This window comes from Myotis nattereri, assembly GCF_964212035.1.
Source record: "Myotis nattereri genome assembly, chromosome: 5".
Classification (NCBI taxonomy): domain Eukaryota; kingdom Metazoa; phylum Chordata; class Mammalia; order Chiroptera; family Vespertilionidae; genus Myotis; species Myotis nattereri.
Genome location: NC_138080.1, coordinates 49,334,098 through 49,406,186, shown reverse-complemented (window position 1 = coordinate 49,406,186; position 72,089 = coordinate 49,334,098). Strand labels below are relative to the sequence as shown.

At 39.0% G+C, this 72,089-nt stretch overlaps 1 protein-coding gene across 1 annotated transcript; it reads left to right on the top strand.

The window, feature by feature from the left end:
• Positions 1 to 19,067: 19,067 nt before the first annotated feature.
• NAF1 (nuclear assembly factor 1 ribonucleoprotein) lies at positions 19,068 to 71,147 on the top strand. The gene is made up of 8 exons (XM_081091746.1): positions 19,068 to 19,552; positions 24,804 to 24,978; positions 47,179 to 47,272; positions 50,283 to 50,365; positions 58,448 to 58,602; positions 63,710 to 63,761; positions 67,843 to 67,945; positions 70,562 to 71,147. Exons 1-8 carry the CDS (start codon positions 19,221 to 19,223, stop codon positions 71,026 to 71,028), a joined length of 1,461 nt encoding a protein of 486 aa, XP_080947872.1. The 5' UTR covers positions 19,068 to 19,220; the 3' UTR covers positions 71,029 to 71,147.
• Positions 71,148 to 72,089: the final 942 nt, after the last annotated feature.

Below are 72,089 nucleotides of genomic sequence, written 5' to 3'. Positions count from 1 at the left end.
TTCGATCTGTCATTGTTGATCGTGAACTTGGTTGACACTTCTGTTATAGAGAAAGGGTGAATGGCAATATTAAAATATTTCTTCTAATTAATTTCCTTTTAATGTGCACAAATCTGTGCACCAGGCCACTAGTTGTTACAAATGCTTTATGGACTAATACAGATACCTGTTGACTACAGAACTGCTCAGTGTTTACTCACCACACCCTTGATATTTGGATGCTTTTCTAGCTATAATGTAGGTCCCTGCAATACTGGGATTAAATCAATGGAAACTTTCTCTTAAGACTTACTATGTCTCCTTGAAGACTGATCACCCATTGTTTTTCCAATTCTGGCCTCCTCAGACCCCTGATTTTTCATTTTATATCTTGCCTTATTCAAGTTATAATTTTATATTAGTTAAAAATTCTCTATTTCTGAGGATATTTTTATCTTAGTGTAGGTATCTTGCCAACATAACTTAAGTCATATATATTTTGAGCAACTGACTAACCTAAATGAGAGAAAAGAAATATAGAGTAAACAAGATAAATACTTAACCAACACCGAAGTGATAGGTCTAAACTGAGACATATCAGATATTAATAAAAAATAAACTAATTTATCCAATTAAAAGATTTTCATATTGGACAACAACAACAAAGCCAGCTGTATGCTACTTTTAAGAGATTCACATAAAATATAAGGATACTGGAAAGTAAAGAAAGATATATTGTGTAAACATAGCCTAAAAGAAATATTTTTTTCTAATATATTTTTACTTTTCTAATATTTTTTTCTAATATATTTTTCTAATATTCTTATTGATTCCAGAGCAGAAGAGAGAGATAGAAACATCAATGATGTGAGAGAATCATTGATCGGCTGCCTCCTGCATGGCCCCCACTGAGGATCGAGCCTGTAACCCTGGCATGTACCCTGACTGGGAATTGAACCATGACCTCCTGGTTCAATCATATCTATTGCTCAACCATTGAGCCCCACCAGTCAGGCATAAGTGTGAGTTTCTTAATCTCAGGAAAACATTGAAAATCTAGAGAATGCCTCTGTTTTCATTATTCATGAACATTTCAAATACTTTTGAGCATTTGCATGGTCCAGGAGGCATGAAAGGCACTAAAGTGAAGGGACATCATTTTTAGGAGTTTGGAATATACCTAAGACAACTTTGGAAAGCTTGCTCATTTTCCCTTGGGATGACCTCTAAAATATGTGAAATCATAAAGTCTATTATCAAAATGCGTAATCACAAAACGTAATAAACCAACTATAGAGCCTTCAAGAGAAAACTGTCATCCACAGAGTTTGGTTACCACAGAATTCCCAGAGATCTTAATTTAACCCCACAGCCTAGTCTGCAGTTGTTATATGCCATAAAATGCTATTTCCTTATCCAAAACTGGTGTGTGCAAAAAGAAGTTATAAAAAGAAACTTTGTACATAGTACACTGACTAGGTATTTCTGGTGAAATTTAAAAAATTATAAAAACTGAGTTAGATCCCTAGTATTTTATCAAAAAACAAGCACATATACCACTTTGGACCAGACCTTAGTTGATACTTTCATTGTTATGGGACCAAAATTTCAGATCACTTAAGATACAGAGACAAAACAAATGATTTTATTCTCTATGGTCCTATCTATTTTTTAAAAAAGTATTTTCAGTTATAATAATTCTAACTAAGAACTAGAAGTTCTGGAAAAAAGTAAAATAAAACAAAAAAAAGTCTATTTGAAGGCATAAGAAAGCTGCTCAATAGCAAAGATTTGTTAGACCAATGCCCTAGAGAGAATGTACTCTTGAGAGATGAATCCAGGATCTGTCAACTCCAAAAGCAACTGCTGAAGCTACAAAAGTAAGCACAGGCTTTGATAGACTCCTAAAATTCCAATGGCAGAAAGCTAGGTTTTAAGGACCATGAGTAAGGAGAAAGTCAAGTAAATATTGCAGGTTTTATGGGAGAATCCTGGAGGGTCCCACCCCAGGAATCAAGAGGGAATCAGGCATAAGGCTCAAATCAGAATTATTTCAAACCCTGATTAGATTAAAATGAGCTGAGAATTCTGGCACCTTAGTAAAAGAAGTGAAAGCAAATTCTCTCTGTGGAAAATATCATCTAGAAATATGAGAGATCGAAAGATAGAAAATACATTTTATTTATTTACTTACTTTTATTTATTATTTTTATTTTGAATAAAAATAAAATAAACAACAACAACAACAAAAGATAGAAAACACATAAAAGAACACAAGAAACCTGTGACAAGGTAACATGGCCTATCACATGTGAAATTGCAATCCCAGAAAGAGAGTATAGAGGCCATTGTACAATAGCAATATCTGAAGAAATAACACCTGAGATTTTTCCAAAACTGGTTCTCATGATTGTGGATGAAAGGTGGCAACATGCTAACCAGACAAGCTCAGGCAAGGCTTGCGTGATGGCTTTGCAAACTCAGAGACCTCAAGTAACCACAAAGGATGGTCTGAAATTAAAAAAAGCAGTTTATGGCAGGCAGTCATTTCCTAGGCTGGAATCTTCCTTAACAAAGGTCAATCTTTACCTTAACTTAGCCTGTCTGTGGTCTTTTGCATCTATAACATTCCTTTGTAATATCAGGGTAACTCCCCTTTTCTCAGACCCCTCAGGGTACAACCAATGTATCACATCTGAGACCATAAATCCTCATTGTTGTTGTTATCACGTTATTTATTGACTATTAACTATCCTGTACCCCCCTATGTAAAAAATGTGTCCATCGTTTTATTTTTCATCCAATCCCAGAGGTTTCCCTGCTTTGCTTTCTCCCACCTCCCTAATCTATCACCAGTAGATTTCATATAACCCACTTGTGTCTTCTCTTTTGATTGTAACGAATAAAATAAAGTGCAAAACTGCCATTCTCTGGAGCATTATCTCAGTCCATTGAGATTATGCTTCCTGGCAATGGTCTATAGTTTAACTCAAATAAACTCACAAAAAAATCTCTATAGGTTTCATTGTTTCTTACAATGCCATGATCAAAAGCTGAGAAAAATCCCCTAGTGGATCTGAGAGGGAGAAGGAAAGAGTAATCATTGTGAAAAACACCCAGAGCCGGTCTCCTTAACAAAGACCTACTTTGGGGGTCGGGAGGAATCTTAGCACAGTCTTATCCCAAATGGAGGAAGGGCATTTCACTTCAGTCTCCTCTGGTCTTTCTGTCTTAATCAAGGGGAAAAACATTTGAGAAGGTAACAGTCCAAGGAAAAAAGTCCACTAAAAGACTGAGATTTAATCCTACACGTTACTACATGCCAACAGTACTTCAGCATAATTGATACCATGGTAACTAACCAAGTTATTAAGGAGCAAAGGGAAGACCAAATACTATAGGCATGCCATTTGTAAAGCTTTACCAGGAAACTGCAGTTCAACACTCCCCAAGGAACCACCAGTTTATTCCCCACAGACACTGAGGGAAGTGATTGGACTAGGAGAGAACAGACACAGTAAGGTCTGGTTGAAATAGGGAAGGTACTTGTCTGTCAGTCACACCTGGGAGCAGGTCATTGGCCAGAGTAGGTGTGGCCACTGCAAGCATGGGAAGATTTGGAATATTTAATCTCCTAAACCAGTGGTCGGCAAACTCATTAGTCAACAGAGCCAAATATCAACAGTACAACAATTGAAATTTCTTTTGAGAGCCAAATTTTTTAAACTTAAACTATATAGGTAGGTACACTGTTATTAACTTAATTAGGGTACTCCTAAGGCTTAGGAAGAGCCACACTCAAGGGGCCAAAAAGCCGCATGTGGCTCGAGAGCAGCAGTTTGCTGACCACGGGTCTGTGGTCCTAAACAAAGAAGTTCACTCTCTTGGTTTCTCTTGGTTGACTCCTGGTTTGAGGGCTCTCACGCTCCTGCATTTGCCCACATAGCTCATAAATATTGCAGGTTTTATGGGAGAACCCTGGAGGGTCACACCCCAGGAATCAAGGGTGAACCAATCAGAATTCAAACCCTGATTATTTCAAACCCTGACTAGATTGCGCACACAATGGACTAGTGGACTGCAACTAGCCTAATGCTATACCGAACCCAGTTCCAACATGGAATAGAAACTCCGGACACTGGCTTTGCTTTTAGCTTTACTGAATCCCTGCACTTCTTCCAAGGCTGGATTAAGGGAAATGGGACTTTGGAAACCTAGGAATGTAATGCCATGCAAATAAAAATCACTCCTGGGCAAGTCTCAGAAAGTTATTTTTCTTGAGCTATTGTAAGGACCCCACCCACAGCACTCAGTGGGGAAAGGGATACCCCACCTCCACTGGTAACATAACAACAACGGGCTATTTGCTGAAAGAGCTTTGAAACACACTCTCCCAAAAGAGGAGGACTTTAGGGAAGCCTAAGATCAACAGGGAAGAAATAAAGAGGACATTCAAGGAATTGGAAGTTCTGGTACATACAGCTACAGAGACATTAAACACAACTGGATTCCTAGCCAGATTAACATAAAAATCTCACACTGAAGACTATGTATCTGTCTTATTACCTCTTATATTATATCCAGCTATTAACAAAAACAACAACCATTACTAAAATATGCTAAAATGTAAAGAAGGCCTTAGTTGGTATGGCTCAGTGGATAGAGTGTCGGCCTGCAGACTGAAGGGTCTCAGGCTCGATTTTGGTTAAGGGCACATGCCTGGGTTGCGGGCTCGATCTTCAGCAGGAGGCGGCATGCAGGAGGCAGCCGATCAATGATTCTCTCTCATCATTAATGTTTCTATCTCTCTCTCCTTCTCCCTTCCTCTCTGAAGTCAATAAAAATGCAAAATATCGCCGAAACCGGTTTGGCTCAGTGGATAGAGCATCGGCTTGTGGACTGAAAGGTCCCAGGTTCGATTCCAGTCAAGGGCATGTACCTGGGTTGCGGGCACATCCCCAGTAAGAGATGTGCAGGAGGCAGCTGATCGATGTTTCTCTCTCATCGATGTTTCTAACTCTCTATCTCTCTCCCTTCCTCTCTGTAAAAAATCAATAAAATATATTAAAAAAATGCAAAATAATAATAATAAAAGGTAAGGGGAAAAAGTTTGAGAAGACAAAACAAGCATCAGAAGCAGACTTAACTATTATAAAGATGTTGAAATTATGAGACAAGGAATTTAAAATACTATGATTAATATGTTAAATGTTTGAATGGAAAAAGTAGACAACATGCAAGAACAGAGGGGTAATATAAACTGAGAGATGGAGACTCTAAGAATCAAAAGGAAATGTTGGAAATACAAAACACAACATAAATGAAGGATGTCTTTGGTGGGCTCATCAATAGCCTGGGCATGAGAAGATCAATAAGCTTGAGATAGGTTGATAGAAACTTCCCCAAATGAAATATATGCAAAAATAAAGAATAAAAAGAACAGAATAAAATATCTCAAAACTGTAGGACAATTTAAAAGATTGTAACACGTATAATTGGAATACCAAATGGAGTAGAAAGAGATAATGGAGCAGAGGAAATATTTAAATTAATAATGACTAAAAACCTTCCAAAAGTACTGACAGAGAGCAATTCACAGGTCTGGAAAGCTCAGAAAACACAAAGTAGGTGTTCACCCAAAAGTAGGAAAAATGTGCATTTATATTTATTATTTTAATTATTTTTGGGGAGAAAAAATAAGCTTTACTAATATTGAATATATAGCTTGACTTGGGTGCCTTCATGTTACCTTAAGATTCATCTAGAGTTCTCTATAATAAGAATTTGGGGCCGAAACCGGTTTGGCTCAGTGGATAGAGCGTCGGCCTGCGGACTGAGAGGTCCCGGGTTCGATTCCGGTCAAGGGCATGTACCTGGGTTGCGGGCATATCCCCAGTGGGAGATGTGCAGGAGGCAGCTGATCGATGATTCTCTCTCATCAATGTTTCTAACTCTCTATCTCTCTCCCTTCCTCTCTGTAAAAAATCAATAAAATATATTTAAAAAAAAAAAAAAGAATTTGGGGTGGGTTCGAATGATGGTTCCAGAGCACAGAGAGCTTGATAGAAGAATCCTCCCTTGTCACTTTATTTGACGTATATGGTAACGTATCAAATGTTAAGTGTGACATACGTAGATTTATGGCTTATATATCATTTTATGATATATTATATATGGTTTTAACTAAAGTAGTTATCATAATATGTACAAATGGCTTTAAAATTATTCCAAAGAAATCGGTGCTTGATAGTGACACTAGTAAAGCACACAAGGAAACAAGCAGGCAGTGGAGCTGAACTTTCTGTTTCCTGATAAGAGCTCTTTTTATAGTTAACAATACTATATTATATACTTCAAAGTTGCTAAGATACTAGATCTTAAATGTCCTCACAGCAAAAAGAAATGATAATTATATGACACAGTAGAGATGTTAGCTAAGGCTGTGGTGGTAATCATACTGTAATAGATAAATGTATCAAATTAACATGCAGTACACTTTAAACTTACAAAATGTTATATGTCACTCATATCTCAATTTTTTTTAAAAAGAGCTCTTTTGTCAAATGTATTACAAGATGAAAACAATGGCAGCCTAATCAGATCTTAAAAGGTTGGGCAAAAATGTTCAAAATTGTCAAGAGGATTTTTTGAAATACTAGAGGCCCGGTGCTCAAAAATTTGTGCACTCAGGGGGGGTGGGGGATGGAGGGGTCCCTCAGCCCGGCCTGTGCCCTCTCGCGGTCTGGGACCCCTCAGGGGATGACCACCTGCTGGCTTAGGTCCGCTCCCCAGGGGATTGGGCCTAAAATGGCAATCAGACATCCCTCTGGCAGCCTGGCAGCCCTCGGGGGATGTCCACTTGTCAGTGGGGAGCAGGCCTAAACTGCAGTCGGACATCCTTAGCGCTGCTGAGGAGGCAGGAGAGGCTCCCACCACCACCACTGTACTGGCAGCCATCAGCCTGGCTGTGGCTGAGCAGAGCTCCTCCCATGTGAGAGCACCCTGACCACCATAGGGCAGCTTCTGCATTGAGCGTCTGCCCCCTGGTGGTCAGTGTGTGTCATAGTGACCAGTCATTCCCAGTCCTTCTGCTGTTAGGGTCAGTTTCCATATTACCCGTTTACTATATAGGATAGAGGCCTGGTGCACAGGTGGGCGCTGGCTGGTTTGTCCTGAAGGGTGTCCCGGATCAGGGTGGGGGTCCTGCTTCGGTGCCTGGCCAGCCTGGATGATGGGATGATGGCTGTTTGCAGCTGGTCACACCCCCTTCAGGGTGGGGGTCTCACCTGGGCGCCTGGCCAGCCTGGATGATGGGATGATGGCTGTTTTCAGCTGGTCACACCACCTTCAGGGTGGGGGTCCCCACTGGGTTGCCTGGCCAGCCTGGATGATGGGATGATGGCTGTTTTCAGCTGGTCACACCCCCTTCAGGGTGGGGGTCCCCACTGGGGTGCCTGGCCAGTCTGGGTGAGGGGCTGAGGGCTGTTTTCAGGCTGGTGGGTGACTAAAGCTCCCAGCCTCTCCTTTTTTCTTTTCTTTTTTTTTATTCTGGGATTAATTTACCTTCTATAGCTGTCACTGGAGCTGAGAGCAGGCTCCAGCTCTGAGGCCGTTGCCGGCTGAAAGCAGGTACCTGGGTTTGTTTAGATTCTATAATTGAAACTCTGTTGCCATCACTGGCCGCTCTAAGCTCTGAGGCCGCGCTGGCTGAAAGCAGGTTTCTGGGGTTTGTTTAGGTTCTATAATTGCAACATTGTTTCATCTGGAGCTCAGAGCTGAGCTGCGGCAGGTGGGGAACGTTGACTTCCTCCATCACTGGAGTAAACAAGACTCATGTTCATGTTCGCTTCAGCTGCCTGGCTGCCAGCCACCATCTTGGCTGGCAGTTAATTTGCATATCTCGCTGATTAGCCAATGGGAAGGGTAGCGAAGTTATGGTTAATTACCATGTTTCTCTATTATTAGATAGATACTTTCACATCCACTATCATCCACAATTTAACTTAACTCTAAATGTTTAATGCATGTTGTTTTATTATGCTTTTTTGATACTTCTTTTTCAGCTATCACCATCATCAAAATCAATCCTATATAATAAAATCCTAATATGCAAATCGACCGAACGGCAGAACGACCGGTCACTATGACATCCACTGACCACCAGGGGCAGACACTCAACACAGGAGCTGCCCCCTGGTGGCCAGTGTGCTCCTACAGGGGGAGCACCGCTCAGCCAGAAGCTGGGCTCATGACTGGTGAGCGAGCGCAGAGGTGGTGGCGGGAGCCTCTCCCGCCTCCGCTGCAGGCAGGCAGTAAGCAGCGAGAGGGCACAGGCTGGGCTGAGGAACCCCACCCTCCACCCCCAGTGAATTTTGTGTACCAGGCCTTTAGTTTTCAATATAAGCTTCATTGGTTGTAAAATACTCAGAGAAATGTGAATAGTCCCGGATATTTGACTATGTTAAGGAATTAATTTTTTTGTTATTTTTTTCTGTGTTAATAAGGTTGTGGCTTATTTTTTAAAAAATACATATTTTTAAGAAATGTATATTGAAGCATTTACAGATGAATTATATGAAATCTCGAACTCGTTTCAAAATAATCCAGGGCAATGGTCAGGAGGAGTGTGAGGTATGGATAAACCAAGATTACTATGAACTTATAAGGGCTTAAATAGATGACAAATGCAAAGGGGTGTGTTGTAATATTCACCCTACTTTTCTATCTATTAAAAATTTCCATGTTAAAAAGGTAAAAATTTTTAATTTAGAAATTCATCTTTAATTTGTTGTATCACATAGTGCTAACAGTATTTTCAAATAATAAAGCATTGGTCAATTCAATAGCATTGGTCTCACTAAATTATTATTAAAACAAATATATATTCAACCACAACAACATTTTGGTGCCATTAATTTAAAGTTTGCATTGCTCCAGGGCTAGCCAATGCTTAGAGATAGCAAAGGCTCAGCAGAGTTCTGACAGGTGGCTCAGTTGGTTAGAGCATCATCCCGATTCTCCAAGGCTGTGCATTCTTTCCCCAGTCAGGGCACTTAAAAGAATCAACCAATGAATGCACCCATAGGTGGAACAACAAATTGATGTCTCTCTCTCCTCTCTCATTAAAAATTAAATAAATAGAAAATTTAAAAGGCTCAGCAGAGCAGTCATTGATATGCCAACTAACCAAGCCAAAACCAAACCTTCTCTATCTGGCTTATACACCCCGGAAGCAATATTATTCTGCTTTAGGCATAGTAGAGCCAGGTGCCAGAACACTAGGAACCACTCCTATAGCTCAAAACCCAAATGAAAATATTCCAATTAGGCAGTCATAATCTGTTCACTCAGCACAGCTTTTCCAGCAAAGGCCTAAATTCAATTCTGGCAATGTCCTAAATCTTTCCCAGCTCTAGTCTCCTATCTATGCACCACCCTAATGGCTTTCCTACGTGGTCCTGTGTGGCACACCGTGACTCCTGTGCCTAGGACCTCTGAGTATAATTCACTTTGGTGTTCCCTGAGCCTCCCCTCTGAGGCTTCTGGTAAAGCATCTGTCTGACCATCTGATAAAAGAACACAAAACAGAAGCACATACAAAAAAAAAATGTGGAGGTCCTAGAAGTCATATAATCCCCAGTCAACAAGCCCAATGTAAGACTTTCTTCAATAGTGTCTTGCCGTGTGCTTGAAGAATTCGATTATGGTTTTAAACTCATCACTCCCCAAAGAAGCTGACTACATTGCTGGATTATGCTGCTTGCAATAAACAATCCTTAAATTGGCACTTGACAGTGAAAGGAAAGGAATGAAGACAGGTAGTATCACATAATTAACTTACTTTTCAGCAGTTCTGAAGTATATTCACCCTACTTTTATATTCAGAAGTGCTGAAAAGTGAGTTAATTTCTTTTTTAAAAAAAATATTTTTATCGAGGAAGGGAGTGGGAGAGAGAGAGATAGAAACATCATTGATGAAAGAGAATCATTGATTGGCTGCCTCCTGCATGCCCCACACTGGGGATCAAGCCCACAACCTGGGTATGTGCCCTGACTGGGAATTGAACCATGACTTCCTAGTTCCTAGGTCGACACTCAACCACTGAGCCATGCCAGCCGGGCAAGTGAGTTAATTTCTTGGTCCCTGAAACATACTGAAATGATCTTGCCTAACTTATATCAGTGCTCCTGAGTAGATTGTCTTTGATTACAAGACGCCAGGGCCAATTAGTCCAGAGCAACTTTTCCTCACTCTATCATTCATATCACCTACCCCATGATATATGCACTGATCGTCATAACCATTTAATTCAGAGAACTGAACAAGAATGACCTTGACATATTTGATTCAATTTGGAATCTAGGGGAAAATAAAGTATTTCCTGTAAAAACCTTCCCTCCATTATTAGCAAATCTGAACAAGGCAATGTGAAAATAATTTTCTCTGATCGAACCAACAACCACAAAACATCTGTTTTTACTGCTTTTTTCCCAAATTGGAAATGGTGACAGCTGTTACATTCTAATTCGCTGGTTCATGAAACCATTCAACTATTGATTGACCTCTGTTTGACTTTCATATTGCTTTATTGAAAAGAAAATATGTTTCTTGGAAGAATGACATCGGTTTTAGTAACTTCAAGATTGAATTATAGGCAACAAATAGAAATATTCAAATTGGTCTGTAAATAGAGAACAAGGCAAATGGAATGTAATCCCTGACTTCAGACAGAACTGAAAATAAAAATAAATATAAGACATCTGTTGAATGTATTACACGTACATCCACCCTGGATTACAGCAGCAGTTCTAAAAATACTCACCGCTTTGTGTTTGTTTGTTTTTTAATTGCAGCTCTATTGAGGCATAATTGACATCTATTATTGACTTGCAGTTCTTGTTGCCATCCTCTCTTATGCCCCAGTGCCTCCTATCCTGCCTGACCCCTTCAGATGCTGAAGCATTGGTGAGCCAAGTGGGTGGCAGCAGTGCTCATAGCCATGTACCCATGGGTTAAAGGTTATTTGAGATTAAGTAGAGATTCTGGAGCAGTATTAGCCAAAGTGGTTCAGAGATGTGTTGGCAGGATAAAGAGACAACATTTAATAGGGTCAAAAGTGTAATGGATGTATCAAAATGAATGCAAAGTCTGATGAGATGGGGTTGGAAAACACTGAGGTTACTAGAAGAAGAAACAGTTAAAGATAGTTGTTGAGTCTAGTTTATATTTAATGGTTCAATAGGTCTCACAGACCCCTTTTAACCTGGAGCACTGTGCCTGCTGTGGAATCTGGCTTGCCAGGAAGGATACAGTCACTCAACTCACCTCTTCCCCCGTGCCCCATCGTCATAACCACAGACATGCCTGCTCTGGAGTGTGGGTGTGAGGTGAGAGGCCTTTGTGTGCCCCTCGGGCCCATAATCTAGTCAGGCCCTGGAGCTGCGTGTCAGGACCCGTTTGGGACAGAAGGCAATGTCCAAAAGCTAGGCAGAATTAAGGGTGAAGATTAATATACAAAGTGCAAGAAAGTGAAGAGATTGATAACAGTGAATCCCTGGTATGGGCCAACTAGACTTCCACCTTGTAGCAGTTTCTGTCTTCTTGAATTACCCTCTGCCCTCAGAAAAGCATGCTTTAATGCAAGGTGTTGAGGGGTGCTATATAAAGCCTTGGCTATATAAGAGTACACTGCAGTGGGGAGTGATTCCAGGTTTGGGTGGGCAGATGGCCGGGAAAGTTTGGGGATTATGATCATGTACAAGGGATTCAAGCCATGTGATCCAAAATACAGCTTCGTGCCTGTCTTCCACTGTCCCATCAAATCTGCCCAGCAAGAGTGATCCTGCTCCTGCCTGTGTGAAAACTCAATCCCTCTGCCTTGCTGGTCACTCTTCAGTAAGATAAGCCCCATGACCTTCTAACGTGGCAAATAGAGTCACAACTCAGAAATGCAGTGTCTTAGGTTATAATCCAAACTTGAAACTTAACTTGAAATCTTCTCTTACCTTCAGCTGAAGCCTTCTTTGAGCTGCTCACCTACAGTGGGAAGTGGGGCCTGGTCTTCCCTTTCTCTTTTCTGGTGTCCTACTGTCTCTTCTATTTTATAGCTTGCTGTCATTCCCAGTTTCTCAGTCCTTCCTGTGTTGAAGGGAGATGGTGGGGAGAACAGTTAAGACCGATTGAGGGAGGCAAGGGGATCATAATTATTCATGGCATTTTCTTCCAAAACCTTCTTCATGAAATCCTTGGAAAGCCCCTCCCCCTAATTTTTCATTTTTTCTGATGTGAGTGAGGGTCTTATAAATAAGTGTTGGTTATTTCCTCTGAAATTCTACATTCCAGGAAGTCTAGTACCTCATGTGTTCTGGTGCTTCCTTCAAAAGTTCGAATTAAATATAGTGTTAACAACTATGTCATGGGGTGTTGGTGTCTTCGTCAGCCGTCAGTCAGGATGCTATAACAAAGTACCATAGATGGCGTGGTTTACAAACAACAGAAATTTTTTTCTCACAGCTCTGAAGGGTTGAAGTCTGGGATTGGGGTGCCAAGATGGGTGGATTCTGATGAGAGCACCCTTCCTGTTTGCAGACTGCTGGCTTCTTTTAATATTACTGGCAGAAAAGCAAGGAAGCTCCCTCAAGTCTCTTTTATAAGAGCACTAATCCCTTCTATGAGGGAGTGAAAGCATTATACAAAGGAAGTTTAGAAGAATGATGAAGGCTTGAAATGGCACACTGTCCATTATGGTAGCAATGGCAGCAAAATGGACTTTTGGGTGTAGACAGACTTACCCATCCAGTAATTGGAAACTAGGCCTCTTCTTGAAGGAAAATTTAAATTTTCAATTAATGAACATTAAGTAAAAATTCAGTTCCTCAGTTGCCTTAGCCACATTTCAAATGCTCAGTATCTAAATGTGACTAGTGATGCTGTAGATAGTTTGGCTTAGTGGACACAGCATTGGCTTGTGGACTGAAGGGTCCTGGGTTCGATTCTGGTCAAGGTCAAATACCTCAGTTGCCAGCTAGACCCCTGACCGTAGTCAGGGTGCATGCGAGAGGCTACCAATCGATGTGTGTTTCTCACATCAATGCTTCTCTCTCTGTCTCTACCCCGCTTTTCCACTCTTTCTAAAAAATAATGGGAAAATTATGGGGCGTGGCCAGAGTGTTTTGGACAGGTTCAAGCCTTGGACTACTGAGAGGGCACCGTCTCATTGTCATGTGCAAGTCCCAGCTTAGATGGCAGAGCCCTCCCAGCACAATTATAGCCAACAGCTATAGTTGTAAGCTTGAGCCTGTGATCTGAACACGTGGCCCCACGTGCCTGAGTGGTAAGAGTTCAGGTGCATGTAGTGGAGTGGGATTGAAGCTAATGAGAATGCTGTAAACAACTTGATCACACCCTTACTATGCCTCCTGGCATTTGCTATAAAATAAAGACACGGCTTGTGGACGTGGTCCCTGTTTTTCTCCATCAGAGGAGCAGCGTCCCACCGAGACCCAGCTTCCATTCTCATGTCTGTCTTTTCTTAATCCTTTCATCACCCCCACTCAGGATCACCCTTGGCCGTGCCGGTGCAGCACAAAAATATCCTTGGGTGATTAACAAAAATAAAATAAATGTGTCTAGTGGCTACTATATTAAACAGCACAGATAGAACATTTCAATCATTGTAGAGATTCCTATAGAAAAGCACAGGTTTGGAATACACTCTTTGGGAAGTGGGGTGTTTGTGTAGGTAATTTGTTTTTGTGAAGGCGAGGTGTTGCTACTCGAAACTGAAAACTCATTTTCTAGGTTACTGCTCTTCCTGAGCTCTGGCCTCTGGAGGCGGGACTTTTGGGTGGCCAATAAATAACACCCCTTTCTTCTCCTCCTAAGTACACAGCAGTTTAGAAATAAGACCCAAGAGACAGTGGCATGCAGAAAAAAAAATTACCTTAATTACTGATAAAATTAATTAGAGAACATGGCTTTAGATCTTTAGCAAAATGAACTTTTGAAACTAGACAGACTTCACTCAGTGTATTCATTGGGAATCCAGGCCTCTGTAAGAACAGGAACATTTACCAGCTTATAACCTTGCCAAACTCACTAATCCTCCTTTAGCCTCAGTTTCTTTGTCTATAAAATGGGAATTGTATCTACTTCAACATTTTGTGGAAATAACTAAATAGATTGCTATAGTGCTTAGAACAGTGGCTGGCACACAGTTCAGTGCTATGTATGTGTTTGCATTTATTATTATTGCACAATGGAGGATAGCTCAGGATGCACCCTCTCTGCCAATAGGATCCAAAGGTACTTGGTCAGGCATACTTAGCTCCTATTCCCAAGTTCATCAATTAGGTGAGGGGAGAAGGGATGGCTAGAGGTGTTCCTTTCATATTCTTAGTCCTGAGTCATAGAGTCAAAACCTTCACTCTATCAAAACAAGAGGAGTGGAGTATAGGTGTTTCCCCTAACAACAGGCTCATTCTTGGTATATATTTTTTTCTATTCTTTCTGTCCACACTCAAATAAATCTAGTAAAATGTTGTATTCCTTTCTTTCCCTTATGTCTGCAATGCCAAAATCAAACCCATGACCCAGTCTTAGTTTTTTAGTATATGAAAAAGGGGATAATAACTTGTCTAAACAGTCACATATCCTGTTTCTAGTCATTATGTGATAAATCTTAGAAAATCTCATTTCTATTTAACAAGGGCATCATAGGTTTCTAACTGAACTGCACTGTACATGTGTCTATTCATGTATTTTTAAACACTGAAATAAACTAAGACCAATCAGTGTGTGACCTATAAAAAATCCTGAGTTAAATTTTGGAAACAAAAAACAAAGACTATATAAAATGTTATTTCCAGAAAAGGTCTTAAGTTTCAACTTACTGAGTTTTTTATTGTTGTTATTTTGTGGGCTTTTTGTTGTTGGTTGTTTTTTGTTTTGCCACTGAATCCTTTCTTCAAATGAAATCTTACTTGAAATCCAACATGTATAAGAGACTTGGCATGACAATCTCCCCAACTTCCCCATTCTCTCCCCCTCATCTCGATTGGCTGATGCATGCAGAAGGATCTATCAAGGTCTACTGTGGTGACCATTCATATTTAAAACCGAAATTTTTTTAAAAAAATATATTTTATTGATTTTTTACAGAGAGGAAGGGAGAGAGATAGTTAGAAACATCGATGAGAAAGAAACATTGATCAGCTGCCGCCAACACACCTCCTACTGGGGATGTGCCCGCAACCCAGGTACATGCCCTTACCTGGAATCAAACCTGGGACCTTTCAGTCCGCAGGTCGACGCTCTATCCACTGAGCCAAACCGGTTTTGGCTAAAACCGAAATTTTATGTTGTGAGTTCCATGACCTTAACAGCCTTTTCGGTTTGTTTGTTGTTGTTGTTTTTATCACTTTATTTCCAGTGCCCAGCATCTGACACAAAATTTGTGCTTGGTAAATATTTATTGAATGAATAAGTGAATGAATAGGACTTGGACTAAGTCACACACAGCAAATTGGTGAGGCCGAGACTTAGTATATAATGAGTGACTAGACAGACGTTGATGATATTACCAGGATAGGCAATAAAGAAGGACAAGTATGGAGAAAGAGATGCTGAGATCACTTTTGGATATGAGAGCTTGAGGTACTTATGGGGCATCCAAGTAGAGGTATGAACAGACAATAAGCTATTCCGTTGATGCAGCTTAGACTTGTCCAGCACTTCAGGGCCTCTCTCTTAAAAATATTTTATTTATTTATATTTAATAATATTTATTGGGGTGACATTGATTAATAAGATATTGGTTTCAAGTGTGCAATTCTATGACACATCATCTGTATCTTCAAAAAAAGGATTTCAGCCATGACTGGTTTGGCTCAGTGTATAGAGTGTCAACCTGCAGACTGAAGGGTCCCGGGTTCGATTCCAGCCAAAGGCATGTACTTTGGTTGAGGGCACATCCCCAATTGGGGGTATGCAGGAGGCAGCTGATCGATGTTTCTCTCTTATCGATGTTTCTAACTTTCTATCCCTCTACCTTCCTCTCTGTAATAAAATCAATAAAATATATTTAAAAAAATTTAAAAAGGCTTTCACTCACTTTACTTTCAAGCACTATGCTACTCTGGGGATGTTTCCAGCCTTCGCATAGTCACTAGGGCAGAGTTTCTTAAACTTTAATGTGCAGCAAATCACATGAGGAATCTTGTTAAAATGCAGATTCAGAAAGTAGGGCCTGAGCTTCTACATTTTTAACAAGTTTCCAAGTGATGCACCACCCTTTTTGAGTAGTGAGACATTGCAAATCAGTGAAGATGGCACTAAGAGCTGGTTAACATTTCATTTTTTATTTTTGAAAAATTTCACAATCTTTATAAGTAGAGACTGGTGAACTTGCAAAATTCTGTTCCTTCTTAAAATAAATTTCTTCTCATAAACTTTGTTTTTGCACTTTGAAGAATGTTTAGTTTTTTACATGTTAGGTTTAAAATATAATATGGCTTTTAATTCATAATTTAAGATAAGCTCTTTTAAAAAATGTTTTTATTGATTTTAGAGAGAGAGAGAGGGAGAGATAGAAACATCGATGGGAGAGAATCAACATCAATCCACTGGGATCTAGCCCACAACCTGGGCATGAGCCCTGACCAGGAATTGAACTGGAGATCTCTTGGTGCATGGGTCAACGCTAAATCACTGAGTGATACTGGCCAGCCTCAAGATTAAACTCTTAATTTTAATAATAATCCTACAAATTTCTTACTCTTTCAAAGAGGGGTGAGTGTGTGTGTGTGTGTGTGTGTGTGTGTGTGTGTGTGTGTGTTTTAGGATTTAACCTTAGGTTAAAGATAAGTTTAGCAGCTATTAGGAATAATGCAGCAGACAGGCAGGCTCTGGAAGTAGGTAAATTCAAGACATTGTGATATATTCAAACACTTAGAAAAAGTAGTAATTGCAAAATAGTGAGCTAGTTTAAAGCTAGGGAGAGGTATTGCTATTCAGCTATTCTTATCCTGCATTATAGAGATGATCCCATTCTAAAACAATAGAGATTTTTTTTGGAAATCAGTAGCTTTCTTAGCTATCATTAGATTCATTTAAACTGAATGAATAACTTAGGTATCAGCTATACCTTTATCTGTAAATAATTTTCCCTTTACTGTGATTGTTTTATAAAATTCTATTATTTTTTTCTTTTTTTTTAATTCAAAAAATTTTTTAGTCAATAATATGGTAATAACTAGGTAAGGTGCCAGGTGGGTGCTGGAAATACTGAAGTGACTTGATCAATTAGATGATTGTCTAACCACTATGCTGTATACTTGAAATTAATACAAAATCATATTGAATGTAAAGTGTAACTGAAAAATAAATTTTTAAAAACATTAATTTTTTATTTTTTTTTTTAGGATTTGTTGTAGTTCTGGATACTGAGAGACACCTGTGAATTAGAAAAAGATCTTTGAGTTCATGAAACTTAATTTGTGGGAAAACAGAGACAATAAAGAAGTAAATAAATATATTTTCATGTGAAGATATGTACTACTTAAAATAAAAAAGAGCAATGAGCTAGAGCAGCGGTTGCCAACCGGTGGTCCATGGACCACTGGTGGTCTGTGAGGTCCTTTTATCTCCACTTTACAGGTAAGGAAAATAAGATTTAGGTACCTTAGGCCACCTGCCCACGGTCACAGTTACACCAACAAGGAAATTGTAGAGCTGAGATTTGATGACAGTTCTATCAGCTGGGGATACTGAGCTCCGCTTAATCACTTAATTAGTGAGTAGTATCTCAAGTTTAATTCCTGCTTCTCTTTACAGGATCTCCATGATATGGCCCACCAATCTTACTTAATTTCCTATTATTACCGAACTTGCATCTTCTACTCCACATTTCAAATATCTTTCTAGTTATCTCCTGTGCATTGACATTTTTACTTCAATTAGATTGTAAGCTCCCTAAAACCACTCTTGTTTTAAATTTCTGTGAAGGGCACAATAAATTCTCATTGAATACAGCAGACGCTTTGTATCTATAGGTTCTGTATCCAAAGATTCCAGGAACCCGGATAGAAAATATTTTTTAAATGCTATATTGTTGCTGACATATACTATGTAGTTAGGTCTATGATGGCTATGTCTATACTGAACATGTACAAACTTTTTTTTGGTCATTATTCCCTAAATGATACAGTATAACAACTATTTACATAGCATTTACATTGTATTAAGTACTATAAGTACCCTATAGATGAACTGTAGTATACAGGAGGATATGTGTAGGTTGTATGCAAAAACTATGTCATTTCATATAAGGGCCTTGAGCATTCCTGGATTTGATATGGGGAGGGGTTGGGGTGGGGCTCCTGGAATAAATCCCCTTCCAGAGGACTGTTGTTAATAAAATCGTTAGCACAATCCTTGACACGTACGCATGCTGACTAAATGGTAACAATGATTACTACTACTGGAGGTTCTGATGCATCAAATTGAAGTTCCATAGGAAACCATAAAATTCTGATCCCTACCTCAACCCTAAGAACTTTTTGCTTGTTCTTATGGTCTAGACTAGACTAACGTTTTTCCAAGCTAAGTTAGTACACTTCAGTCTTTTCTCGCCCTTTTACCAAGTGTCAACAAGACAGACATCAGTAAGCAGCAACATTTATCCACCATTACTGAGTTCTTTAATTGGAGGCTGCTTTGGAGGAAATAAAAAAAAAGGAATCGTTGTAATGTTTCTGAGGTGAATGGTCAACGTGCTTGCAATCCATCAATTTAACTTAATTTTATGGAGTTTACTAAGTGTCCAAGATTTCCTGGCTCGAGTTTCTGAAGTACAGAGTCTTACACAATCACATCTTCGCTTCGAATAGAATCGCCCCAGATCCAGCGACAGGCCTCTGGGCCTCGCCACCTGACCTTGCTGTCGGAGCTGCACACACTTCCAAAGCGGCAGAGAAAAAAGGAGATCAGCGGCGCCAGAAGTCTCCGTTCCGAAGGTCCGCGGTCGGCCCCGCCCCCAGTGAGCGCGGTCGCGTCACGTGACGTCAGACGCCCTCCCGGAAGTGCTGTTGCGGAAATGGTGGGGGCGTGTCTCCAGTTCCCCCGGCGTGTAGTTACCGGAGAAACGCGGGAAGTGGGGTCTAGGCACGGTTCTCTCCACCGTTAAGGCTGTTCCAGTTCCAGCGCGAGCCGGTAGCCCGGCCGAGGCGTCGGGTGCGACGCCATGGAAGTGGTGGAGGCCGCCGCTGCGCAGCTGGAGACTCTGAAATTCGGCGGCGCCGGCTTCGGGGGTGGCCACGGCGAGGCGGCGCCGTCCCCGGATACCGTTCCTGTCTCAGAGCCACCGCCGCCACCTCCGTCGGATGAGGGGGCCCCAGACACTGGGCGGGACGCGGAGGCGCAACCAGCCGGGGAGCAGCCGCCTGAACTGGCGCTGAGCACCGCCGTCGGCGGGCCAGAACCGCCTCCTGGAGGGACAGGCGTCACGGGCCCGGGCGCAGCAGAGCCGGTGCCGACCCCGGACACCCCGGAGACCTCGGACTCGGATTCGGACAGGTCGGGTGCCTGAGGGTCCCGAGGCTGCGGGGAGATGGCCCGTGTGACCGGCGGGAGGAGCCGGGGCCCGCGTGGGCCGGGGCGGGAGGGGCGGTCCCTGGCGCTCCCCGCGCACGTGTGGACAAGTGGCTCGGACCGCCCACTTCGGGTTGTTCACTGCAGATCCCTGGTGAATCTGAGCCTAATAATCAGATCTCTCTTCCCTAAATTTGGTAGTGTAAAAAAGGTGCTGTGCATAAATCGTAGCGTTTTCCGTTAAGATATGGAAACCTGAGGATATTGGGTTATTTCCTTAATATTTAGTTCGGCGGGTCCCTTTGCGGTTATAAATTTTGAGTTTCGTGTCAGATCTGACTTCTATTCTTCCATCCAGTTTAACGTGTGTTCTTGTTTTTGAACCAGATGAATTGAGGAGTGGTTAAAGGATTTTATATTTCCAGATTAGCTCCTGGCAATTTTGTTAATTCTTATAAGCCTTGTGGGGAGCTTCGTGAAATTTGCAAGGCACTGTTATTTAGTAGTATTATATGCTCTGATTCGGTTTCTCAGGCCCCCCTTCCCCGCCCCACCTCCCCGTGTGTTTTAAAGATGGAACTTCTGTGGTGGGAGAGGACTTAAGTCTGTGGGATTTTCCTTACCCACACTGAACATGGTTTCCAAGTATTGGACTGTGTGGTGTGGGATACCGAACACAGGTGAGGAAAAAAAAAAAATGGACATGATCCCTGCCCCACATTCTAGCGAGAGGGATGACAAATATGAGTAAACATATCAATAAACAGAGTTGATGAAAATTGTCGTGAAGGAACAAGCAAGGCACCGAGAAAGTCTTCGGAGAGCCCAATCCTGTGGGACACTATGGCCATGTTCAAGTTTTTAATTCTAAGGGCTGGCGAAGCTGTTGAAGGATTTTAGGCAGAGCAGCGGCACACTCAGGTTAACATTCTAATACGCTTTGCTCTGCAGAGGAAGAATTGAACTGGGCTCAAGAGTAAAAGCCGAGAAGCAAGGCTGGAACTAGTTGAAAGATGTTGCATTGAGTCCATGAGGCGGCCATGATTGTGTCTGGATTCAATCACACTGATCAGGCTTGCTAATAGACGGGTCACTGGGCTAGACAAAGAGCCATCAGCTGGGTGGATTGTGGTACTGTTTACTAAGATAGGGGTCGGAGACCAGTGGGAATGTTTAATTTGGACAGGTAACTTAAGATTTCTCTGACAGTCAATTGGAGATGTCAGGCAAGTGGTAGTAGTATCATGAGTTTTGACTTTGAAGGACAGTTCTGGGCTGGAGATAGACGTTTAAGCATCAGATTTCAGATAAGACTAACTTTTTATTATGGACATTTTCAAACTTGGAAAAAAGTAGAGAGTAATATAATGATTGCACATACAGTCATCACTGGACTTAACAACTTCCAATATTTTGCTAATCTTGTTTTATCTAACATTTCTAACTTTTTTTAACCTAGTAGATTTAAAGCAAATCTCAGTGTGATTTTTTTTTTTTTACTGTGCATCTCTAATTGATAAAACACTTTACATAACCACTATGTCATTATCAACTTTAATAAACTTAATTCTCATTCCTTAATATCATCTAATGCTTGGTCTGTATTTAGATTTTTCTGGTTGTCTGAAGGATGTCTTTTAACAGTTGGTTATTTGAATTAGAATTCAAACTGCATTTGAGTGTTATGTCTTTCAGGTCTTTTTTAAGTGAAGGTCGTATTTAAAACCATGAAGATAGAAGACTACATGAGAATGGAATACCCCTGTAGCATAGTGCATACCAAAAAATGGAAATGTTTGAGGAAGTGAGTGGGGAACCATGTTAGATGTTGCTGAGAAGTTAAGATGACAGAAAGTTGCCTACTGGACTTGGCAACGTGGAGAATATTGGTGACCTTGTAAGGAGTGATGATGATGGAAGCCAGTTTTGGTGTAAAGATGGAGTTAGAAATAAAGGATTAGAGACAGCATGTGTTCAGAGTTCTTTTAAGAAATTGTAAGTGGGAAATGAGTCCATAGCTGGAGGGATTAAACAGAGATACTACAGAATGTTTGGTATGCTGATGGGACTGCTCTGGGTTAGAGGGAAAGATTCATAATACAGTAATAGTAGGAAGGAGTTCACTTGCAAATGGGATGGGTCCCGGAGCCTATGTGGTGAAATTGGCCTTTGCCTTTTCCTCCTGTAACAGGAGAAAAGACATTTGCCAAAGCTAATGTTTTGTTTTCAAGCCCTTTCTTTTTTTTTTTTCTTTTTTTTTTTTTAAAAATATATTTTATTGATTTTTCACAGAGAGGAAGGGAAAGAGACAGAAAGTTAGAAACATCGATGAGAGAGAAACATCGATCAGCTGCCTCCCGCACACCTCCCACTGGGGATGTGCCCGCAACCCAGGTACATGCCCTTGACCGGAATCGAACCTGGGACCTTTCAGTCCGCAGGCCGACGCTCTATCCACTGAGCCAAACCGGTTTCGGCTTCAAGCCCTTTCTAATCCAGCTGGGAAGACATGGTTTTCAGTGAACTATGGTGTAGTATTGGACTGGCTCTAGTGGGCAGTTTGAAAAAAGTGCCATGAGAGATAGGGAAGGAAGTTTATAATTGTACTTTGAGTGGGTGAGGGGTGGCTTCAGAAGAGGTAATATTGAGTTGAGTTTACAAAGAAAAAATAATTTCTCTACATTGAGTACATTGTAGTCAAAGGAAATAGCACAGATACAGGGAAAGTTGGATGAGCTGCTTTGCTAGGTGCGTATGAGAAGTGATATGAGATGGGATTATGTAGGTTATCAGGAACCTGATTGCAGGGGCCTCTGAGGTGTCATAGTAAGGAGTATGGCCTTTAGCTTGTACACAGTGGAGGTTATGGGAAAAAATTTAAGGTTTTTCTCAGTTTTAATATTTTCTCAATAAAAAATAGGAAGAATAGTCCAAAGCCATCACCTTGATTTAACAATTATTAACATTTCAGAACTATTAGATTCACAGGTATATGTTATTGAGCCATTTTAAAGTCATTTACACATGATACTTTATCCCTAAACAGTTTAGCACACATTCTCTAAGAGGACATTCTTTTACATAATCATAATATTTTATCACATGTAACATAATTAATAATAGTTTTCTCATATCTAATGTCCAGTCATGAATGGTTATTTATTTTTATTAAATTATTGGGTGACTTTGGTTAAGATCATATAGGTTTCAAGTGTACAGTTCTGTGATACACGATCATTATATTGCATTGTGTGCTCACCACTCAAAGTCAAATCATCCTCTGTCACCACATATTTGACCCCTTTACCCTTTACTGTCCCCCAAACCCCCATCTCTTTGGTAACCACCATACTGTTGTCTGTGTTTCTGAGTTTTGTTTTTGTTTGTTCATTTGTTGCTTTAAGTTTTATATCCCACATATGAGTGAAATTAATGTTTCTTAACTTTTTCTATCTAACTTATTTCTCTTACCATAATATTCTCCAGTCCATGCATGTTGATACAAATCGCAGTATTTCATCTTTTCTTATGGCTGAGTAGTTTTCCATTGAATATATGTACCACATCTTCATCCAAGCATCTATTGAAGGACACTTCAGTTGTTTCCCTGTCTTGGCCACTGTGAATAAGGCTGCAGTGAACATAGGGGTTACATGAATGTTTGTTTTAAATATTTATTCTTAAGGGAGAGGGAGAGAGGGATAAAAACATCAGTGATAAGAATCATTGTTTGGCTGCCTCCTGCACGTTCCCTACTGGAGATTGAGCCCAAACCCTGGTATGTGCCCTGACCAGGAATCCAGCCATGACCTGGTTCATGGGTCCAGGCTCAACTATTGAGCCACATCAACTGAGCATGAATGACTTTTTAAAGCAAGATTGTGAACTGATTAAAATGGAAGGTCATGAAAAGGGTAAGGGTAACAGCAAAACATCAATAGGGTGAAGGGGTGATTGTTGTGGGAAGAGACTAGTATTTACATCAGTTATAGAATTATTACAGAAAAGCAGGTGAGAAATAAGCACTTAAAATAGAGGAGTAGCAGTGGAAATGGGATGAAGTGGAATAGGAGTGATGTTTACTAATCTGAAGATAGGGTTTTATCATTGACTGAGAATGAAATAGCTCAGAATGATTCCAATGTTTCTACCTATAGTAACTGGATTAAAGACTAATGAATAAAATAGTTCAAAGAGAAGTGATTTAGTAAGGAGAATGCACTTTTTTTTCCTTTTAACTTGTTGCTAGTGTGAGGTAAGTGTAGGTCATTCATACAGAGGTGGCCAGTATGTAGCCAGAGATCAGGGATGAAGCTTATAAATATCAGTGCTAAAGATTTAGGAGTTATCTGCACATGGGTGATAATTGGAAACATTGTAGGGCATGAGATTATGCATAGGAAGAGTACAGAGAGAGAAGAGAGTAAGTATGAAACTTTTAGAAACAGCATATAAAAGGGAGTGAAGGAGCCCTGGTCAGCATGCTCAGTGGTTAGAATGTCAGCTTGCTTACCCAAGGTGGGTGGGTTTGTTTCTAGGTCAAGGGGACGTACCTGGGTTGCAGGTCTGATCCCTGCCACCAGCCCCCAACCCTCAGGGCACATGTGGGAGGCAGCCAAAAGATGTGACAGGGACACATCAATGTTTCTCTCTTCTCCTCCCCCCCTCCCTTCCACTCTCTAAAAAATCAATGGAAAAAAATATCCTCACTTCTTGGATGAGGGTTAAGAAAATAAAAGGGAGTTAAGGGAATAGTCAGCAAACAAATTTTAAACTTAGAGTAGGGTTACTGGTAACAAGAATTGCTGTGGAAGTCATGGGCTAAAGGAGTTTTTAAAGAATAGAATGGTCAGCATGGTTGGTAACTTGAGTTTCCAAGTTGTCTGAAGACTGAGAAGAAACTATTGGCAATTAAATGGCTAGGCGACCAATGAGAGAAGTGCATTGCCCAGAGTTCTCTTTGTCAGTGATTTGGCACATGCTTAATTATATTAAGGCAGATGTGTGATGTGTGAGACTACTGTAATTGAGTTGCAGTCATAGCACGGGTTTTGAAAATGTTATCAGTGGATTAAGGACTACTTTCCAAATACCAGAGTCAACTTCAAAATGCTAGCTTTTGAATTATATCAGTAATAGTAAACATGTAGTAAAGTAGATATTTCCTAATTGAATAATATATGTTAATGCCGTCATGTTACTGTTTTACTAAGTTTAAACTTTTCCTTTTCTACAGTGAAACAGATTCAGATAGTTCAAGCTCTTCCTCTTCCTCATCATCATCCTCATCTTCCTCTTCCTCTCGAATATTAGTTCCTCCAGTGCTGTCAGATGGAGATGAAGATGTACAAGTTGAGAAGGAAAATAAGAATTTTCCTCTTATTAAAACAAAAGATGAATTACTTCTTAACGTAAGTACTTAGATGTGTTAATAAACCTAATTTGGATGTTCTAAAATATATTATGGTACTGATATTGATCTCATTTGCTCTGTATCTGATCCATACATTTGAAAACTTCCCAATTTTATTGGACATACTTTTTCCATGCCTTACTTTTCTTAACTAAAAGAGGATTGTCAGACGATTGATCTGGATAATTTCTTTTCTTTTTTTTTTTAAATATATTTTTTATTGATTTTTCACAGAAAGAAAGGGAGAGAGATAGTTAGAAACATCGATGAGAGAGAAACATTGATCAGCCGCCTCCTGCACACCCCCTACTGGGGATGTGCCCACAACCCAGGTACATGCCCTTGACCGGAATCGAACCTGGGACCTTTTAGTCCGCAGGCCGACGCTCTATCCACTGAGCCAAACCGGTTTCGGCTGATCTGGATAATTTCTAAGGTTGCTTCTAACTCTAGCATTTGGTAATTGTTCTTCCGGGGTGTTAACTTTAGCTTGCTACTCTCCAATTTTCTTCATCTTACCTTATGTAAATTTACAACCTTGCTTTTTTCTTTCTTTTTTGGTCCATAAGTCAGAACATTTTGTTCAGTTACAATTAAAATCAATCTTTTAATTGACTTGCACTAAGAAACATAGAAATTGAAATTAATTGGTTAAGTTTATTAGGATTTCTACTGGAGTTTTTGAAGTGTTTTTGTTATTATAGTAGGAGAAAACTTGTTTATTAGAATGGTGTTTTTTGGCACTTGATAGGTTTTGTTTGTAAGGTTAGCTCTTGTATGGTTATTTCCTCTTAAACTGTAAGTTCTCCCACGGAGGAGAACGGTAATCTGGTGGTGGGAACCTCAAAAAAAACACCTCAGAATTTTAGAACATAGGCTACATTGTCACATATTTATACTCTCTCCTCACACATGTCCTTTGTTGTTATTAGAGCTCTTTCAGTATTTAATGATTACTAATTATAATTATTACATAACACTTAGATGAGTGAAATAGTTTAATTCAATATTTAAGGGGGGAAAAATTGAAAAGCCTAGAGGCTGCTGGGCACCTTTTCATCACTGAATTCAATTAATGTTGTTTCTTTTTCTCTATGCATAATAAAAATTACCATCTTACTTATGCTTATATATTTAAAACCCTTGGATGCTTATGCAACTTCATTAGTGGTTCATGTTTTAATCCTACAATCTGCCGAGCCAGCTCAGCCAAGGGTTCTGCAAGCCTGAGTGAGGGCGGTGAATGGATGAAGAAATGACAAAGAGAATAAGCTGGGTCTAAGTCAGTGATGGCTAACCTTTTGAACTCAGCATGTCAGCATTTTGAAAAACCCTAACTTAACTCAGGTGCCGTGTCACATATATAGAAATTTTTTGATATTTGCGACCATAGTAAAACAAAGACTTATATTTTTGATATTTATTTTATATATTTAAATGCCATTTAACAAAGGAAAGTCAACCAAAAAAATGAGTTCGCATGTCACCTCTGACATGCGTATCATAGGTTCGCCATCACTGGTCTAGGTGGATCTTCCTGTGCCTGGCTAAGGCCACAGAGATCTAGAGGCAAGCTGAGCCTTTATTTTATAGCCAGAGGTAAACAAGGTAGTAGTCACCATAGTTACAATGTTCTTGTGAGTTTCACTTGTTTTGGCAGCACTTGCTACATCTCCCTCAGCCCATTAGCTACCCAGATAAGATCTAGGGAGAGGTAAGAGGGCTGTGCCCTTTAAGTTGGACTTGTTAGTGGCTTTGCCAACAGGTCAGTCCGAGGCTTAACCCGATAGCCGTGCCCTACAACAATCATTGATATCAGTGGTCTTTTTACACAAAGGCTCCCCCAACTGACTATTTTCTGAAAGTATTGGGAGAATTGTTTGATCTTTTCCCTGTACCTTGCTCTTCTTTACACCTAGCTTTTCTCTTAGAGTACAAAAATCCTGTCTAATAATAGACAAACATGGTAATTAACCATACATCCGCTACGCTTCCCATTGGTTAATCAACAGGATATGCAAATTAACAAAGATGGCAGCCGGCAGCCACACAGCTGAAGCGAACATGAGGCTTGCTTGCTCCAGTGACAGAGGAAGCCAACGTTCCCCGCCTGCCTCGCCCTGCTCTAAGCTACACTCTAAGCAACAAAGTTGCAATTATAGAAGCTAAACAAGCTCCAGATACCTGCTTTCAGCCAGCTTCCACCTCAGAGCTTAGAGCGGCAGTGATGGCAACAATGTTTCAATTATAGAAGCTAAACAAACCCAGATACCTGCTTTCAGCCAGCCCCAGCCTCAGAGCTGGAGCCGGGCCTCAGAGCTGGAGCTGGCTCAGTTCCAGTGACAGCTATAGAAGGTAAATAAGTCCCAGAATAAAAAAACAAAACAAAACAAAAAACAGAAAAAAAGGAGAGGCTGGGATCTTCAGTTGCCCACCAGCCTGAAAACGGCCCTCAGCCCCTTACCCAGGCTGGCCAGGCACCCCAGTGGGGACCCCCCACCCTGAAGGGGGTGTGACCAGCTGCAAACAGCTATCAGCCCCTCACCCAGGCTGGCCAGGCACCCAAGCAGGACCCCCACCCTGATCTGGGACACCACTCAGGGCAAACCAGCCGGCCCCCACCCGTGCACCAGGCCTCTATCCTATAGAGTAAAAGGGTAATGTGGAAACTGACCCTAACAGCAGAAGGACTGGGAATGACTGGTCACTATGACACACACTGACCACCAGGGGGCAGACGCTCAATGCAGGAGCTGCCCTCTGGTGGTCAGTGAGCTCTCATATGGAGGAGCTCTGCTCAGCCACAAGCCAGGCTGACAGCTGCCAGTACAGCAGTGGTGGTGGGAGCCTCTCCTGCCTCCTCAGCAGCGCTAAGGATGTCTGACTGCAGCTTAGGTCTGCTCCCCGCTGGCAAGTGGACATCCCCCGAGGGCTGCCGGGCTGCCAGAGGGATGTCTGATTGCCATCCTGGCCCAATCCCCCAGGGAGCAGGCCTAAGCCAGCAAGTGGTCACCCCCGAGGGGTCCCAGACTGCGGAAGGGCACAGGCCGGGCTGATGGACCCCCCTCCCCCCCCCCCCCCCAGTGCACAAATTTTTGTGCACCGGGCCTCTAGTCAACAAATAAAAGACCACAGTACTTTTGTATATGTATGTATAGTGTCTTAATTTTTTTACTAGATCTGTAATACTTACCTTGGGACGTCTTGAAATTTAATACAAAATCTTAGTCTACTTATTATTTTTCTAGATAGAATGCCCATATTTTCATCAGAAAGTCAAAAAGAGTCCGTGGCCACAAAGAGGCTAAGAACCATGTTCTTTGACAGTCTAAGTTTATATCTGATCTTTATAGCTTCTGTATTGCCCAGTAAAGTGCTATACCTGTAATGGGTTCTCAGTCAGTGGTAATAGAATGAATAATTGAGGGGGTAGGTATCTTTCATTCATTCTTAAGCTATTATAGCACACCTGCCATATGCTAGGTGCTATTATTAAGACCCATCCAGTTTCTCCTTTCATAGTGTTTAGTGGAGAAAAACAGACAATAATTAAAAAAGAGACAAATTAATTTAATTATGGGAAGTATCAATGAATTGTGTGAGTGTATGTTTGGCTCATATCAGAAAATTACATTTTTGATGGGAATATATGTTGGCTTTTAAAACTTGGAACAATGGGCTTGTTCTTTCTTTTTGTGCCAGTACTGAGGGATTTTTGGGAAGAATGGAAGAGCAATTGTAGTCTTTCCAATTTTGTATTCTTTTTTTTTTTTTTTAACATCACAATATGCTTTTAAAGAAATTTTGCATTGTGCTCACATTCCCTTAAATGTTATTCCCAAGGGTTCTCAAACTCTAGTCCAACCAAAATCTTGGGAGAGGCAGACAATTTGTCGTAAAAACACAGGTGGGGGTAGGAGGCAGCGAAAGGAGAAAGTAGCCTTTCAGTTAAAGATCAGCCCTCAGTTTAAAGTAACATATTTTGCCCAAGAGCTTTTTATTTTATTTATTTTTATATATTTTTATTGATTTCAGAGAGGAAGAGAGAGGGAGAGAGAGAAACATCAATGATGAGAGAAAATCATTGATTGGCTGCCTTCTGCATGTCCCCTACTGGGGATTGAGCCTGCAACCCAGGCATGTGCCCTTGATTGGAATCAAACGTTAACCCTTCAGTCCTCAGGCTGATGCTCTACCACTGAGCCAAACCAGCTATGGCCAGCCCTCAGTTTAAAGGTTAGCTTTGGGCAGGTTGGCCTGAGGTGGAGTCATCGTCAGAAGGAGAAGCAGTTTTATATCTTGACTAGCTGTTCACTTTATATTTACACAGTTAAGTAAACTTACTAGAAGTTCTTGGTCCTTTGCTAGACTCTGTTGCTAGAGCTAGGTAGAGGAATGAGTTCCCTGGTCTGCCCTAAATTATTTGACTTAGAGCTCTGAAAGAGTGTATTAGGAACTCTCAAGTTCAAGGGAAGAGAAAGACTTAGGCCCCATTACCAAGGATGGTTTGGCTACAGTATTCAGTATCTTAAGACTGTTTTCTCTGTCTCTCAGTAGGTGTTTCTCCGTGGGCCTGGCAGTTTGGCCACTGATTCTCCTGTATGAAAGTCATGGGAAGGACTTTTACTGGTTTACCGCCTGGTACACAGCCCTGAACAAATTACTGAGGCCAGTGGAATGGGTATTTCCACTGCTTGGAAATGATGCATAAGTCCTGTTCCTGTGGGAGAGGATGTAGGAAGAGTATGCTTGAGGGAAAGCACATGGGCGAGTGTGTGGGTGGGAGTGTATAAGGGCAGTTGACAGGAAGGGAGTGTGAATGTGTGTATATTTTGAGGAGGGTAGGGGTTGAGTGGGTGGTATCAACCCCAGGCAGACTGCAGGAATGGGTTCTCTGTCACAGGAAAGACAGGATCCTTTTCAGAAAGGGATCTGTCAGTCAGTAATAGTAGTTATCTTCTATAGAGGGAAAAAGGGAAACACTTAGAAGAAGTTATCACATATGACTTAAGTTGCAGTCTTGTGGTTGTGAACAACAGAGACTCAAATTACTTGATTAGAGGAGGGATTTGCTCTAAACTTGCATAGGAAAGCCATTAAGAATAAGGGCAGCAGTGGACGATGTCTCAGGAAGTGTTCTCTGTTTTGTTATAACTCTGGCTGGTGTTGCATGTGCTGTTTTGTTCAGGTCTCGTGGTATAGTAAACACCAGCTAGAGTTAGTGCTAACAAAATATACTTTCTACAGAAAAGTGATGAAATAGTCTATCCATGCTGTCTTTGCTTAAAGGTATTCATAAAATGGGCCAAGAAGTTAAACAATGTTAGCGCTTGTGCTGGATCTTTAGAGATCTCTAGAACATAGACATGCCCAATTTAACCCAATTTTATGTCCTACCTCTTTATAAAGCAGCGGTTCTCAACCTGTGGGCCGCGACCCCTTTGGGGGTCGAATGACCCTTTCACAGGGGTCGCCTAAGACCATCGGAAAACACATACATAATTACATATTGTTTTTGTGATTAATCACTATGCTTTAATTATCTTCAATTTGTAACAATGAAAATACATCCTGCATATCAGATATTTACATTACGATTCATAACAGTAGCAGAATTACAGTTATGAAGTAGCAACGAAAATAATTTTATGGTTAGGGGTCACCACAACATGAGGAACTGTAGTAAAGGGTCGCGGCATTAGGAAGGTTGAGAGCCACTGTTACAAAGTGCCACATTCTAGCAGGTGTCCATTCTTCAGACATGCTGAGCTTAATTTTTACCTCCATTTAGTCTGTTTCTCAAGCAGGAATGTTGCCTCCTTGGATGAGGCTTATCTTCAAGTGTAGATATGTGGAAGTATATAGGTGAAATAACCTCAAGATTGTTAATTTAGAATTAAACCTTAGATAGTTGCAACAGTCCCTTGGCAAGATTTGGTTATAACTTGGATGAAAAGCAGGGGTAAGGCAAAGAGGGATTAATCACCTAGGGTAGTAAACACACAATGCAATATAGATGATATATTGTAGAATTATACACCTGAAACATATAATTTTATTAACCAATGTAATCAATAAATTCAATTTGAAAAAAAAGGATTAGTTAGCTATAGAAGAAGTAGAAAGAGTCTTATTTGGCTCTTTTCATAATGCCATAATTTCATAATATTTGACATTAAATATTATCAAGTAGAGTTATACTTTTATTATTTACTTACTTAAACATAAACCCTTCTTTAATGTTGAGAAGGTTTTTGTATAACCTATATAGTAAATGTAAAACAACATAAATATTATGGCTTTGAAACTACATTAAACCCATAGGGTTTATTTCATGTTTCAGTGAATTGGAAAATTAGATTAGTTTTGAAAAATGTTCTCAGCAATTTATGCCTTGTTCTTCATTCAGATAAATCAGATATCACTAAAAATTTAGAATAATAAAAGCATTTATGGAATTGTGCCATTTCAAAGCCTGAATCAGAAATGAATTTTAAAAATTAGTGCCTGTTTTTTTCTTCTTCTGAAAACCTGAAATTTTTATTACAATGCTTACGATTATAATACTTTAATGAGGATAATAATGTGTGTCTGTATGTAAAATATAGCATGACCAAGGAAAAAATTTAATGCTTGTAGGCAATTTTGGTAAATTTTACATTCATAATTTGGAGACTGCCTACGTTATATTTTAAAACAAATGTACTTTGTAGTTAGATTGAATGCACTATATTCTGTTTCTGATTATGACAGTACAGACACATATCCTATAATATTCTAGCATGATGATATGGAAATATCTGGGCAGAAGACAGTGGCTAGAAGTTACAGTGGATTATTTCATACCTTTTTTTTAATCTCCACTATGAAATTATATTTCATCTTGGCCTACACATAAGATACTAATATTTTGTGTTTCCTTGTGCAAAATTATTTCCGTAAAGCATATATTTAGCATGAGCGGTCCTTTAAACTTAAAAACTGTTTTATTCAGTGGAGCATATATGTCCTGTGTATATAAACATATATGACTGTTACAGAGAAACATTGCATTTATTAGATTCCTCCATTCCCCAGTACATTTTAATTGAGTTCTTATTGCTTACGACAGTGGTCGGCAAACCGCGGCTCACGAGCCACATGTGGCTCTTTGTTCCCTTGAGTGTGGCTCTTCCACAAAATACCACGTGCGGGGGCGCATGTACACTGCGACTGAAACTTCGTGGCCCATGCGCAGAAGTCGGTTTTCGGAAAGGAGATAGACAAAACAAGTATACAAGACGAGTGTGGATGGGAGAGTTGGAAGGGGTCGACCTCAGCGAATGTACCTCAATCAGATTGAGGACGTTTTCAGCAAAGGCCAGCTTAGGAGTACCCTAATTAAGTTAATAACAGTGTACCTACCTATATAGTTAAGTTTAAAAAATTTGGCTCTCAAAAGAAATTTCAATCTTTGTACTGTTGATATTTGGCTCTGTTGACTAATGGGTTTGCCTACCACTGGCTTAGGATGAAGATAAATGTCTGTTAAAGGGGAATTTAGCTAGAGATTGAGCATACACACATAAGCGGGAAGCAAAGTAACACCAGAGAGGTGATGATTGCATGGTACTGGGCAAAAGAAGTCATTGGATTGAATGGAAGGGCAGATAACTTGCACTACAGTGGTCAAAGAAGGCTCATGGCTTGACCTTAGATTGAAAGATGGACAGGTGATAGGTAAAGAGAGTATGAACTTTCCCAGTGAAAGGACCAGGTTTGTTGCTTGACATTCCCAGTGCTGGTTACATAGTAGGGGCTCAGGAAAGGTTTCTTTGTTTATTCATTCATTATCATGCATAAAGTTAAATGGGACTAAGAATTGATGACATTTTTACAATTATTTGGTAGAGCTTTTATCTTCATGGTACATAAAATCAGTCTTAGATTTGATGAAATATGACTTTGTTAGTATCAATATAATGCTATAATTCATTGTTTTATTGAGATAGATTATAATTGTATTTTACTTTTATATTTGTGTCAATTTTTGGAGGTATTCTTATTAAATTTTTTTGTGACAGTAATTTTGGGGGAAAAATAGGATGAGAGCATTGTATTTATTTAAAAAAAGAAAAATATAAAGACACTACAAAGAAATGTTGACTTTTATTTATTTATTTTTATTGTTGACGGTTATTATAGATGTCCCCCAATTTCTCCCTCTCCCTTTTGCTCCCCTCCTGCCAACCCCTGCCTCACCCCAGGCCTTTACCACACTATTGTCTGTGTCCATTGGCTACCATGCATATATGTATGTAAGTTCTTTGGTTAATCTCTTACTGTCTCCCCATTCCTCTCTGAGATATGTCAGTCTGTTCCACACCTTCATGCCTCTGGATCTATTTTGTTAGGCAGTGTATTATGTTCATTAGATTTCACATTTAAGTGAGATCATGTGATAGTTGTCTTTTCCTACCTGGCTTTGCTCAGCATAATCTTCACGTCCATTCATGTTGCCAACAAAGGACAAGAAATCTGTCTTTTTTTACAGCTACATAGTATTCCATTGTGTAAATGTACCACAGCTTTTTCTATCCACTCATCTACTGATGGCACTTGGACTGTTTCCAGATCTTAGCTATTGTAAGTAATGCTGCTATGAACATATATGATTTCTGATTGGTGTTTTGGGCTTCTTAGGATATATTCTTAGAAGTGGGATTGTTGGGTCAAACAGTAGTTCCATTTTTAATTTTTTGAGTAAATTCCATACTGTTTTCCATAGTGACTGCACCAATCTGCATCCTCACCAGCAGTGTACTAGCATTCCCTTTTTTTCCACATCTTTGTAAGCACTTGTTTGTTGATATATTGATGCTGGCCATTCTGGTAGGTCAGAGGTGATAGTTCATTTTAGTTTTAATTTGCATCTCTCTGATGATTAGTGACATTCAGCATTTTTCGTGTGTGTCTATTGGTCATCTGTATGCCCTCTTTGGAGAAGTGCCTATTTTTAAATTGGGTTGTCTTCCTTTTGTTGAGTTATATGAGTTCTTTATATGTTTTAGAAATTAACCTCTTATCAGATGTATTATTGGCAAATATGTTTTCCCATACAGTGGGTTCCCTTTTCATTTTGATCATGGTTTCTTTTGCTGTGCAAAGCTGTTTTGTTTGATGTAGTCCCATTTGTTTATATTTTCTTTTGTTTATTTTGCCCAACTTTTATTTTTTAGATGAAAATATTTAATGGGCTAGACTTCTGAGTTTAGTGTTATATACAATAGGGTAATTAATGAGGGCAATTAATTACTTAGCTAAAGAAATAGCTGAGTTCCATGAAATGTTGTAAAGGTATTTTTCCTAAAGAAGTTGATGAGTTAGACCAAGTATTATATGTGATCATAGTTAACACACTTAGTGTACAGATCTAATCCATTCTTTTATCTAATACTAGAGGCCCAGTGCACGAATTCGTCCACGGGTGGGGTCTGGCCAGCCTGCCCCAATGGGGGCTGATCGGGGCCTGGCCAGTGCAGGGGGAAGGGACACAGGAGGTTGGCTGCCCCGCCCCTGATCTGGCTGGTCATTCAGGCGTTACGATTACTGGCTTTTTATATATATACATGTTTTACCAGCTATAGGGGGAAACAAGTTTCTAATAATGGCCCCCAGTACTCCAGGGATTGGATCTTACTTTCCAACCATATCTGAAAAGTGAAGGCACACCTAATAGCATCAGGTAATTGGCAGCCACTTCTATGTCCTCTATTCTTAAGTAATATGAGAAAAGTGGTCAAATTTCATTCTGCTTTCCTCACTTTTAAAACTTCTCCCCAAACTAGCAACCAAAAGGTTAGTTGCCATTTGGAGCGATTCCTTTCCCAGTACACCCTGCTGCTGCCCTTTTTTATATTTGTGAGTGAAAACCCAAATTAAGGTTCTTTAGATAATTTTGCCTCAGAAGGCCATCAGATTACTGATTTTTCCTCCTAGCCCAGTGGTCAGCAAACTCATTAGTCAGCAGAGCCAAATATCAACAGTACAACGATTGAAATTTCTTTTGAGAGCCAAATTTTTTAAACTTAAACTATATAGGTAGGTACATTGTTATTAACTTAATTAGGGTACTCCTAAGCTGGCCTTTGCTGAAAACGTCCTCAGTCTGATTGAGGTACATTCACTGAGGTTGACCCCTTCCAACTCTCCCATCCTCAACTCGTGCATGAATCCCGTGCCACCCCTGCACTGCGCCTCCCCCGCACTGCGTATCCCACGGCAAGCCTGCATGTCTCCCGTCGCCTGACCGACCAACACCCCCCACTTCTTCTAATGCCACTTCTTCAAAATAGACTCGCCCAGGCCGAAAACCAACTTCTGTGCATGGGCCATGAAGTTTCAATCACATTGTATGTGCGCGCCCACCTGTGGTGTTTTGTGGAAGAGCCACACTCAAGGGGCCAAAGAGCCGCATGTGGCTCATGAGCGCAGTTTGCCGACCTCTGCCCTAGCCTATAATAAGCCTTCAGAGGGCTAGGGAAGTATGAATGTCATCTTTTTAGAAAGCCACTTTTGACCCATTTATTACATTTACACACTCACTTTTTTATTACATGCTATTAAATTTTTTAATTGCATTATTAGCCATTTTTATGCATTATCAGAATTTTTGGTTAGTTTCTTCACTATTTATAAGAAAACTGATACCCAGAAAGTGACTTGCCTAAGTGAGGAGGAGCAGAACTCTAGTAATAGCGAGGTTCCAGTCTGCTATATTTTCAGTACTTGGGGAGATGTGCTCAATAACATTGTTATTTGACCATTTAAACTACTGATTATTTGGTTTCTGACTAATATATATATATTGCATGTTTTGTCATGTGAAGGATGATTGTATCATCTAATGTAAGCTTTCTAAAATTGTATTTGCTTGGGCCATATTGCCTCTTAAAGCCTTTGACTTGGAACTATAGAGTATCTAGGAAAATTAATTGGATTGCTTTACTATGTTAAATTCCAGTGGTTCATTTGCCAAATGCTGTGATGTGTCTGGGGATTTTTGTTTCCATATGACCTTTTCTTTTGCTGATGATATGAATGAAATATTTTTTTCTTTTAGTTGCCTACTCTTTGTTATTGAATATAGAAGTATTGAATGTGTCCAGAAAAATTATTTCTACTCTTGATTTTTGAGTCTGTAAACATTAATTTTATTTAAATGATAGCATGGATATTTATCTCTAGTTGCAGGTACTGTACGTAAAAAACATTTAGTTTCATTTTAATTTTGGAAAATAACAATTATGAAAATAGATGTTTTTCACAAATCTTTGTTTCCCAAGTAGAATAATCAGGTTAGCATTAAGACTTCATAGTCATATGGTGTATACTGTTATAATATGGTCTTAAAATTATACCTGTATTAGTGACTGAAAATAGATTGGTGCTATTCATTGGTGCTATTCCTGGTTATGTTTTGTAATAGAGGACTTTTGGATGTATGACACTATAAAGCAGTGCTGTTCAATAGGTAGGTCTTCCTGCAATGATAGAAATACACTCTAACTTAATGTGTGCTTAAGCCTTTGTCTTATGCTACTTGAGTACTTGAAATGTGGTTAGTGTGACTGGAGAGTGCATTTTAAATTTTATTTAATTAAATTTAAATAAATAAGTGTCTAGTATTGGACAAGCAGAATAAAATTAGTTTTTCCCACCCACTCATCCATCTTTCCATGAGGGTAGTAGGTTCATATTTTAAACTTCTTCACTTGCAGTAAATAGCCTTCTTCTGTTATTTTCAGTAAATTTGATTTTTACTTATATGATGAAGAAGCTTTTTCTATCTTAAGTTTCCCTCACCTCTACCTGTAATTTTTTACCTATAATTTTTTAGTTAATCTGTGTGAATTTTATTTCTGATTCTTTATATTTTATTCTATGTACAGGGTCAAAATGGTAGTGTTTTGCCATATTTTTTTTCGTATTGGAGTGTATCTATTTGTTTCTCCTTTTCTGTCATACACATACACATCCTTTCCTCACTCACAGAAAATCGAAGTGATTGATTTTTTTATTTCCTTAAGGAGATTATGAGACCTATGAGACTGAGGAGATTTATTTATTATCTTACCTGGGGCAGCTGCTGTGTTATCAGGGAGCCAGGTGTTAATCTAATAATGATAATAAAGTTTGTTGCTGCAAACCTGAGGTATCTATTTATCAATTCTAGGCAGTGAAGCTTCCTTCCAAGCCTGCCTTTTTTACTTTATTTTTGAGATGTTGGGTTGAGGTTCTTTTTGTTCCTCAAGAATTCTCTTTTGAATTCTAAGAATTGTATTTTCCATACCTGATTTTTGCTTTGACTGAAAGACTCATCTCTTTGAGATTTTTGTTTAGCATGGACTAATGAAATAAGTCTATTCATTTAGTAAATAAATACCAAGCATTTCTTCTGTGCTAGTCATTGTCCTGGGTCCTATAGCAAGGCGCAAGACTGGCCAGGTTAAGATTTTGTTGGATTTGTTGTCTAGTTAGAAAAATTGACTTTAAGAAGTAAACAGGATTTTAGACGGTAATGTCTAACAAGAAAAGCAGTAGGATAATTTGATAGAGTGACCAGGCTTATTGGTGGTATAGTAGTTTAGATATAGCAATTAGGGAAGAGAAGGGGATATTTGACATCCAAACATCAATACAAGATCTCTTATTGCCCATTTTGACATGGCAATCCAAGAACTTTCCCTTTGAAGTTCTACCTCTAAACCTGCCACAGACCTTTATAGAAAGCACATCGCTTGGGTGATTTCTTGATGGAGTTTGGGATGATATTTTCCCTCTTTGGTCCTACTTTTCTAGCATGCTCATTTAAAAAAACACAAATGTATCTTTTCTCCCTTGGTTGGTCCCAAAATGTCTGCCATTTTCAAAGCAAATACACTACTATACTGCTTGATTTAACTGGACTTTCAAGGGCAAACTCTGTAATAGGCTTTCAACCTGGAATTGTACAGGCTTGATTTCACTTACTGATTCCACTCATGTCAGCCATGTTTCATGTATAATATTTAGTTTTTTATATAGCTTTTGTGTTCTGCAGATATTTTGGATAGAGATTTTATGCACAACACTTTTATAGGCAGGTTTGTTTCTATTAAGAGGCAACATAATGCCTTCATTGGCTTCTTTAAGGAATGCTCAGGAAAGTGTATATACATGTGTTAAGAACGTACTGGGATCATTGAACTGGAATTAAGAGTATGGTGGTGATCACAGATCACAGTGCCTGTGTTTTCTCCCCTAAGTTTGGTTCTATATGAAATTAGAGATCTTGCCCGATTGTGGGCAAAACTTTTATTTCTGGTCATACATCGGTCAAAATAGGGTAGCAACAAGAATTAAGGGGGCCTGCCAGTTTGTTTTTGACCATAAGTATCAGTCCTTACACACTACAAATATTCAGGCTTTGTGCATCTTCCCTTGTATTCCTCATGCTGGATGTTTCATAGACATTCTTAGAGCAGAGACTTCATCAGACTATATAGACTGACCTGCTTAACTCAGAATAAATTATAATGATCTCAAAAGATTATAAAAAAGCATTTGATAAACATCAATAATCATTTCTGATTTAAAAAATAAAACTTGGTAAGATAGGAATAGATGGATACTTTCTTAATCTTATTAGAAAGATATTCCAATAAAAATGTATCGTTTTGCTAACCATTTAAAAAGTTCCTAATAAAGAATTGGACATATCACAGTTGATTGATAGTTGACATTCTGGAAATACCAACCAATGCTGAAAAGTGAAAAATATGATGTACTAATACTGGAAAGAAGGAGTACGTATATTTTTAAAATATGTAACATAGTGAATACATAAGAAAATCCCTAGACACAAATTTCAGCATGATGTTTTCTGGTGCTTAAATAGTACTCTATGAAGAATCCATTTTTTTTTTATTAAATCTTTATTGTTCAGATTATTACATTTGTTTCTCTTTTTTCCCCCCATAACTCCCCTCCTCCCAGTTCCCACCCCACCCTCCGCCCTCACTCCCCACCCACTGTCCTCATCCATGAGTGCAAGATTTTTTTTTAAATTTATTGCTTAAAGTATTACAAAGGGTATTACATATGTGTCCATTTTATCCCCCCGCCCTAGACAGTCCCCTAGCCTCCCCTATCCCCCAGTGTCTTATGTCCATTGGTTATGCTTATATGCATGCATACAAGTCCTTTAGTTGATCTCTTACCCCCCTACCTCCTGCCCCACAACCTTCCCTGGCCTTCCCGCTGCAGTTTGACAATCTGTTTGAGGCAGCTCTGCCTCTGTATCTATTATTGTTCAAAAGTTTATAATGGTCTCTATTATCCATGAATGAGTGAGATCATGTGGTATTTTTCCTTCACTGACTGGCTTATTTCACTTAGCATAATGCTCTCCAGTTCCATCCATGACATTGCAAATGGTAAGAGTTCCTTCCTTTTTAGAGCAGCATAGTATTCCATCGTGTAGATGTACCACAGTTTTCTAATCCATTCATCTACTGATGGGCACATAAGTGCACGATTTTTGTCCAGTCTCTTCCCGCATCCCCCTCACCCCTTTACCCCCCGAGAATAGTCAGTCCATTCCCTTTCTATGTCCCTGATTCTGTTATAATCACCAGTTCATTCTGTTCATCAGATTATTTATTCACTTGATTCTTAGATTCACTTTTTGATAGATGCATATTTGTTGTTCATAATTTGTATCTTTACCTTTTTCTTCTTCTTCCTCTTCTTAAAGGATACCTTTCAGCATTTCATATAATACTGGTTTGGTGGTGATGAACTCCTTTAGCTTTTCCTTATCTGTGAAGCTCTTTATCTGACCTTCAATTCTGAATGATAGCTTTGCTGGATAAAGTAATCTTGGTTGTAGGTTCATCACTTTGAATATTTCTTGCCATTCCCTTCTGGCCTGCAAAGTTTCTGTTGAGAAATCAGCTGACGGTCATATGGGTATTCCCTTGTAGGTAACTGAGTTTCTTTCTCTTGCTGCTTTTAAGATTCTCTCTTTGTCTTTTGTTCTTGGCATTTTAATTATGATGTGTCTTGGTGTGGTCCTCTTTGGATTCCTTTTGTTTGGGGTTCTCTGCGCTTCCTGGACCTGTAAGTCTATTTCTTTCACCAGGTAGGGGAAGTTTTCTGTCATTATTTCTTCAAATAGGTTTTCAATATCTTGCTTTCTCTCATCTTCTGGCACCCCTATAATTCTGATGTTGGTATGCTTGAAGCTGTCCCAGAGGCTCCTTACACTATCTTCGTATTTTCGGATTCTTTTTTCATTTTGCTTTTCCGGTTGGGTGTTTTTTGCTTCTTCACATTTCAAATCTTTGACTTGATTCTTGCGATCCTCTGGTCTGCTGTTGGGTGTCTGTATAATATTCTTTATTTCAGTCAGTGTATGCTTAATTTCTAGTTGGTTCTTTATCACAACATCGAGGGTCTCATTAGATTTCTTGTAGATCTCATTAAGTTTATTGGCAGTTCCTAGAAACTTATTGAAAGACCTTAAAAGTGTGGTTCTGAACTCTATATCCTCCATTGACAATTTTGTCCTGTTTCTTTGTCTCTGCATATTTTATGCTTTCTTGGTGCACCCCCTAGTGGTCTTTGTGCACAGTCTTGTTGTAGTTAAGCCTTGATTGTTGTAGGTAATACTTGGCGGGATTTGACCTCCAGGCCAGCTGGCTGTGAGAATCAGCTGTGTCTGCAGTGGGAGAACTTCCGTCCTCTGGGGAGGTGCTAATCTAGCCTTTGCCAGAGGCTATCCGGCAAATGCCTTTGTGCAGGGCTTGGTTGGGGCTGGTCCCAGGGGATCAACAGGGCAGGCAGTGTGAGCAGTTATGGCTGCTCTCAGTCCTGTCCCCAGAGGCTCTGCCTCTCAGAGTCCCAGCAACCACTGCAAACCTCGGAGAGAAAGCTGCCCTCATGTTCCGACCTATGCCAGACAGTCCCTCTTCTCCCGTTTGATTCTGGGTCCCTAGAGACTCGCCCAGAACTGAAGCTCAGAGCCTGAGACTCCCTCCCGATTGAAACAGACAACCGCGCCCTCAGCCGCCAGCCCGCTCCGCGCGCACCTCTGCACCTTTGTATTTTCCACACTGGGCCTCCTCTGAGTCTCGGTATGCTGTTCTCTTTCCTTGTAGTTGAAGAATTTCCCTTCAGCCAGCCTTCCTGTGGTTCTGGGTGATGTCCGTTCTGTCGTTTAGTTGTATTTTTGAAGTGGTTGTGTGAGGCAGCAATCTCTGGTGTTTACCTATGCCGCCATCTTGGTTCTCTCTCAAGAATCCTATCTAATAAAAGAGAAACATGGTAATTGGCATACGACCGTTACCCTTCCCATTGGCTAATCAGGGTGATATGCAAATTAACTGCCAGCCAAGATGGCGGCCGGCAGTCAGGCAGCTTAAACTGAACATGAGGCTTGCTTGCATCAGTGACGGAGGACTGCAACGTTCCCCGTCTGCTTTGCCGGCCTCTGAGCTTGCACTTTAAGAAACATTGTAACAAATATAGAAGCTAAACAAAACCCCAGAAACCAGCTTTCAGGGGGCTGGGATCTCAGAGCTTGAGTTGATACAGAGTTTCGATTATAGAACCTAAACAAACCAGATACTTTCTTTCAGCAGCTGAGGCCTCAGAGCTAGAGCCAAGCCTCAGAGCTAAAGCTGGCCCAGAATAAAAAAAAGAAAAGAAAAAAAGGAGCAGTTGGGAGCTTCTTTGGACTGTTGGCCTGAAAACAGTCCTCAGCCCCTCACCCAGACTGGCCAGGCACCCCAGTGGGGACCCCCACCCTGAATGGTGTGTGACCAGCTGCAAACAGCCATCATCCCCTCACCCAGGCTGGCCAGGCACCCCAGTGGGGACCCCCACCCTGAAGGGTGTGTGACCAGCTGCAAACAGCCATCATCCCCTCACCCAGGCTGGCCAGGCACCCCAGTGGGGACCTCCACCCTGATCCAGGACACCCTTCAGGGCAAACCAGCCAGCCCCCACCCATGCACCAGGCCTCTATTCTATATAGTAAAAGGGTAATATGCCTCCCAGCACCAGGATCAGAGGAGGTGAGAGGCCTCCCGGCACCGGGATCATCGTGACTGGGGGCAGCGCCCAAACCCCCTGATCGCCCTGCGGCTCTGTGTGTGACGGGGGGTGGGGCCATAACCTCCCTATCGGCCCTGCTCTGTTCATGACAGGGGAAGGCGCCCCAACTCCCTGATCGGCCCTGCTCTGTACCTGATAAAGGGGAAGGGGGGACCCCTCAGCCTGGCCTGTGCCCTCTTGCAGTCTGGGACCCCTCGGGAGATAACGCCCTGCTGGCTTAGGCCTGCTCCCGGGTTGCAGAGGGCAGGCCCAATCCCTAGGTGCAGCCCTTGGTTGGGCTCAGAGCAGGGCCGACTGGGGAGTTGGGGCGCCGCCCCCGGTCATGCACAGAGCAGGGCGGATTGGGAGGTTGTGATGCCACCCCCAGTCATGCTCAGGGTACGGCCGATCAGGGGGTTGGGGCGCCACCACTCTCACACTCAGGGCAGGGCCTATGGGGAGGTTATGGCTCTACCCTGTCACACACAGAGCAGGGCCCGTGGGGGGGGGGGGGCGGGTTGGGGTGCCACACCCTGTCACACACAGAGCCGCAGGGCGATCAGAGGTTGGGGAGCTCCCCCGTATCAGGCACAGAGCAGGGCTCATCAGGAGGTTGTTGCACCTTCTCCTGTCACGAACTGAGCAGGGCGGATAGGGAGGTTGTGGCCCCACCCCCTGTCACACAGAGAGCCGCAGGACAATAAGGGGGTTTGGGCGTTGCCCCCTGTCACACTGATCCCGGTGCCGGGAGGCCTCGCGGCTCCACTGATCCCGGTGCTGGGAGGCATATTACCCTTTTACTATATAGGGTAGAGGTCTGGTGCATGGGTGGGGCTGGCTGGTTTGCCCTGAAGGGTGTTCTGGATCATGGTGGGGGTCCCCACTGGGGTGCCTGGCCAGCCTGGGTGAGGGGATGATGGCTGTTTGCAGCTGGTCACACACCATTCAGGGTGGGGGTCCCCACTGGGGTGCCTGGCCAGCCTGGGTGAGGGGCTGAGGGCTGTTTTCAGTCTGGCGGTTGACAGAAGCTCCCAACCACTCCTTTTTTTCTTTTTCTTTTTTTAATTCTTGGCCAGCTTTAGCTCTGAGGCTTCAGCTCTTAGGCCTCCGCTGCTGAAAGTAGGTAATCGAAACAATGTATAACTCCAGCTCTGACTCCAGCTCTGAGATCCCAGCTCGCTGAAAGCTGGTTTCTGGGTTTTCTTTTTTAGCTTCTATATTTGTTACAATGTTAGAAACTGCAGGCTCAGATGCCTCCAAGGCAGGCAGGGAACGTTGGTTTCCTCCCATCACTGAAGCAAGCAAGCCTCATGTTAGTTTCAAGCTTCCCCTAGCTGCTGGTCGCCATCTTGGCTGACAGTTAATTTGCATATCTCCCTGATTAGCCAATGGGAAGGGTAGCGGTCGTACGCCAATTACCATGTTTCTCTTTTATTAAATTAGATAAAATCACAAATGGACCAAATATGCAAATATTAAAAATGAAACTAGAAGAGCAATGAAAACATGAGTGAATTTTAAAAGTTAATTTCATCAAGGGCAGGTCTTTCTAAATGTAACTTACACAAGTCTCAAAAAGCTAAGAAAAGAAAAGATTGATATATTTGCTACATAAAAATTAAAATAACTAAAGTTCATTACACAACAAATGCTAAAGAATATGCTGGGAGGTGAGGGAGTGGGTATTTGCTACATTTATTATATATATAAAAGCCTAAATGACCGTCCGACTAGTAGCTGTGACGCGCAATGACCATCAGGGCCAGATGCTCAACACAGGAGCTGCCGAGCTGCAATAACTTGGGAGCTGCGGTTCTCAGGTGACATACCTGGAACCAGAGAGAGGGAGCCCAATTCCAGGGTGCATCACCCGAGAACCACCCTCTAGCAATCCAGGACCCCTCGGGGGATGTCAGAGAGCCGGTTTCAGCCCAGTCCCCACAAGCCAGGCCAAGGGACCCCACTGGTGCACAAATCTGTGCACCAGGTCTCTAGTATTTGTATAAAGGGCAGACATTCTTAAAAACTTAGTTATCTTATAAATTAATAAAAAGATAAGACAACCATGTAAAATATACAAACAATTCATAAATACATAAAAATAACCAGAAAACATGCAAAAATATTCAGTTTTCTTGATTAATGAAGAAATTCCAATTAAAACAAGATACTGTTTTAGACCCATTAGACTGGAAAATATTTGCTTATTAGTGATGGCTTATTAATGATGGCAAAGATGTAGGAAAATCTCGTATATATAATTTGTGGAAGTGTGAATTGATGTAACCTTTTTGGAATGAACCTGTCAAAATTAAAAATGCTCATGTCTTTGGATTTAGCAGTTACTACACTTAGGAGAATTTATCACAGCACTTATTCAGAAATACATGTGAAAGAATAAATATTGTTTCATTGTGTGTAATGGTAAAAATTTGAAGAAGGCAGGTGTTTCATTAGGTGACAGGTGTACTAAATTATGGTATATCTATATAGTGGAATACCATAAGAATGTTTAAATAAAATTAGATAGATATTTATGTTTTGGTGTAGAAGGATGTGTAAGATGTAATAGGTGAAAAGGATAGCTTATGTCATGATGTCTATTTTATTTAAGTGAAACATTTTAAAGTTAGTAATGTGAAGTTTATATCTGCATAGTAAATATATTTGAAAGACTTTAACAACAGCAATCTATGGAGAGGAATTGCGAGGTTGAAAGGAATACATTAGGGGAATTTTTTTCTTTTTACTTTGCACTCTTTTTTACTACTTGTTTCCTTTTTTAAAAAAACCCAGATACTTGTATTAGTTTTATGCTTTAAAGTTTTAAAAAGCCAAAAACAGTATCAAGTTTAGATTTGTATGAAAACATAATTACATTGCATGGGATTTTATTCCTCCTAATAGAAAATACAGAATGAGAAACCTTTCATTTTGTACAAATAACATTTATTTAGTATTTGAGAATAGCATTGATTTTTGTCTCTGAAGTGTTAATGGCATGTGGTCTGTACTTCTATCGAGTTCAGATATTTTATTAAAGATCTAACAGCACTTCTCTCAGAGATTTCCCTACCCTTTCTTCTACCAGCACACTCCTGATTTTATTTATCTAGTAGGTTCTATCATAGTCCAAAAGTAATGACAGTTTTTCCTCTAGATCTTCCTGTAATTTGGGTGGGCAACAGGGCAGATTTCATCACTATACTACCATGTTAAAAATAACATTGGCCAATTGTAAGAGGTGCCACTCTCTGAACCAGAATCGGTGTGGGATCCGTATGACAGTTTTCCTCTAAAATATCATTAAAGCCCTGCTGTCTGCAGTCTCTTGACATTATAGTTTTCCAGTCTTATATTTCACGGGGTGTGGGGTTTCTTTAGCTAAGAACTTCATAAACAAGGCTATTTTATATCACATGTCCTTTACTAGTTCTAACAACTGAACTTTCTTCACTATTCTGATAAACACATGGACCACTTTCAAGTAATGGTCTTGCCAAGAAAAGACTCTCTGTATTTAATATGATAAAATGACAAGTGGTTGTCCTCTTCCTAAAAGTACAGAAAAGTTCTGATATGTAAGACACAATCATTCCTTCCACAACCATGCAGAGGTAAGTCTTCTGCATTGCGTTGCTTAACACATTTCGTACCGCTCAGGAGTGTTCTCGTGCTTCGTGCGCCATCTCTTAAGGACTGCTCACGAGTGTTCTCGTTTTTCACACCCATGGAAAAAGGAGCGAATCTAGATACTTATGTAAATTTTGTTTGGTCCCTCTTCATAGAGGAAAATGTTTTACGCAGTACCATACGTTAAAAAAATACTAGGAACTTTAATTGTTTAATTGTTTTTGTAAATAAAAATGTTGTAATTATTGAAAAACAACACCTAAAGTGCATTATGATGATTTAAATAACATGCAGTTTGCCCAAAAATGTGCGGTCCCTGGTGTATGTCTTAGAGATTTCTATGCGGTACGCAATGTGTTTAAGACTCTTAGTGAGGCTCTTTATAAGTAATCCTTGATCAGAAAATAGCACGTCCCTGAAGCAAGTTATACTTTGATACTGGGTAAGTGGTTTTGTTAAAAACTTTTTTTGAGTCCCTGTAGAGGAAATTCATTACCATTGATGCATTCATCTGTAATAACACTGTATTATTTAGGTTTTCCAACCTTTTTCAACATTTATCCAGAAGTTATCTTTCTCCTCCCAAACTAACTCCTAACATGCCATTAATTGTGATCTTTTGGCAAAGGTCAAGAATAGAAAGAAAGCTATGTTTATTCAATTTAAAGGCTACGGCCCATTTCAGGCTTAGATTTTTCTTCAATTTCATCTCTACTTCAATGTCTAGTTTCTATAGCAACTGAATTAGGTGCTGGATTAGAAAAAAGAAATCTTCTGATGTTAAAAATTTGGTTTTTAACCTAGGGAGGGACGAAAACAGGCAACACTCTCAACACTTTTCCCTGGGCTGATGCCTACATTCGGTTTCCAGTAATTCTGTATTTTTTCCTAAAGAGGCCAGACACTTAACTCTTCTTTCACAAAGCCCTGAAAAGGACTGCTGCATCTCTGTTCAACAACTTAATCACAGTAAATTTAATTGATTAATCAAATCAAGGCAGCTAAGAGAGAGAACTCTTCCTCTGTGGAGAAACTAGTGAGTGACCAGTAGAACTGGGTTTTTTTTGTTTTTTTTTTTCTCAAATGGAATGTCTCTGGGAATTATGTGAATTGTCTCTTTTTTTAATCTTGGATTCCTTAACAATAACTTTTTCTTTTTTATTGGTCTCTTGTTCAAGTGTGATTGGGAAAATCTCGAATGGTACTTCTGTCTATATTCTCAGTCTATCTGGGTTAGGGAGTGGGCACGACATATAAGTCACTTAAATGGGGAGATGGAGGTGGGAGAAATGCTGTTAGACACTAAAATAGATTACATCAAGGGGATGGTATAAGTACTTAATTTTGCATCTTCATAAATGTGAATAGTATTTAAATGGAAGCTAATTTTTTTTTAAAGTTGTTGAAGCTGGAGGAAGATTAATGTTTGTTTTTTTTTATATAATAGGAACTACCTTCAGTTGAAGAACTAACTATTATTTTGCCTGAAGATATTGAATTAAAGCCTCTTGGGATGGTTTCAAGTATTATTGAACAATTAGGTATGTAAATAATTTTATTAATAAAAATGATATATAAGTAATGCATTAATCAAATCAGAGATTTTATGACTAGTGAATTTTGAACAGATAAATTTAATTTTACTTATGTAATTCATAAATATATTTTCTTTATAAAAATTTAAAGTCTGCTTTTACTGACATGTTTCTCCAGAATTTTCTTTGATGTGCAATATTCGTTTTCTATTGCTATTAAGTTACTACAAATTTAGTGGCTTAAAATAATACAAAGTTATTATTTTGCAGTTCTTTGGGCCAGAAATCTGTCATGAATCTTACTGAGTTAAAATCAGGGGGCCCATCAGGGCTTCAATTTTTTTTGTAGAGGCTCTAGGGGAGAATTCATTTCCTTTCTCCATTCAACTTCTAACAGCTGCCTGCACTCCTTGGTTCCAGACTCCCTTCTTTCACCCTCAAAACCAATAATGTAACTTCTCTCTGAACAGAGCCTGGAAAGCTTCTCTGCTTTTACAGACTCCTTAGTCCTTCATGTGTATTCTAGGGTAATTGCTCCATCTCAAGGTTCTTAACACTAATCACAACTGCAATGAAAAAAAAATTATTTATTTATTTTTAATGAAAGGTAACATTCACATGTTTAGGGATTAGGGTGTGGTTATCTTCTTTTGTGGAGGGGGCATTATTCTGCTTACTGCCTTAAATTTTATTTTATAAACATGTAAATTAGGAATGTCTGTGATGTAATACTGATATGAATGGCACGAAATATGAAACTGTTGAATATGAGACAACTAGACATTAAGGATTTCCTTTTAGTTCCAAGAGTTAGGTATCAAAGGGCCTTGAAATTAACGTAGCTGCCATTAACTCTCATTGTGAGATACATTTGAGAATAGAACTCAGCGTTGACAGTCATAGGATTTTTGAACTGGGAAAAAAAAGTAGGTCATATACCAGCTCCCTTAGTTTTTAGGACTTAAGGGACCCAGAAAAATGTTTCACTTGCATTTATGATCAGTTGTATAATGAGTCATTGGTAGAAATTAGACTTTATCTTTTGACCTTTTTCTAATAGTATACATATCAGTGTTTTTTTAAAAAATTAATATAAATTTAGATAAATCTGTACTTTTGTAATTTATTAAAATTTAGGTTAAAGTGGAACATTTTTAATAAAAAGCATAGTTATTAAAACTCTATACATAATTCTCAAGTTATTACATTAGTTTTTGAGTCATCTTATTGTGATAACTGGAACAGTGAGCCAAGGATTTCCCCCCGGGGTCATGTCTTGTGACTCGAAAGAATGGACCAGAAGATTTAAGCAAAAGTGTGGAAAATTATTACAAGCAGAGTCAGACTCCCTGCAAGGGGAGGGGGACCCAGTAATGGGATGCCCCTTAAAGCCTTGTAGTCCAGGGGTATATATTTGCTACAAGCCTATCTGTGTCATCAATTGATCGATTCCCTCAATTGTTTTTGCCCAGCAACAGACCCGATCTTTCCCTGTTCCTATGTGTTCTTTCTCTATTCTCTGTTCCTGTGTTGAACTTTCTCTTTTTCTATGCCTTTGTACACCTTGTGACTGCAGGCTCTCCCTTGTTTTCCCATGCCTCCTGCTTTGAGTCCAGAAACATTTTTTTTTATTTCTGCTAGGTTGGTTTCTGTGATTAGGCTTGCTCACACTGCCATGTCTGCCCCTATGTGCCTTTGTTTTCCACTGGACCCCTACCATATCTGCCTGCATTTCAAGCTAACTTCTTTCCTTATGGTATTTAATAATATGCATAAATAAGTGAAACGGGTAATTACTTGATTATATCGTATGAATTGAACATTTATTAGACTTGATGTATATAGGAGATTGTAGGAGATGATTGAGAATGAATTCTATTAGTGCTCACTATCCTTATCTTTATTCCAGAAGCAGATCTAACTCAAAGAATGTTGACTCATGATTGGTTGCTTATATGTACATTCAGAATTTAGAAGCACTAGTTGCTGCCCCCCACACTCCCATCCCCATTGCCATTTTGCCTCTGGGTTGGGGTCTCCCTAGTCTCTCCAAGATCATCTTGCCCCCACCCTCATATTTAGGGTGGATGTGGGCTTACAGATACAAAGGCCCTGCTCCCACCTCTGTAGTCCACCTAGCAATTTCCCCCTTCCTGCCCTGGGGGCCCGAGATGTAGATATTATACAAAGGTTTCTAAATCCCCCTTTTTTTCTGTGCACTTTTTTATTTAAGAAGGTGGTATCCCAGGTGGGAACCCTCTACAATAAAGTTGGTATTTAGGAAAAAAAATTAGCTGAAATTTTTTGAATGAATCTTCACAATCTGAACTAATATGTTTTTTCTAAGTAGAGATGGCATTATCTATATAATGTGACAAAGTAGTCTTGCTCGTTGCTCTAATTTTCTAAGAACCTATCTTTCCCCCCACCCCCCTTTTTGCTGTAATAGATTGTTTAACATTTGTGGCACTTAAAAAGAATTGGGGTATGCTAGACTAGTGGATAATGCTTTTGCTTTTTGAGAAAAAGTGATAAAAATTACTGTGTGCTCTCTCATTCTTCATCTGTTCAGAGGAAGATACTTCTGTGGTTAACTTTTTCATATAGCAGTAAGTAATAAGTGCTCATAGAAAAGAATGTCTAGAGTGAGAAAGAAAACTAATTTTTTCTAAAACAGGAGTTTTGTGACTAAATTATACGTTTTTGGGGTAAAAATTGCTTGAGAAAATGTACATGGCTTGAATTTGTTGATTTTAATGGGTGAGTCAAATTTTCTGTGAGATTTTATACTTTAATTTTAGCTTTCTTAGAATTTTAGCTTTTTGTATGAAATAAAATATGTAGAATCTATTTCACTGTGCTATGTTTAATAAATAGAATTTGTTTATCCATGAGGCATAGTTACTGTGGCATATTATTTCACCTTAAATTTCATATTAAAGGCTAAATTCTCATTTAAATTCTATATTACCTCCTGATTAAATCTTAAAATAATCTGTTTTGTTTCATTTTTCAGTAATAATTGAATCTATGCCTAAACTACCTCCAGTTAATGAGGAGACTGTAATTTTTAAGAGCGATCGGCAGACAGCAGGGAAGGTTTGTAAAAAATTTCAAATTCTACAAATTATTGTTTCCTTGTGGCTTAGTGTTTTTGACTTTCTTTATCTGCCCTAAAAACAGCTTATTAATTTTAGTAGATGAGCAGTCTATAACTCTCAGATTGTGTATTCCCTTAGTACATCTTAATTTTCATCAGTACTTTGTCTGTATATTGATTTAATACTGCTTATTACTCTTTGCTGATTGAGTCATTAAATAGGCATGTATGGGTACTTTGTTAGGCAGTGGCTCTTCATATTAAATAAGACACAGTTCCCTATTCTCCATGTACTCACTATTAAATGCAGCAGATTATTTCCACCATGTAGTAGGTCTGAAACTTTTTTGGTTTGTGAGTCCCATTGAATAATGGCTCTCAAATTATGGATTATTAATATATATAGTTAAGTAGTATCCTTAAGGTGAGGTTTCTTTTAATATCTTAATAATGGAACAAACCTGTGTGTTCATCCTTGATATGGAAGACCTCAAATTTTACCTAACAGTTACACAATTCTGAGCAGTCAGTAGAAGACATAAAACTTTCTTAGATTAATCCTGGCCTGTGTGGCTCAGTTGGTTGAGTGTCGTCCTGTGCACCAAGAGGTTGCTGGTTCAATTCCCAGTCAGGCCACGTGCCCAAGTTAAGACTCTTATCTCCAGTTAGGGTGCATGTAGGAAGCAGCCAGTCGATGTTTCCTGGTCACATTAATGTTTTTCTCTCTCCCCCTCTCCCTCTCCTAAAAATCAATAAAACCATATTTTTAAAAAACCCAACAACTCAGATCAAATCGGTAAATACCCATCAAGTGTTGCTTTTCTGGGAAAGAGTTTTATTCACCGCAGTATTCCTCCACTGTTATGTAATACAGTCCTTCATAAATTATATGTGCTAAGTAAATGTGTATTGAGTTGAAAACAAACAAATAAGAAACCAGCTGATATTCTTTGTAGAAGCAACTCTCTGGAGCTTAGTTTTTCCCAAATAAGCAACAGTTGGCTTCTTTTTTTTTGTTTTAGGAAATATGATTTACATTTAATCAAAAAAAGGGCATATTTTGAACTGTATCATTGGGTCATTCATATACTAGTAACCTTTCCTTTTCTCTGCCTTTTCCTTTTATTCCATTCTCGCACATAAGTTGACAGACTACTATACCAAATAGAAATAAATCACTTAGGAATGCAAAGCAATCGGTGGCAGAACTAATTGAAGTCTAGAGCTAATATATTTTGGCAATTCTTGAGAAGGTTTGTGAGAGGAACAAAGACTTTTAAATGTCTGAAGATGATGCTCTACTTTCTTCCCCTAAAATAACTAGGCTTTATACTTTTGCTTCAATTATTGGTACTGCTGGTGTCTTATAAGGAGTTAAAGATACATTAGGGGCTTAACCTCAGAGAAGGTTGAGAGAGGAAAGGAATGGGAAATGAGTAGATGACTGTGCTGTGTCTAGTTCTCCCTGCCAATTGGGATAGAACATTCTGCCCTGGTGAAAAAACAAAACATGTCTTTCTGTCCTCAAGAAAGTAGTAGAAGACGGAAAGGAAAAAGATGCAAGGGAAAACTTATTTCTGTATTTTTCTCACTGAATTGAGCAGATTATTTCCATGATTCCTTTTATTTATGATTTTTATGACTGTTGTCCTTTTTTTTTCTAAATAGCTAACTTAAGTAATTTCAATTTCAGTGTACCTCTAAATTCTCATTTCTTATATCCTCCATTACATTTAAATTCTCATTCCTATAATTGTAATTAGTAATGTTAATATTCAGCTCTTCTGTCATTGACTTTGAAAGAAGTCAGATAAAAATGCAATATTTACACTAAGCATGTCAAACTCACAGCCTCCAACAAATGTTTTTGCGGCCCAGCCAATGTAATGGTATGTAAGAAATGTTTTAATAAAAATTTTGTAACTTAATTATTACGATATCCTGTTATATATAATTATTAATGCTGAACTACAATGTTCACTAATGACTGATTACTGCATTCATTTTCTTTACGTGCAGGCACGCCATTTCTCTCCACTAATAATAGCAGTAAATATTTTAGCAGCCGATAGCAACGTCATTAGTCTTTTTTTTTTATTGCTTAAAGTATTACATATGTCTTTTTTCCCGATTGACCTCCCCTCTACCCCCCGCCACTCCTACTTCCCAGGACAAGCCCCCACCACCCCAGTGTCTGTGTCCATTGGTTATGTTAATATGCATGCATACAAGTCCTTTGGTTGATGTCTAACGCCTCCCTCCCCTGCCTTCTCTCTGAGGTTGGACGGTCTGTTCAGTGTTACCTTGTCTTTGGATCTGTTTTTGTTCATCAGTTTATGTTGTTCATTATATCCCACATATGAATGAGATCATGTGATATTATTCTTTCTCTGACTGGCTTATTTTGCTTAGCATAATGCTCTCCAGTTCCATCCGTGCTGTTGCAAATGGTACAAGTTTTTCCTTTTTTATAGCAGCATAGTATTCCACTGGGTAGATGTACCACAGTTTTCTAATCCACTCATCTGCTGATGGGCACTTAGGCTGTTTCCAAATCTTAGCTATTGTAAATTGTGCTGCTATGAATACAGGGGTGCATATATCCTTTCTGATGGGTGTTTCTGTTTTCTTGGGATATATTCCTAGAAGTGGGATCACTGGGTCAAATGGGAGTTCCATTTTTTACTTTTTGAGGAAACTCCATACTGTTCTCCACAGTGGCTGCACCAGTTTGCATTCCCACCAGCAGTGCATGAGGGTTCCTTTTTCTCCACATCCTCACCAGCACTTGTCATTTGTTGATTTGTTGATGATAACCATTCTGACAGGTGTGAGATGGTACTTCATTGTTGTTTTGATTTACATCTCTCAGATGATTAATGACTTTGAGCATGTTTTCATATGTCTCTTGGTCTTCCTTATGTCTTTTTTTGAAAAGTATCTATTTAGATCCGTTGCCCATTTTTTGATTGGGTTGTTTATCTTCCTTTTGTTAAGTTGTATGAGTTCCCTATAAATTTTGGAGATTAACTCTTTTCTGAGATAGCATTGGCAAATATATTCTCCCATGCAGTGGGCTTTCTTGTTTTGTTAATGGTTTCTTTTGCTGTGCAGAAGCTTTTTATTTTGATGTAGTCCCATTTGTTTATTTTCTCCCTAGTTTCCATTGCATTAGGAGCTGTATCAGTAAAGATATTGCCACGACATATGTCTGCAATTTTGCTGCCTATGGAGTCTTGCAGGATTTTTATGGTTTCCCGTCTCACATTTAAGTCCTTTAGCCATTTTGAGTTTTTTTGTGTGTGTATGGTATAAGTTGGTGATCTAGTTTCATTTTTTTGCATGTATCTGACCAATTTTCCCAACACCATTTATTGAAGAGACTGTCTTTACTCCATTGTATGCTCTTGCCTCCTTTGTCAAATATTAATTGAGCATAATGGCTTCGGTCTATTTCTGGGTTCTCTGTTCTGTTCCATTGTGCCAGTACCAGAAGTTTTGAGAACCATGGCTTTGAATACAGCTTGATATCTGGTATTGTGATTCCTCCAACTTTGTTTTTCTTTCTCAGGATTGCTGTGGCTATTCGGGGTCTTTTTTTATTCCAGATGAATTTTTGAAGAGTTTATTCTACGTCTGTAAAATATGCCATTGGTATTTTAATGGGGATTGCCTTGAACCTATAAATTGCTTTGGGTAGTATGGACATTTTAATGATGTTGATTCTACCAATCCATGAACATGGTATGTTCTTCCATTTGTTTATGTCTTCCTCTATCTCTTTCTTCAATGTACTGCAGTTTTCCGATTACAGGTCTTTTACCTCCGTACTTAGGTTTATTCCTAGGTATCTTAATTTTTTTGGAGCAATGGTAAATGGAATTTATTTTTTTAGTTTCTCTTACTGTGAGTTCATTATTGATGTATAAAAAAGCCATAGATTTTTGGGTGTTAATTTTGTATCCTGCTACATTGCTGAATTCACTTACTAAGTTTAGTACTTTTTAGATGGAGCCTTTCGGGCTTTCTATATACAATATCATGTCATCTGCAAATAATGACAGTTTTACTTCTTCTTTTCCAATTTGCCTTTTATTTCTTCTTATTGTCTGATCGCTATGGCTAGTACTTCCAGTACTATGTCGAATAGGAGTGGTGAAAGTGGGCATCCTTGTCTTGTTCCTGTTCTTAGGGGAAATGGTTTTAGTTTTTGTCCGTTGAGTATGATGTTGGCTATAGGTTTGTCATATAAGGCTTTTATTATGTTGAGGTATGATCCCTTGATTCCCACTTTGTTGAAAATATTTATCAAGAAACGGTGTTGGATTTTGTCAAATGCTTTTTCTGCATCGATTGATATGATTATGTGATTTTTGTCTCTTAATTTGTTTATGTGATATATCAAATTTATTGATTTGCAGATATTGTACCATCCTTGCATCCCTGGAATAAATCCCACTGGGTCATGGTATATGATCTTTCTAATGTAATGCTGGATCAGATTTGCTAGAATTTTGTTGACTTTTTAGCATCAATGTTCATCAAGGATATTGGCCTGTAGTTCTCTTTTTTGTGGTATCTTTATCTGGTTTTGGAATTAGGGTAAACATCATTAGACTTGTACTGACTTGTTAGGTGTGCGCAACAGGAAATATGTCACTTTCAGAGAACAAGAAAAATAGGTTTATTTGCATTACATTTATTAATTTGTGCAGTTTTTCAGTGTCTGGTAAGTTAATGTTTATGAAAAACTAATTTTTATTAAAATGTTCTATTTTATGTTAACGATTACTCATTCATTTCAGCCCTTTGTATTCAGCATGTCTCTATCAAAATAAACCTACATTTCTATGAAAATTGAAGTTTTTTTGTTTTTTGTGGCCCACATCAACTTATTAAACCTTGTTATTTGGCCGTGTTAGCCTTTGAGTTTGACATTCTGGATTTTTCCCTCTAATTCTAGCTATGCATAAGTACAGAGAGAAAAATTAAACTATTTCTAAATTTTACATAGAAAGCCTTGTAAATTCAAGAAAGTTAGAAGTCTATCAAAAATATTTGATTATAAATCTAAGCACCTTGAAATGTTTCCCCAAATAATGGCAGGAGTTGGGGAGAGGGTTGGAAGTATTGTTAGTTCTACCAGTGTATTTTTTAAAATTCACTGATTCTGTAAGGAGGTTGAATTATCCCCATCCCCATTTACTCAAAAATTTAAAGTTAAAAAGGAGCAAAATTGATTTTACCACCCAGATAGTTTGACTTATTTCCCTTCTACCTCCCTCCCCATTCCCACTGACCTAAGGAGAGCAACTTCAGATTTGTCATTTCTACCTTTTTCCTTTTAATAATGATTTGATAATAATTATCCTATATAATAAGAGGATAATATGCAAATAGACCAAACGACAGAACAACTGAACAACCAATCAAAGCATAATATGCTAATGATATGCAAAGGCTGCGTAACCACTTGCTGTGACATGCATTGACTACCAGGGGGCAGGTGCAGAACATGGCAGGCCTCAGCAGCAGGCAGCAGAGCACAGAACATGGTGGGCATGGGCTGCTGCGGGATGGTGGAGCAGGGGCGGGGGGAGGGGGGGGGCTTGGTGCCAGACCAAGGCAGGGCACTGGTGGCTGTCATCGGGGCGAGCCTCTGGTGGTTACTGAAAATTCTTTGCTCCTGCGCACCATGGTCTCGCCCAGCGCTCACACCTGCTGCCAACGCTGGCCCTGATCGCCCCTCAGGGCTTCTCCACCTCCCCCTGCTCCCCAATCGCTCCATGCTGTCAGCGGGTGCAAGTGGGGCCAGTGCCATCAGCACATGGGAGTGGCGGCAGCGGGAGCAGGGATGCCCACAGACAGAGGACCAGGGGCCAGTAGGTGGGGCCGGGTGGGGGTGTGGAGGATGGGCCGGTGGCTAGGGACCCTACTCATGCATGAATTTTGTGCACTGAGCCTCTAGTTATTTAATAATGATTAATTTATTTTGATAAATAATGAATGAAATTCCATTTTTAATAATTCTTTAATATCAGAGGATTTTTAAATAAAGGTCAACCTGTGCCATGTATTATTCCTTTATAATATGAATTTGTTGGTTATTTGTTTTGCATTTAGTTTTCAGTGTTAGAGTAGGTTTTGTTTTTGTTTATTTTACATTTTAATAAACCAGAACCATGAAATCTATTTTTCTGTCAAATATCATTGGATAGGAATTTTTACTGAATTTTTCAATAAAAACCATTTTAAGTATAATAATTTTACATGCAATAAACATTAATATTTCAAGAAAAAAGATTTTAAATATAATATTACCAAAACTTTACTAACATAGTATAATAAACACAAAAGTTGTAGGAAATATTAAAAATCTGCAAATAACAGGATTACTTCTATTATATTCTAAATTTTTTTTTACTGATCTTTTTAGAAATAATATTTTTATTACTGGCTTGCTTGGTAACATGTGATGATATTTTGGAAGTCTTCATATTATACTGATAGAGTATTTTTTTTCCTCCTTCAGTAACTTGTGTAATATACATGGTGATTGAAATAATTATTTGACTTAGTCAGTGAAGTACTATACTGTTCCTTCATTTTTTATTTTTATACTTTCTTCATTTTTATTAATGGGAAGTCAAATAGTATACAGTTATTGATAGACACAATTCTGGATGACTGTGGAGGTTCATCTCCCTCTTTCCCCTTTTGGTAGTTTAGTGAAAAGCTGCATCAGCTGAAAACACTCTGAAGTCTATTCTCTGAGCTGCAGCATGCAGATCTTGACGCCCCTCACAGGCCCAGCTTTCCGGCATTGTTCTGGGGGCCCTGGAAATTCCTTGATATGTTTCTTGTTTCCCAGAGAAACTGGGAGTTAACTAGTCCCTCTTAGGCTAACGGGTAAGCATGGTGTGTGTGAAAAGGGGAGGAGAATGTGGCTGGCTTATTCTTTCTCGGAGTGCTTTCTGTGCATGTCCAGCCAGCTGACTCAGGCAGGCCCCCAACTGCAGGAACTTTGTTCATGTTGCATACAGAACATCTAAGCCCAGCCTGTGCAGTGGAATGAATTTGGGTACCTGAACATGCTTTTACTTTTCTGTTTGTCAGTTTTTTCTCAACCTACCTTCTGCTCTATCTGTGCTATGTGGTAGTAGTGTGTGTGTCTGTGACCCCTTTATGGGACAGGAATCCTTTGAGGTCTTTTAGCAGAAAGGTACTGCTTTGAATAAGAGATGGCAAGTATTAAATGTTAGAGCCAAGTAGAACGACACAATGCCACCTGAAATGACAGGGCAAGTATAAAACATTAGGTAGGTTAAATTTTTGTGTATTTCTACAGAATGTTTACTGTTATTTAAGATATAAAGAAAGCTACTTGCCTAGCTTAAAGTAAAAATCTTATAATTGCTGTCCTAAGTTCTGTTTTTCAAACTGCCCTTGCAGCCTATTCCTTCCTTTTCTATCTCTGGTTAGATAGTGTGGAAGTTACAAAATATCCAAAGTCAGGTGGAAAGACTGAGCAGGGAGTCAAGGTTTAATGGAACTTGGAGATGAAGTAGGTTGGTCTGAGCCTTGCTTTGTCTGAAGTTCTTCACAGTTTACCCCTCAGGTATTAGCCACCCTAAAATCTATACTTTGAAGCTGATAGTTCTTAAAAATATTGTTAAATCCTTTTTTATAACTCCAGATTAGCTAAATTGCTTATGTGTACACAGTCAAGTTTTCCTGTGAGTGTTTGGGGTAGGATCATATATATACCCCTTGCATTATCATGAGTGATTTTTTATTGAAAACTAGACAGATAACTGGCTGCCAGGAGTTGAGGAGGAAGTGGGAGGGAGGAAAGTATGAGTGACTATAAAAAGGCAACATGGATCTTTTCCTGTTTTGGAAATGTTCTTTATCTTGATTGTATCATTGTCAATATCCTGGTTATAATATTTTACTGTATCATTTTATTCCTTTGACATTGACAAAAGTACCTTTTATAACAAGTATCAGTGCTTTCCATTTTAAATATTGCTTTTTGAGTCATTATATATTAAAGGAGGCCTTTGTGTTCTATTCTACAGATATTTGAGATATTTGGACCTGTTGCACATCCATTTTATGTATTACGGTTTAATTCTTCAGAACACATTGAGAGTAAAGGTATTAAAATGAAGGACACTATGTATTTTGCTCCATCAATGAAAGACTTCACCCAATATGTATTCACAGGAAAACAGTAAGTAATTTTTACCACCACCAGCAGTAACTATATTTTAGTTGTTGTTTGCTTATCTTGTATTATAAATCAGCAAGTGAGATACAAGACGCCTTAATGACCCAATTAATTAGGAGTCATTTATTGCACATGGCCCAGAGGGAGGTATTTCTTCTAAATCTCTGGGCGAAGTCACACAGGAAATACCCATATTTATACCTTTTGAGCTTCTTTGTCTGCAGATTTTACAAAGAGCTCTGTGTGAGTTATTGTTACAGACATTTTGTAATCTTGGATACATAAATAACAAACATTTGGCATAAGAATATGGGAATTATTATCAGTATTAGTCCATTACGTTAGATGGCTAGCTTGCAAGGTCAGACAGTTAAGTTTTTATCTTTTTCTATTATTCAAACTAAAACAGTTATTTTATAGAATAAGAGACTGTCTAAAAATGACAGTTTACAGAATAAGGGACTATCTAACAATAGCAGAGAATTTCAAACAGCAGTTTTTTATAAAAGATGGAGGTTACTATGCTTCAATCTAATATTTATATTTTAGGAATAATTCTCAGCTGTGGTAGTTTTAAATAGTATCTGTCTTTTTTAGTTCATTTATCTTCCTAATAACACATCTGAAAGCTACAATTATCAAATTTTACAGCTAGTGATCATATATTTTGCTGACAATGATTTGCTCCAACTAGTAGCAATATATTTGGGCCATATAAACTTTCTGAATTCTAATTCACTGCATTTTTCATTACATGCATTCTTATATATACATGCTACTTCAGTATCAGTATTACCATTTAAAAAATTCTTTTCCATTTTAAATAAAATTTTTATTGGATTAAATTCTAGACTTATTTCATAATTTTCAAGAAACTTTGTAATTCTCAAGGAAAAAAAGAAAATAAGTAGATTTCAGGTTGCTTGTATATTGTAAACTCACAGAAGAGACCACAAAAATGTGTCCCTGGAAAGTTGTGTATCAAGTGGTGATAAACAGAATTTACTTAAGTGATAACTTATTACTCCCATTTTGTCTGTAACTTATGCTAAATGATGCCTATAGTATGTGTGTAGTAATATTTCCGCATATTTATGCTCCCACTGGTTGTGTATTTTTCTTGTGTTAATTGTGTTGGCAAGTGTTAGCTGTAAAGCTGCTTATATCATTCAAATTTATTATTATTATTTAATTTAATTTTTATGTAAACTAATGGCATATAGTTCAAGTAGAATAGCCTTTTCTATAAAAATTAGTTGAATGCTTCATAAAGCTGTAATGAATATGAGCTACTAAAAATATTGTCAAATTAGAAGTGGACGAAAAGGCCACAGAACATTGGGAGGGGGAGGGGGGATCTTCAATCCAAAAAGACTGCACTCAGTTTGGCACACAAGTCTCTTCCATAGGTGAAGCGTCAGGGATACGGTTTTTGTAAGAAATAGAAAGGCAACTTCAAGCAGTGAATAGTATTAGTGCTATGGCAAAAGTACTAGGCATAATTAAGTCTCTATACTACTTACATATTAAATCAAGTCTCTGAATTTCATTTATTATTTCAGAAATGAAAATTTTCTTCCTGATAATTAATTCAGCTTATGTTTAAGAATCCACATAATTATCTGAAGGACCATTTTACAAAACCTAACTTATTCTTCAGGCTGTGTAAAGTTAATTTTTCTAAATAACTGCTAAGACAGGTGAATTAAATAGACAGCAAAGTCGTAAAGATTATGTAATATATTTTAAAATCATGCCTTAAATAATTAGTATTCCATTCTGCTTTGAATATTAGGGTGTTGCTGTGGATATGCCATATATTTTTCTTTTGCCATATAAAATTCTTTACCTTAAAACAGATAAAACTAAAAAAAAATTCTGAAATATTTATTAAAATAGATTTTAAGTAATAGGAGCAGTCTTTGTTTTTTATTTGTAAGAACAAGAGTTTTGTCCTGGAAAGAAATAATAAACTAAAGAGTTGGGGAATTAGGCTTACTCTGCAGAGGCACCACTTTGACCTCAGGAGAGGTCAGAGCATGTTCTGTTCAAGACTGCATTTTGGTGTCTGTCATGGGAACTCAGTGGAATACTTTGCCTTTGAGGTAGAGAAGGTCAGCTCCACTTCAGCTAACTTGCCTCTAGGAAGGCTGTTTATATCTTAGCTACCTACGCATGAACTTTCTGTGAGAAGTGGTTTTTCAAATGTTGCTTGATCTTTTCTTTAGTAGATTTTGATTTTCAAAACTAAATGCACTATTTGGGGCACTTTTCCCATTAGTGTCATTAAAGTCCAAACTAAAGGCACCACAGGCCATGAGATGGCATATATGGAAAAAAGGAGTACTAGAGCTATGTTAAATGTATAGGTGTACAATGATAATTTTTTTAAGTGGTGGAAAAATCACTGTTAATGCCTCACGTATAATGTCAAAGTTCTGAATCAAAATTTCAGAACAAACAATGATTTCCATATTGTGCCAGATTGACATCTGCCAATTGAATTTTATGGATTTAAGATTAATGAATTAATGATTTTAATGAATTCTTAAGAACCCCATTTATTTCTGAGATCTAGTTTAAAGCAGTGAGGGACTAATACTTTTTAATCCTATATAATAGAAGTATAGTATACAGATTGTCCCCTCGACCAAGAGTTCTTCCAGGAGTTCGACCAGGGAGTGGGGCCGGCTGGGGGAAGGGAGGGAGGCTCTGGCCAGTGGCAGGTGGCCAGGCGAAAAGAGGGAGGCCCTGGCCTGCAGCGACAGGCAGCCAGGGGAAGGGAGAGAGTACCGGGCCGGCCGCCACCAGCCACTAGCAACCCTACCAGTGAACTGGGGTTCTAGTCCTATATAATAAAAGCCTAATATGCAAATCAACCGAATGGCATAACAACCTGTTGCTATGATGCTCACTGACCACTAGGGGGCAGATGCTCAATGCAGGAGCTGCCCGCAGGCCCTAGGCCAGCCAAGGTGTGTGCGAGCAGCTTCCCCCTCTACCCCCCCCAATCGCTCCACAGATCGGCCCTGATCGCCGGCCAAGCCTAGGGATTCTACCCATACGAATTTTGTGCATTGGGCCTCTAGTATCTTATCTAATAAAGAGGGAATATGCAAATTGGCTGTCATGCCATAACAGTCAAGATGGCTGCGCCCACAGTGGAGGCCGAGTTTCCATAACAAGCCTTAAGGAGCAATCAGCAGGGACCTGAGGCTGCATGGTGCTGGGCTGGGGCAGGAGACCTGAGGCTGCGCCCCCCGCCTAATGGGGCTTGGCAAGGGACCTCAGGCCATGCCCCCGCCCCGGCGCTGGGCCGGGGGACCTCAGGCCACGTCCCCCACCTGGCAGAGCTTGACAGGGGACCTCAGGCCGCATCCTTACCAAGTGGAGCTTGACGGGGGACCTCAGGGCGCACCCCCTGCACCGGGCCAGGGGACCTGAGGCCATGCCCCTCCCCACCTTGCTGGGCTTGATGGAGGACTTCAGGCCGCGCCCCCCCACCCAGCAGGCCTTGACAGGGGTGGGGCCAGCCAGGTCTGGATCTAGCCCAATGGTGGTGGGGCCTGCTGGTTCTGGGTCTCGTGCGATTTTGGGGCGCACATGGTGGGCGGGGATTTGACTCTGATTCCCATGGCGCGCCCCAGACTCTGACAGGAGGAAGATTTTCATATACATTTTACTAATTTTCTTTCATCTCTGACATTTCTATTATAGAGAAAGGGCAAATAGCAATATTAAAATATTTCCTCTAATTCCCTTTTAATATGCATGAATTTCGTGCATCAGGTCACTAGTTTTAATATAATCAAATAAGATATTGTCAAACTATTAAATCAAAAAGATTACTAAGATTTAAAATGAGCTTTCTTAAATTATAATTATACTCATAGTAGATATGTATACTTTTGTTGGTCATGGAGTATAAAACTTTCCACTAAACGTAATTAATGCTTGTGATTATACTGTCCTTCAGAATCTTCAAAACTCCTCTTCCTCCCCAAACTAGATATCCTTTTACCCTCTCTGCTTTGACAATCACTGAATAAGCATTGGTTATTTATGGAGTATTGATATTCTTCAGGTAAATTGAGGAAAAAGAAATTCTTTTTTTTTTCTTTTTTTTTTTTTAAATATATTGATTTTTTACAGAGAGGAAGGGAGAGAGATAGTTAGAAACATCGATGAGAGAGAAACATCGATCAGCTGCCTCCTGCACATCTACTGGGGATGTGCCCGCAACCCAGGTACATGCCCTTGACCGGAATCGAACCTGGGACCTTTCAGTCCGCAGGCCGACGCTCTATCCACTGAGCCAAACCGGTTTCGGCGAGGAAAAAGAATTTCATGTTGTTATCATTACCATTAAACCTGTAAAATCTTAAGACAAGGAAATGCCTCATACTTGTTTTCCTGTCCTTAGCACCTGGAACAGTGTCTGACCTATAGTTTGTGTAGAATAAGCATTTATTGAAGTGAGTTTTATCAACTGAGCACAGATATCATGAAAGCATTAATCAAGTCATAGCATCTGGAGATGCTTGTGAACTGCAAAAGTACTTTTGTCTGCACACCACAGCCTTCACTTCTTATTCTGACCTCCCCACCCCCAATTCTAAAATGTCCAAATGTTGTATTTTTCTTATGAGCTTCCCACATCTTCAGAAACAAGTTAAAGGACATAAAAACGGTCTTTTATTTTTAGCTTTTATTTTCATGTATGTTGCAGAAGTAAGAGTTGAGTTCATGTCTTCTACTTTTAATGTTACTATTATTATTTTGGTTAATCATCACCTGAGGTTATTTTCTCCATTGATGTTTAGAGAGAGTGGAAGGGAGGGGGAGACAGAAAAACAATGTGAGAGAAAGACAGATCCAAATCGATTGGTTGCCTCCTGTATGTGCCCTGACCGGGCCAGGTTTCAAACCTGCAACCCATTAGACTGGGAATTGAACTCATGACTCTTTGGTGCACAGGCTGATGCTCTAACCACAACCACTGACCCAGAGCCACGCCTGCCAGGGGATACTTTTATTATTTTTAATATGTAAAGTTACAGGTGCTTAACAATGTCAGCAAGTATTTTGATTTTTTGTTTTCTCTTCCTAGGGAGAAGGGATCGGATGCATCATGGGAAAATGATCAAGAACCACCACCAGACGTAAGGATAAGTCTTTTTGCACAATATTTTAGAAAGTAAGGCAGGACTTAATCTTATAAATTCATTATCCTTGACCTTAATGCTCTTCATATGCCTTCTGTGAGCCTATGCATTATCCTGTCTCCCACGTGACTGCTGTATGCCTTTCAATAAGAATTTTTTATTGATCATTTAAAAGATATTTTTAGTCACATTTTAATAATTATTAGCATATCATTTCACTTATAATCTGTTTTTAATCAGTTTAATGCCTGGAGAGAATTGTCATTATTTTTAAAAATTTTATTCTTCAATTTAGTGATTTTGCCATATCAGACATAAAGATATTTATTAATAGCACGTTTAATAAGGTGCCTTTCTTTTGGAGGTACAGAATTATTAGAATCTCTCTACCCTTCCATTTTTACAATATAATTACCTTCTTTAAAATAATTTTTTTTGCCTGGCTGGTGTTGCTTAGCAGTTAAGCATCAACCTGTGAAGCAGGAAGTCATGGTTTGATTCCTGGTTAGAGCACTTGCCCCAGTGCCAGCTCAATCCTCAGTAGGGGGGGCATGGAGGAGGCAGCTAGTCAATAATTTTCTCTCTAGTCATCAGTATTTCTCTCTGAAATATCTCTATTCATCTCCCTTCCTCTCTCTGAAATCAATAAAAGTTTTCTTTTTAAAAAGAGTTTATTTTATTTTTGTAATCTATGCCAACCAGACTAGTTTTATATTCCAGAGTAGCTTGATATCACGGTCTTTCAAAAGATATGAAATAGAGTCAGTGATAATCTGTAGAATTACTTGATTTCCCTTTGCATGGAGATATTTAAGCATATTTTTAAGTTATTAAAATACAGAAATTACAGCAATGAGTATATACATTTCTTGAAAATAGTATGAATTTATACAGTATAAAATAATGATTATAATTGAGAGTATATGTGCTCAGTAGTTCTGATGAAGTTTCTCAGTATTATAAATTCTAGGTATTTGTAGATTTAACCTTGTTTATTTTACATGTCCTCAATGCTGAAGATTCATGGTCTATTTTAATGTCTAATTTTGCTGAGACATGAATCAGGCAATGCTCACTTAGAGGGTCACTTAACCACTGTGAGTCATTTGACAAGTGAGTCATCTTAGTTTAGTATCCATATTACCATGAGGTTTTATTTTCTAGTTTATGTTGTATGTATATGTGATTTCCATTAAGGCCCTGAAGAATCACTTAATGTTCTTAATTATGTTATTATTGAAATTACATGTTTTTAAAGTACTCGAGACTTTACAAAAGTCTTAAAAGATATTTCTTGTGAAGTGCAAGTATTCTTATACATCCCTGTTGTTTCAGACTTAAGCATTAAAGTTGCTAAGTATGGCAATGCTCACTGTCTATAAAATTGTTTGATTAGGTTAATTATGAAATTAAATCTGAGCATACTTCATACATTTTTTTTCTAAATGGTTGACTGTCCGTTATTTTCATAATATGGAAAACTCTAAAATTCTAAAGTTTATTTTATTATGATGACATTTTATAGTTTAGAATATGGCTTGTTATTAAATATAGATTAAAATTTGAAATCTCTGGGTTTTAAACTGTTTTTAAAAAATCATGCTGTGCAAATAGGAAATGTTGGGCTTGCATAAAGGAGCTAAAACTTAAAGAGAATGCATCTTAATCATCTTCATATTCATTTCTGATATATGGATACTTATAAATGAACTAGAAGCCCAGTGCACAAATATTTGTGCACTGGCTGGGTTGGGGGGGGGGGGGGGCTCAGCCCAACCTGTGCCCTCTCACAGTCTGGGATCCCTCGGGAGATAATCACCTGCTGGCTTAGGCGCACTCCTCTGGTGTCAGATGGCACGCCCAATCCCGCGGTGTCTGCCGCATCTCCCCCGGTCACACTCGGCAGGCCCGGATCCCGCCCTGGGCTACACACAGCAGGCATGGATCTGGCGCTGGGGCAGGCCAGCGGTTCGGGATCGCGTTGCCGTCTGCCCTGCACACAGCAGGCCAGGATCTTGCACTGGGGCGGCCGGCGGCTGGGGATCACGCTGCCGCCAGCCCCAGACAGGGTGGTGCAGCGGGATCTGCCTGCAGTATGCAAATTAGCCGCCATCTTTGTTGGTGGTTAATTTACATATCACGCTGATTAGCCAATGGGAGGCATAGCGAAGGTACGGTCGATTACCATGTTTGTCTATTATTAGATAGGATGTGTTTAATGAATGTAAATTTAAATTAATTTGTGTTTAAGGAAAATGAAATTTTACCTGATTGTAGGGAGGTGATAGCAAAATATTGGCAAAACTATCTAAAATAGCCTATTACTAATTAAAATCCTTTAATGTCTCTCTCCTGCTTTTAGGACAATGCCAAGTTATTTAAAATAGCACAATAAGTTCTTGGTCTCTTATTTCAGTGTCTGATTTTTCTCTTTAAGAAGCTTTCAGTTTGTCTTACAAAACCATTCTCATTTCTTGAATATACTGACTGAGCCTCTACACATATTCTCAGTCCTTGGAAATTTTCTTTCTCTTATTTTCACTGTTAACTCATTAGAGATTTATGTTGGGTTACCCATACCAAGAAATCTTCCTTGCCCTTCTTTTTTTCCTTCAGCCTCCTATTGCCATAGCACTAAATAAATCATAGCACCTGCTCATTGGTTTATGTGTCTACCTTCTCATTTGACTGTACAGTTACAGAGAAAGAAATGTTTTCCATCTGATTTCAATACTTTCTACTGCCTGGCAGATAGCAGATTTCACATGAGCTTAAAAAATCTTACCACATTAAGATCAGTAAAGGTATGTGGAGGTGCTAAAATTCTTTGATATTTCTGAATTTGATCATGGATTCTGAGGTTATGGACTTTTGGTCCATAACTGAACTGAAAATCCTATACATTACAAGATTTTATAAATCCTTTTAAATGTGACACATGCATACACAGTGAACCTGCTTTTGTTTTTCTAAGAAACATAATATCTGGTTTTTGATATTAATAGAATAATAAATGCCTGAAATCTAAGCATAGAAGTCATAATATATAAAGCTTCTAAGTCTTATTTTTTTGGTGGGTTATAACAGTGAATCTCAATTCTTAGTTACTTATGACTTGCTCTCTTATAATTTAAAATGATTTCCTCTTGGAAGTTGCATCATGCATGTATCTGTTTATCAAAGCCTTTTTCTGAAATCCTCTCTAAATAACATCCCTCAAGATTTTCTCTGCCCTTACTTTGCTTTATTGTGTATTTATAACCTTTACTATTCCTGACATTATATTAGTAAAAAATGAATATCTGTATGGTGTTTAGAACAGTGTTTGGTTTATACTGGGTATGTGTAAATTTTTGAATAAAAGGTATAACATTCTCCTATTTTTAAAAATATGTTTTTATTGATTTTAGGGAGACGGGGAAGGGAGGCAGGGAGGGAGGGGGAGAGAGAGAGAGAGAGAACGAACCATTAATGTGAGAGAGAAGCATCGATCAGTTGCCTCCTGCAGGAATCCTACTGGGGATCAAGCCTGCAACCTGGGTATGTGCCCTGACCAGGAATCCAACCAGTGAGGTTTTGGTGCATGGGACAGCTCTCAGCCAACTGAGCCAAGCTGGCCAGGGCCTAATTCTCCTATATTTACATTAGATCTGATATTGTCATTTGCATATTCCTAACTGATCCTTTCTTTAGCATTTTTGGCTAGTACTATGATGAATCTTGACTCTAAACTGGAAGTCAAACTTCTAGCTAGGAGGTAGCCGTATCTCAAGGTTGTGAAAATCGGAATTTTAAAATTACCTATCAGAAACTTCGTAGGAATTAAAAAACCAAAAAGCCTTGAGTACTCATCTGATTACTGGCCTGTGTCTAGTAAGAACTTTAGACAGTTATAAAAAAAAAGTCTTTATTTTTCTATGATGTGTAATTAATTCAGATATTATTGCAACTACTAAATATCAAAAGAGTATCTTTTAGTGACAGTGTTAAATAATAGGATTATTCTTCTCATCTCTAAGTATGTACCATTGAATTGGTAAATTCATGTGATGTAAATCTATATATTTTTCTCTGTTAGGCCTTAGATTTCAGTGATGATGAAAAGGAAAAAGAAGCCAAACACAGAAAAAAAAATCGCATCCAAGGCCGGAAAAAATTTAAATCTCAATTTAATGAGTCAGGTGAGCAAATACAGAATATAGCAATTTTTTAAAAATCTTTACTTACATTTATATGTCCATTAGTAATAAAACTGAAGAAAATATCTGGGTTTTATTTTTTATTTCCTGCTATGCAACTAGCATTGAAGACATTTTAAAGCAAGAAATGTTCAGTGGTGGTTTTTCAAACTTGAGGATGTAAAAATGACTCCTGGGGGGAAAAGACATACTAAACTTTGTTAGAGTTATTTGTGCTCATTAGCATTTTTTCTTAAAAAATCTAGTGGCTTCCATATTTAGAATTAAATGATATGATACCTAATATCTTACTCAAGATACTTTATTTTTAACATTCATTTCATTTTATTATACTTTTTCTATTTTCTATTTCCTTTTTAAAACTAAACTTTTTATAGATTGACATGGAATTGTAAGAAATAATAAAGAGATCTTATATGCCCATTACCCCATTTCCTGCAATAGTAATATCTTGCAAAACTATACAGTAAAATATCACAACCAAGATATTAACAATGATACTGTCAAGATGCAGAACATTTCCAAAACAGAAAAAGATCCCTCATGTTGCCTTTTTATAAAGTCACTCACACTTTCCTCCCTCCCACCTCCTCCTCAACTCCTGGCAACCAGTAATCTGTCCTCTATTTCTATAATATAATTTGTCATGTCAAGAATGCTTATATAAATGAAGTCACACGGGCCGCATGCCTCATTTAAATAAACGAGTTTGACATGCTTGATCTAGATTGTTGTATGTGTCAAGTTTCTTTTCATTCCAGAGTGGCATGTGAATATGCCACAGCTTGTTTAACCATTCATGCATTGAAGGACATCTGGGTTGTTAACAGCTTTGGGTTATATTAATGACGTTGCTTTATACACTTGTGTACAGGTTTTTGTGTAAACACGAATTTTCGTTTCTTTGGTCTAAGAGTGCATTTGTAGGATAATATGATGGTTGTATATGTAGTTCCTCAAGAACTTGCCACACTGTTTTCGGTGTGGCTGTACCACTTTACTTTCCCATCACCAGTGTGTGAGTGACTGTTTTTCTGCATTCTCACCGGCATTTGGTGTTGTCACTGTTTTTTTATTTTAGCCATTTTTATAGGTAGGTAGTGATATCTGTGATTTTAACTTGCATTTTCCTAATGGCTAATGATATTGAACATCTTTCCATTTCTTCAATGATATGTTTGTTTATGTCTTTTACACATTATCTAATTATATTTCTGTTTAATTCTTGAATTATGAGTTTGTACATAATTCTTCCAGTCTTTAGCCTGTGTTTTTATCCTCTTGAAAGGGTCATTTGCAAAACAAAGTTTTTAATTTTGATTAACCAAATTTATCAGTTCTTCTTTTATGGAGTCTGAGAATTTCTTGCCTAGACCTATTTCCAAAGATTTTCTCTTATTTTGTTTTCTAAAAGTTTGCAAAATTATTTTAGGTATTCTAGTTCCTTTGCCTTTTCATATAAATTGTAGAATAATCTTTATATTGACAAAAAGCCTTGCTGGGATTTTGTTAGGAATTGCATTAAACCTGTATGTATATTAATTTGGAGAGAATTAACATATTAACTGTATTATTGAGTTTTCACTTCTAAAATTTATATTTCATTGTGGTTTTATTTTTGCTTTTTTCTATTTGTTTTAATATGTTCATAATTTCTTGTTGAAGCATTGACTATTCTAAAATATTTCTCAGATAATTCTAACATTTTGTCATCTTGGTATTGGCCTTGATTAATTTTCCTTTTTCATTGAGTTTGGAATTTTCTTGGCTCTTGGTATGATGAGTTATTTTTAATTGAAACATGGACATTTTGGGTATTATGTTACAAAACTCTATATGTTACTTCTATTTTAGCAGTCTTGGTTTTAAAACTGCTCTGGCAGGGAAAGGAAGGGAGGGTGTCATATTATTACTCTTCCTACTAGATAGGGATACAAGTCTAGGTTTTCTTCTGTCTCTGTTGACACCTGAGGCCAGGAGGTGCGTTTTACTGATGGGCAAGGGTGGGCCCCCTCTTGGGTAGGGTTACCTCATTACTGCTCCCCTGACAACAGTGGGGGTTGGCCTCGCTACCGCTGGGTGGTGCTCAAAGCCCTGCCTCTCCCCTAGGGCTTCTCTGATACCACCCAGTGCAGGAGGTGGAGGAGGTCTGTGTTGTGGCAGTGGAGGCAGAGGTCCAAGTTCCCCAGGTGATCTCCAGGGTCACTGCAGGAGGCCTGTAACTGGCTCCTTGTTCAACCTGCTCTGACATGACCTGGTAGGAGGTCGAGGCATCTCATTAAGCCTATTAAGGGAGGAAGTCTAGGCTCCCCTCTCAGCTTCTGAGAGTGTGGGTGATGAGATATCTAGTGTTCTCTCTGCTGTTTAGTTGGAGTCCAGTGGTCATTGTCTAAAGTTTTATTACCTTGCTAGTTTTCCCTTTTCTGATTCTCTGGCTTTTTGGATGCTTTAAAATGGATCATTTTCAGCCTTGTGCATTTTTAACTGCCGTAAGATATATTGGAAGTTAAAGAAAAGACTTTATTGAAATTTTAAACAGTATTTTTTTTATGTATTAAAATTAATTTTGTTTTTATGTTTTTTTTACCCTGCTCAAAGGTGAAGATTTTGCAGAAGTACATCAGAATTGGAATGCTCATAGCTCTTCTTCAGAGCATTCACAAGGATATCGAAACAGAGAATTCACACCAGGATTTTCCCGGGGTAGATATCCTCGACCTTGCTATGGCAGGCCCCCACCTCCACAGTTTTATAACTCAGAGCATATGGTACCTCAGGAGACTTCAGGATTTCCACCTCAGAGACAAGATAATCTTATGCCACAGTATCCCTTTCCTCCTCCAGTGTTTGACATGCATAATTTTTCACTCCCTCCTCCACTACCACCACCACCTCCACCTCCACCACCTGCATTTGTAAACATGGGTTGGCCTGCACCTAACATGCCACCTCATCCATTATTCCCCATACCATACTCCATACCCCCACCTCCTCCCCCTCCACCCCTGCCTCCCTCCTCCTCTTCTGGAGATAGTAATTCTTCTCATTTTGGATCTTACTATTAGGTAAATATGTGCATTACCAGAGAAATGTATAATTTTTTTTTATTTTATATGGGAAAGCTTTTTCTTTTATATGGGAAGAATTTTTTTTAAGAGAGAGATTATGGCTCTAGATTTTTAAAACATTGTGAAAAACTGAATGTTTCCTTTAGTTATAAGTTGACATATATTTATAACCTTTGTGAAATTGTATCCATATGAAAATTTCACTTTAGATTTGTAGGGGAGATTACAATTATGTAATATTTAATTAAAACTGTTAATCCATGTTTAATAAACTATATATATATATATATATATATATATATATATATATGTTTAAGAATAGATTCTGAAGCAACTTTCATCATGGATGAAAACATACTGAACATACTGATTTTCTTATTGGTCTGAAAATATGATGTTGAAGTCTTATTGAGAGTCTTTAAAATAAACTATTTTTATAAATTTAGACTTTGGAAGTTGATTTTGATTATAAGTGCAAATTACCAGTAAATTTGAATGTTCTGATGAAACCAAACAAGTGAAGGGTACTGAGAAGGAAAGCCTTGTATGTTGGTGAAGCTGTGACTATAATTATAGCTTTTTATTATCTGTGCAGATTTCCATTATTTGGGCACTATTCAGTAGACTTTACTATTTAAACGTTTAAAGGAACACAAAGATTATTGGCAATATAGTACGTTATTATTCACACTAAAAGGCATTTGACCCCATACTAGGAGATTATATCTTCCATATCCATTTCCCAGATTCTCACATGCCTGGCACAGCTTAGGTGCTTAATAAATATTTAATGAGCCCTAGCTGGTTTGGCTCAGTGGATAGGGTGTCGGCCTGCAGACTGAAGGGTCCCGGGTTCAATTCTGGGCAAGGGCACATGCTCGGGTTGCAGGCTCAATCCCCAGTGGGGGGCATGCAGGAGGCAGCCACTCAATGATACTCTCTCATCATTGATGTTTCTATCTCTTCCTACCTCTCTGAAATCAATAAAAATATATTTAAAAAAATAATAAAATATTTAATGAATGACTGAATTTAGAGTTTTTAATCAAATGACCAGT

Excerpts from the sequence above, each read along its gene's own strand:
- NAF1 (XM_081091746.1), top strand. The coding sequence starts at position 19,221 with ATGGAAGTGGTGGAGGCCGCCGCTGCGCAGCTGGAGACTCTGAAATTC. Across the intron at positions 58,603-63,709 it reads TATGTATTCACAGGAAAACA|GGAGAAGGGATCGGATGCAT; the intron begins GTAAGTAATTTT and ends TTCTCTTCCTAG. Across the intron at positions 63,762-67,842 it reads ATCAAGAACCACCACCAGAC|GCCTTAGATTTCAGTGATGA; the intron begins GTAAGGATAAGT and ends TTTCTCTGTTAG.